General features: G+C 52.7%; 17 protein-coding genes across 18 annotated transcripts; 9 read left to right on the top strand and 8 right to left on the bottom strand.

Moving 5' to 3' along the window:
• Nucleotides 1-9,046: 9,046 nt before the first annotated feature.
• Nucleotides 9,047-9,858, bottom strand: IUM83_11800 (Gag protein; the record flags this gene model as incomplete). Its single annotated transcript, XM_067936381.1, has 2 exons — nt 9,047-9,544; nt 9,676-9,858. The coding sequence occupies 2 exons, from the start codon at nt 9,856-9,858 to the stop codon at nt 9,047-9,049; spliced, it is 681 nt and encodes a 226-aa protein (XP_067792060.1).
• A 3,886-nt stretch (nt 9,859-13,744) lies between these two features.
• IUM83_11799 (uncharacterized protein) lies at nt 13,745-15,217 on the top strand (the record flags this gene model as incomplete). Its single annotated transcript, XM_067936380.1, has 1 exon — nt 13,745-15,217. The coding sequence occupies one exon, from the start codon at nt 13,745-13,747 to the stop codon at nt 15,215-15,217; it is 1,473 nt and encodes a 490-aa protein (XP_067792047.1).
• Nucleotides 15,218-16,003: 786 nt separating this feature from the next.
• IUM83_11798 (uncharacterized protein) lies at nt 16,004-17,309 on the top strand (the record flags this gene model as incomplete). The annotated part of the gene is made up of 4 exons (XM_067936379.1): nt 16,004-16,122; nt 16,210-16,749; nt 16,840-16,926; nt 17,000-17,309. 4 exons carry the CDS (start codon nt 16,004-16,006, stop codon nt 17,307-17,309), a joined length of 1,056 nt encoding a protein of 351 aa, XP_067792046.1.
• Nucleotides 17,310-17,602: 293 nt separating this feature from the next.
• Nucleotides 17,603-18,204, bottom strand: IUM83_11797 (40s ribosomal protein s16; the record flags this gene model as incomplete). Of its 2 annotated transcripts, XM_067936378.1 has the most annotated exons (3): nt 17,603-17,628; nt 17,700-17,835; nt 17,974-18,204. In XM_067936378.1, the coding sequence occupies 3 exons, from the start codon at nt 18,202-18,204 to the stop codon at nt 17,603-17,605; spliced, it is 393 nt and encodes a 130-aa protein (XP_067792050.1). The 2 variants fall into 2 exon arrangements, with proteins under 2 accessions (XP_067792050.1, XP_067792049.1); XM_067936377.1 differs by lacking the exon at nt 17,603-17,628 and having other exon boundaries at nt 17,826-17,835; nt 17,972-18,204.
• A 339-nt stretch (nt 18,205-18,543) lies between these two features.
• On the bottom strand, nt 18,544-19,482 carry IUM83_11796 (40S ribosomal protein S16; the record flags this gene model as incomplete). The annotated part of the gene is made up of 3 exons (XM_067936376.1): nt 18,544-18,689; nt 18,773-18,872; nt 19,294-19,482. The coding sequence occupies 3 exons, from the start codon at nt 19,480-19,482 to the stop codon at nt 18,544-18,546; spliced, it is 435 nt and encodes a 144-aa protein (XP_067792048.1).
• Nucleotides 19,483-19,743: 261 nt separating this feature from the next.
• IUM83_11795 (60S ribosome subunit biogenesis protein NIP7) lies at nt 19,744-20,286 on the top strand (the record flags this gene model as incomplete). The annotated part of the gene is made up of 1 exon (XM_067936375.1): nt 19,744-20,286. The coding sequence occupies one exon, from the start codon at nt 19,744-19,746 to the stop codon at nt 20,284-20,286; it is 543 nt and encodes a 180-aa protein (XP_067792080.1).
• A 225-nt stretch (nt 20,287-20,511) lies between these two features.
• IUM83_11794 (putative mitochondrial folate transporter/carrier) lies at nt 20,512-21,553 on the bottom strand (the record flags this gene model as incomplete). The annotated part of the gene is made up of 2 exons (XM_067936374.1): nt 20,512-20,951; nt 21,040-21,553. The coding sequence occupies 2 exons, from the start codon at nt 21,551-21,553 to the stop codon at nt 20,512-20,514; spliced, it is 954 nt and encodes a 317-aa protein (XP_067792128.1).
• A 193-nt stretch (nt 21,554-21,746) lies between these two features.
• IUM83_11793 (dna topoisomerase vi subunit b) lies at nt 21,747-23,349 on the top strand (the record flags this gene model as incomplete). The annotated part of the gene is made up of 4 exons (XM_067936373.1): nt 21,747-21,858; nt 21,949-22,179; nt 22,256-22,455; nt 22,534-23,349. The coding sequence occupies 4 exons, from the start codon at nt 21,747-21,749 to the stop codon at nt 23,347-23,349; spliced, it is 1,359 nt and encodes a 452-aa protein (XP_067792131.1).
• Nucleotides 23,350-23,441: 92 nt separating this feature from the next.
• On the top strand, nt 23,442-24,075 carry IUM83_11792 (putative mitochondrial protein; the record flags this gene model as incomplete). The annotated part of the gene is made up of 4 exons (XM_067936372.1): nt 23,442-23,510; nt 23,612-23,686; nt 23,777-23,854; nt 23,932-24,075. The coding sequence occupies 4 exons, from the start codon at nt 23,442-23,444 to the stop codon at nt 24,073-24,075; spliced, it is 366 nt and encodes a 121-aa protein (XP_067792130.1).
• A 312-nt stretch (nt 24,076-24,387) lies between these two features.
• On the bottom strand, nt 24,388-24,789 carry IUM83_11791 (dolichyl-phosphate mannosyltransferase 2 regulatory subunit; the record flags this gene model as incomplete). The annotated part of the gene is made up of 3 exons (XM_067936371.1): nt 24,388-24,543; nt 24,620-24,706; nt 24,787-24,789. The coding sequence occupies 3 exons, from the start codon at nt 24,787-24,789 to the stop codon at nt 24,388-24,390; spliced, it is 246 nt and encodes an 81-aa protein (XP_067792129.1).
• A 1,396-nt stretch (nt 24,790-26,185) lies between these two features.
• On the bottom strand, nt 26,186-30,331 carry IUM83_11790 (catalase/peroxidase HPI; the record flags this gene model as incomplete). The annotated part of the gene is made up of 3 exons (XM_067936370.1): nt 26,186-26,367; nt 26,457-26,772; nt 30,209-30,331. 3 exons carry the CDS (start codon nt 30,329-30,331, stop codon nt 26,186-26,188), a joined length of 621 nt encoding a protein of 206 aa, XP_067792242.1.
• An 853-nt stretch (nt 30,332-31,184) lies between these two features.
• Nucleotides 31,185-31,574, top strand: IUM83_11789 (uncharacterized protein; the record flags this gene model as incomplete). The annotated part of the gene is made up of 1 exon (XM_067936369.1): nt 31,185-31,574. The coding sequence occupies one exon, from the start codon at nt 31,185-31,187 to the stop codon at nt 31,572-31,574; it is 390 nt and encodes a 129-aa protein (XP_067792093.1).
• A 9,527-nt stretch (nt 31,575-41,101) lies between these two features.
• IUM83_11788 (uncharacterized protein) lies at nt 41,102-41,632 on the top strand (the record flags this gene model as incomplete). The annotated part of the gene is made up of 1 exon (XM_067936368.1): nt 41,102-41,632. The coding sequence occupies one exon, from the start codon at nt 41,102-41,104 to the stop codon at nt 41,630-41,632; it is 531 nt and encodes a 176-aa protein (XP_067792171.1).
• Nucleotides 41,633-49,194: 7,562 nt separating this feature from the next.
• Nucleotides 49,195-49,566, top strand: IUM83_11787 (uncharacterized protein; the record flags this gene model as incomplete). Its single annotated transcript, XM_067936367.1, has 1 exon — nt 49,195-49,566. One exon carries the CDS (start codon nt 49,195-49,197, stop codon nt 49,564-49,566), a length of 372 nt encoding a protein of 123 aa, XP_067792172.1.
• Nucleotides 49,567-50,102: 536 nt separating this feature from the next.
• Nucleotides 50,103-50,653, top strand: IUM83_11786 (uncharacterized protein; the record flags this gene model as incomplete). Its single annotated transcript, XM_067936366.1, has 2 exons — nt 50,103-50,261; nt 50,375-50,653. The coding sequence occupies 2 exons, from the start codon at nt 50,103-50,105 to the stop codon at nt 50,651-50,653; spliced, it is 438 nt and encodes a 145-aa protein (XP_067792173.1).
• Nucleotides 50,654-53,585: 2,932 nt separating this feature from the next.
• On the bottom strand, nt 53,586-54,855 carry IUM83_11785 (reverse transcriptase; the record flags this gene model as incomplete). The annotated part of the gene is made up of 2 exons (XM_067936365.1): nt 53,586-54,194; nt 54,442-54,855. 2 exons carry the CDS (start codon nt 54,853-54,855, stop codon nt 53,586-53,588), a joined length of 1,023 nt encoding a protein of 340 aa, XP_067792094.1.
• Nucleotides 54,856-56,642: 1,787 nt separating this feature from the next.
• On the bottom strand, nt 56,643-60,653 carry IUM83_11784 (Integrase catalytic core protein; the record flags this gene model as incomplete). The annotated part of the gene is made up of 2 exons (XM_067936364.1): nt 56,643-57,804; nt 57,922-60,653. The coding sequence occupies 2 exons, from the start codon at nt 60,651-60,653 to the stop codon at nt 56,643-56,645; spliced, it is 3,894 nt and encodes a 1,297-aa protein (XP_067792095.1).
• Between the last annotated feature and the right edge of the window lie 1,325 nt (nt 60,654-61,978).

Here is a 61,978-nt window from a genome sequence, read left to right as displayed (position 1 = left end):
ACCCCGCGTGCTCAACCATTCAAGTTGAGCGTAAGCAATTACGTGGGAAGAGAGGGCGAACCTCTCCTCCGATGGCTTGTCGAACTCGACACAGCCATAGCGGCTCGACGCATCGTCGACCCGCTGTCGAAGGTCGCGTTCGCCATGTCCTGCCTTGGCGGACGCGCAAGGAGTTGGGCGTATGGACGCCGACTCTCCGATCCGCAAAACGAGTTCCGGTCGAGGGCGGAGTTCCTCGACCTTCAGCAGGGTAAGCATGACGTCCATGCTTACGCGCAGCGCGCACGATATTTGGTATCAAATATCGTGACTAACCCGATTGACGAGGCGACCAAGGTCGTCACGTTCATGAAAGGGCTTAGAGATGGGCCTGTGAAGACCTATCTCTTCCGAGAGTACCCGAGTACTCTCGAAGCTGCGATCACTCTTGCCATGCAAGAAGAGTTTAGCCTGCGGCAGGCTAAACTGCATGTGAACGTGCCGAGGCCGCAACCGCGCCCGGTAGCGAGGTCGGGAGGTCCAGAACCAATGAACCTCTCTAATGCAACAACTGCTGGTTACCAGCAGCAGGGAGGTAACGTGCGATGCTTCCGTTGCGGAAGGATCGGTCACTTTGCACGGGAGTGCACAGCTCCCATACCCCCTGGAGATGGCCGTCGTGGCGATGCTAGGCATCGCCGCGGACCAACAAAAAACGCGAACATCCAGTAGGCGCGGGGCGCCCTACTGGTAATGCAGTCGCGCGTGCCGACATCGGGCACGCGACACTGAGGACTGCAGCCCCCAGTGAGACCAGCTCTCACTGCAAGAAACAAGATGACAGGCTAAACCTAGTCATCTTGAAGGTTTACTCGAAGAGAGCGAGTGACTCTCTTCGAGCTTTGGTAGACTCAGGCGCGTCGAACAACTTTGTTCGACTACGAAGCCTGTCGAGACTTGACTTCGAGGAGGTAGATACACCTCGAAGTCTTCTGGAGGTACGATTGGCAACAGGTGCCATCGTAAAAACCGAGAAGCGCGTCGTGAACGTGTGCTTCTCGTACAAACAACGAGTGTTTGTCGAACACTTTATCGTCCTGGACCTGGACGATAAGTTCGACGTAGTAATGGGCATGCCGTGGCTTGCACGGCATGATCCGGTGATAGACTGGAAGAAGCGCACGCTCGTGCGCTTCGGACGCGACAGCGGAACAGAGAGCGATGGCCCTGTTACCGCGGCTCACCAGTCGAGACAGCGCTTAACGCTGCTGTCCCGGAGTGCCCAAGAAGTGCGCGAGGGCGCGCACAAGTGAGACCAACGTCGGCAATGCTGCCGACGTCGGAAGAAAAAGATGTGTTGGTTCCGGGAACCAACACCCACGTTCAAGCGTGCAAGGGACAGTCCCTGACCCGAAGCGGTCAGGTCGACAACGACGCGTCGGCTCCGGGAGCCGACGCACCCTCGGTCATGAGGGGCTCCGCCAATGAATGGCGTCGAGGTGACGAAGGCGTGTCAACTCCGGGAGTTGACGCTGCAAACAGTGCGGACGGTTGCAAACGTACCGCACTGACGCAATTTGCATGCTGTCGTGCAGCCGGGCTGCACGACGAAGCGCCATGCGGTCAAGCCGGGCTTGATACCGCGCGCCCGCGGACAGGGTCCGCCGGCGAACAACTGTCCACGGCCGGGCCTGGACCAAAAGAACAACTGTGCGGAGCCGGGCTCCGCACAACAACAAGACGATGCATGCGAAGAACGCTGCGTAAGTCTCGGTCCGGGACCGAGACGCACCGATACTGGATTCTAGTATCGTGAGATGGAACTTGCTAATCCTCCGACGACGGCGTCGGAGTTGACTTCGCTTCCAGCCATGAGCTGGAAGCGCTTCACGCGCGACTTGCACGATGGACGCATCGAGCAAGTCTGCGTTCTTTCGGACAGCGAAAGAACGGCGAGCGAAGAGCTGAGGCAGCTCTTCATGGGAAGTACGACTGAGAGTGACGACACTCTCAGTGCGAAGACGAAGCGAGAGCGCTTCGAGGAACAAAGCTGGGACTCGCTGAAGTCGAGTCCCTATTACGAATTGTTGAGGGAGTACAAAGACGTACTCCCGGAAGAGATTCCTGCGGAGCTTCCGCAGGATAAGGGCATTCAGCACGAGATTGATCTCGTGCCGGGCACGAAGTACTGTGTCACGCGGCAGTGGCCACTGCCGCGAGAGCAAGTGAAAGCGATCGACGACTTCTTTGGAAGTCGTCGTAAAGCAGGACAAGTGCGGGAATCAAAGTCCCCGCACAGTGCTCCGACGTTCTGTGTCAAGAAGCCACAGGGCGGATGGCGCATCGTTCATGCCTACAACAAGCTGAACGATGCGACGGTACCGGCGCAGACGCCGATACCACGAAAAGATGTTATCATCGATTCGATGGCCGGGAGCACCGTTTACAGTGCTCTCGACTTGCGAGATGGATTTTATCAAATCCTAATGCGTGAGAGCGATATCCCTCTCACGGCAGTGAGCACGCCAAGCGGCATGCTCTGGGAGTGGCTGGTAATGCCTCAGGGGCTTAAGAACGCCCCTGCGACCTTCAACAGGTGCGTGACGCACTTGTTGCGCTCGGTGCGCGACTTCGCACCGAGCTACTTCGATGATGTATTCATCCACAGCCGGGCTGTGGACGAGAAGACCGACGTAGAGATGCACAGGGTGCATCTCCGGAAGCTACTTGAGCTTATGCGAAAGCATAAGCTCTACGCGAACCTGAAGAAGTGTATCTTCGGGGCGAGCGAGATACCCGTCCTCGGGTGTCTCGTAGGGAAGAATGGTGTTCGCCCTGACCCGGAAAAGGTCAGAGTGATCAATGAATGGCCAACGCCTTCAAGTGTCAAGGAACTGAGGCAGTTCCTTGGCTTGGCCACGTACTTGTGCAAGTACGTGGAGGACTATGCGGGCAAGATCCGCCCGCTGTCACAGCTTCTTAAGAAAGAAGCTGTGTGGAATTGGACACCCGATTGTCAAAAGGCATTCGATGCAGTCAAGCGGGGCTTGACTGAGGCGCCGATCTTGGCAGTGGCTGACCAAGATCGCCCATTTCACGTAGTGTGTGACGCATCCGATTTCGCGATCGGATGCGCGTTGATGCAGCACGATCACGAGGGCCGTGATCGTGTCGTCTACTATCAATCGCGTCAGCTGAAGCCAGCTGAGCGCAACTATCCGGTGCATGACAAGGAACTCCTTGCCATGAAGTATGCACTCGCAAAGTTCCGAGTGTACTTGCTTGGGAGTAGACCATTTGTGGTCTACACCGACCATGCTTCACTGCGCACCGCAGTGAAGTCGCCACACATTTCACAAAGAATGGCGAGATGGCTCTCATTCTTTGCGGAGTATAACTTCCGGGTCGAATACAAACCCGGAAGATTGAATGTGGTGGCCGACGCGTTATCACGTCGGCCGGACTATGCAGAAGCTGTTGACGTCAATGCCATTGACGCCATGCGATCGAGCAAACCCACATCGTCTCTGTTGGACGATGTGAAGGCCGCGTACGCGCACGACGCTGACGCGCAGCTCTTGCTGGCCTATGGCACAGCGCCTTCTGACAAGTCCCGTCAGAAGCTGCCCAAGCACCTTCGAGCGCGTGCACACCGCTTTCGTGTGCACGAAGGACTACTACTTTACAACGCAGTCGACGACAACGCGGATCGCGTTGTCGTGCCAAATGACCATGACCTGCGACTCAGGATCATGTACGAGTATCACGATGCCCCGACTGCGGGACATCTCGGACGTGAGAAGACTTACGTCCTTCTCACGCGCGACTTCTACTGGCACCACCAGTATAAGTGGGTGCGCAAGTACATCCGTGCTTGCGAGGTATGCCAACGCGTAAAGCCTGCGCCATTCGCGCAGGCTCCACTGTATCACTACCGACTCCGTCGGAGTGTTGGAAGTCCATGTCTTTGGACTTCATCTTTGGTCTTCCCCCGGATAGCGGAGGGAACACCGGTGTTGTGGTCTTCGTCGACCGCTTCAGCAAGATGGTACATCTTGCTGCGGTGCCAGCAGAGGTGACCGCGAAGCAGACGGCCCGTCTGCTCGTCGACATGGTGTTCAAACACCATGGCATGCCGTCCGACATCGTGTCGGACAGAGACCCGCGCTTCACAGCGCACCTGTGGCAAGAAGTGTTTACACTTCTTGGGAGCCAGCTTTCCATGTCGACTGCGGATCATCCGCAGACGGACGGTCAAACCGAGCGCGTGAATCGCGTGCTCGTCGATATGTTGAAGAGCTACGCTCACTCGTTCCAATACTGGAGCGAGTGCTTATCGATGGCAGAGTTTGCCATCAATAACTCAGTGCATGCCTCGACCGGGCATACACCGTTCTACGTGAATGCCATGCGGCATCCACGCCTACCGAGTTTACTCGGAGTGATGGCTCCCACTTTAAGTGGGGGAGGATCTACGACTGCAATACAGCAGCCGCAGAAAACCGCTGACACTTGCACAGTGTCAGCTGTAACGATGAACAAACCACATGAGTCTGCGCAGGGCGCAGACTCCTCCACCAACAAGGACAACGACCACGGGTCTGTGCTGGGCGCAGACACCGCAAAGAACCACACAGAGGACGGGCCTCTAGCGGAGAACGAGCTGAATGACTTCAGCTCGGATGCAATCAATTTCATCACCAAAAGACAAGCCGTGATTCGGTTTGTCCAAGACACAATAGCAGCTTCTGTTGATCAACAGAAGCTGAACGCAGACAATGCGGGCAGAGGCAACACAAATGAATTTAAAGTTGGTTCATTAGTTTTGTTAGCAACACAAAACCTGCCTAGACATGCAGTTTCGGATTTCGGAGCAAGCAAGCTTGCTCCGCGCTTCATCGGGTCGTTCACTGTGTTGGCACGGCACGGCAACGCATACACGCTAGACATACCGTCTAGCATGCGCCTCCATCCGACCTTTTACGTCGGACGGCTAAAGCCATACCTGCAACACGAGCCACGTAGCTCGGCTGACCCGAAGCCTCGGCAGGAGCCGAGGCAGAAGCGGAGGACTTGGCCTCGGCGACGATCAGCCTCTCCTCCAGCGCGCGGACGCGCTGGAGCAACCCCTTCATCTGGGTCCCCAGCTCGACCTGGATATTCGAGGCGGTCTGCGAGACCGCCGCGACTTGGGCCTTCTGGTTCGCCAGCTCCTGTTTCAGGGCGGCGAACTCAGTGCCCTGCAGACGCTCCACGACGGTCACCCGGTCGTGGAGAGGCGCATACTGATCAGCCCGGGGCTGATCATACCCGGGGCGTGTTCCCACCCCCGCCACCGCCGATCCGTGACGCCCGCGGCTCAACCCGCTGGATTGTTGAGCGGATTGTTGACCATAGTATCCCGAAAACGAACCCTCAAGGGGCTCGTTTTCGTATTCGTTGGAGAGGATTTCCTCCCCATCGAGATACATGGGAGCCGCGGAACGTCTTGCTGGAGGACGTTCCGGAAATGGTGAGGGCGTACGAAGAGCAGTACGCGCTGGCGCAGCGGAAGTAACACGAGCGCTGCGATCATCGCTAGCGCCCGAACCCTCGCGTGCTAAGAATTTAGCACGGAGCTCTTTGAGACTCTCGGGCACACGGAACGACGTGTACCCGTTCAGGTCGCGGTCTCTCAAGCGGACCGCGCCTGGGAAGTACTTCGTGCACTGAAAGCCCTCGGGCACAGCGCACGGCACATTTGCCTCCTCAGCAGCAACATGAAGTTGCTCCAGCTTTCCACGCTTCGAGTATGTCTCGAAGCGATCACGCGCTTGCTTAATCCGATCACGGTAAGCACTCGGCCTCTTGTTGAAGTTCTCAACAAAGGCGTTCCAGCTTTGACAAAGTGCCTGCCATTCGGGCACTTTGCTGCGAGAAGAGGTCTTCTTGCTTTGAAACCATCGGAGCTCATGAAAGAGTCCGATGTAGTAATCGCGCCTTTGATGCGTTTCCGCATCAAAGTGCAGCTCGGCAGCCACAGCGTCATCTTTGATGGCACTGCATACGTACAGCGGCACCTCATTCGGAGGTACCGAGTTCCCAAACCGGTCCGCGATCTCGGACGCGGACGGCATCCATGGATCGCGCGCTGCAGGCGCAGCGCGCGGAGAGCCTTGAGCTTTAACATCACGCGCTGCAGCAGCAGCGCGCGGAGTACTGAGAGCCCCAGCTGAAGCGAGTGGGGTATCACTCTCAGTACGCGAACGCTTCGAACTCGAAGCGTCCGATTCGTCCCCTTCACGCGGGCGAACATTCTTGGCGTGAGGGTCGAGCGATTCGCTCGACACTGAGTCTTTACGCTTTGAGGGCGAGTCCTCCTCGCCCTCCATGTCTTCATCGTCGTCGTCGAAGTCGACGACGTCGCCGTACTTCGCCTTCTGGCGTTCGAAGTAGTCGTCGATGGAGAGATGACTCCCCACCGACTTTGCGGACTTCTTCTGAGGCGCGCTCATCGTTGAATGAGCGCGGGTTTCTTCTCCAAACGCGGAGAATTGACGAATGGTCAATTCCAAAAGATTGACGTGCGGGGACCCCGCGCGTCTAACCTTCAGGGGGGATGGCGTAACGGGGTTACACGTACAAGTGGCTACAAGTCACTTGTGATTTTTAACAGATAAAATATCTGTTAAACGTTTTGGATACTTCCTCACATTGGTGTAAGACACACCGATGGATACATTGAAGTGGACCACCACAGTGAGTGGTCCACACATACCCAAAGATCCTATTGGTAGAAAGCAGCATCTTTCTACCAATCAGAGACATGCATATTAGCGGGGCTCTGACAGCCAGCCGCTGTCAACCCTTTCATAGATGATAAACAGTTTTTAGCAGATTTTAGAGGAAGATCAATTTACAAGCAATACAGTTCTCATTTTACCTTAAACTAGCTACTTGGAGTCTTGTCTAAGTTAATTTATATTTGTGTATTCAAATATAATGAACCTAAGTAATTACTAAGTACTTACGCTTCCTCATACACGTTGCGCAACGTGTAAGCTAAAGTAGTGAGTCAAGTTAGACCCACTACAGGGCATGACCAACCACTCCCAGAGCATCCCGCTCGGAATACCCACAGCTATGAGAGGGATGTCCCTCGCTCGCATGATCAGTTTATAATATCCATCGACCAAGTCTAGCGCACTGTACATCGTGCAGCCCACCATGTTGTTATGAAGGACATCCTTCCTAGGGATCGGCGTCTGCGTCGGAACGGTGGCAGAGTTGCGATTGTTAAAGCATGCACGATGCGCCACTTACCATTCGGCTTTCTGACACAGAAGGTGGGCGTGGAGTGCGGGGACTTGCTCTCGCGCACCATGCCTGCCTCGTACTTCGCACGGAAAAACGCGTCAATGACGTCACATTGCCCCTTCGGCAAAGGCCACTGCCTCGTCACACAGTATTTCGTTCCGGGAACAAGGTCAATCTACTTCGATCCGGAGGTAGCCCCGAGGGCGGCTCCTCTGAGACCACATCTTCGTACTCTTTAACACCGGGTAGAAGAGGTCAGAGGAGTCCTTCAGGGGAACGGGTCCACTGCGCCCATCCATCGCCTTCTTGTTGTCCTCGAGAACAGTTTCACCTAGAAGCGAGGATGATTTTAATTCTTCTTCAGGCCGTATCACAGCCACCACGGCCAATTCGCCAGCTTCAAGGATTCGCCGAACTCGGACAAAGACATCTCGTCCTGCTCTAAGAGAGCCTCAAGCGGGGGCAGGGCGTCGAGACTGATGTTCCCGTCGACGTCGCCCGTCACCCCATTCACAAGTGTGTAAAGCTGCTCGCTCTCGCGTGGAGACATGCCGCTCGACACACTACTAACGACTCGTGAGAATTCAGACGTCTTGCGCCTCACAGCCAGTGTGCGGCGCTGCAGCCTCCTCTTCGCAGACGTGGTCCGTCTCGAAGAGACATTCGACTTCGATCCCATACCGGCGCCAGATTGCGACCTCATTTAGCTCTGGAAGAGCTCCGGTGTCTCGACCGACACCCAGCGAGGAGCTGCTCGATCGACAGCCTCCACTCAGTGGATTATGTGCCACCCCACAGTTCCTCGGCGTCGCCCTCAAGCACCCTCCCGCTCAGGGGATTTAGTGCCGCTCCACTTTCGTCAGCCAGGCATATCCCTCGGCTCCCCAGCGTCACGCCAACCGTGCCTTCACTTGCACGCAGCAGTACCTTGCCGTCCGGGTTATCACCACTCAGCGGGAGTCGTGCCGCTCCACGTCCAGCGCCCGAGCCACGATCGGAACACTCCTTCTCGACACACTCAGTGTCCGTCAACTCGTAAACTCCGATATCAATCACGTTGACCGATTCGGTCCAGGGCTTGCGCCAAAAGCGCTTCTGCTTCCTAGCAGAGGTGGGTTCATGACTCGCCAGAGCTCCACCAGGATAGAAGCGCGTAGCGCCTAACGTCTTCGACCTCCAGTCGATCCATGGCTCGTGGCGTTCCAGCCACGCCATACCACGGATGAGGTCATAGAATCCAAGTCCAAGACTAGAAAGCGTTCCGAGCTGTCAAAGTCAAGGGACTTCATGCCCAAATCCATGGGGACCTTGGGCACCGTGACACGAGCGCCCGTCGCTAGACGGAAAGCGACTATGTCACGCTTACGCGCTTGCAGCGCCTCAGTATACAGCTGACTCCCATCAACCGTGGAGTGCCTGGCTTAATTGCCGGACGCCCCTAAATCAATCAGGATCGTTCACGGCTTCTGAAAACCCTTCACAGTTGCTTGGACGGCCAGCAAGCCCGGCTTGCATTCCCTTCCGTGTTAGAGAATACGGCTCTATCAGGGGCTAAGCCCTGCTGACCTCCACTTCTCTGAGGCTCAATAGAACTGAGGTCTTCCCCAGCAGGCCGCCCCGCGACGAGGTCCGAAGCGGTGCTTCGGTTTGAACGAGCATATTGCGGCTTCCGCAGCGGACAACCCGGCCTCAAGTGGTCGGTGCTCCGCCGGTGAAATATCTGCAAATACCGCAGCGCTGCAAAGCAGCTCGAAGCTCAGATCCTTCGTCTTCAGCATAGTTGCGGTCCATGGGCTCGGGGCAGCGTCTGTGACGCGCTCCAGACCATGCGAGCTGACTTGAAGTTGTACTCGGTATTCAATGCCACAGCCATGGCTTCCTCAAACGTGGTAGGGTGGTTGCGGAAGACTTCCGTGCGAACAACTCCGGTCCGAAGACCATCCATAAAAACGGTGACGGTGACAGACTCCGGCAGAGGCTGAGCGACCATACCCGCAATGAGCGCGCGCAGCTCTTGGACGTAGCCCGCCAAATCTTTCTTCCCTTGTCGGGTGGTCAAAAACTTGGAGCGTACGCGGTACGCGTGGTTCGGTGGCGAGAGCACTCGCGAGAGCTGTTGCTCGATCTCATCCCATGTCGGGAAAGCTTGGTCCACTGACGACCCGCTTGTAAGCGCCCACTCACGTGCTCGTCCACTGAGCTTGGGGATTGCAAGCGCTACGCGCTGGTGCTGCGATTTAAGCAGGGCGCAGCCCATTGCCATTTCGACCTCTCGAATCCAGAGTAAGAGATTTTCTCCCTCTAGACCTTCAAACGTCTTGACACTCAACATGAGTGGTTTGGGTCGAAAATACCCGCCTGTGGCGCGGACGACACCATCGTAGGTGCCGTCGCGCTCACCCGTTGCTGGATGTGCTCCAGCAGAGCATTCTCATAACTTGAGAACGCCTCCAGACGCGCGGTAATCGCGTCTGGGACTTGCGAGGCAAGGTGCGCTACGCCCTCCGGGCCCAACAGGGACACCATCTTTTTAAGCGCCTCCTGTTGGCCTGAGGCCAGGTTCGCGAATGCAGTTTGCTCCATCCTCACAGAGGTACAGTCTGACAGACTCATGTAAGGGATTGATTACAAGTGCTACCAAGTGCAGCGGGGCTGCCGTAACTCCTTGCACAGAGGAAGGTTTAACGACTCGAGAGTCCAGCAGGGTTCTATGTGAGGACCCGCTCATAACAAAGCACAGAGACTTTCTTGCAAAAGGGAAACTGCAATGATTTCTTCTACTGCGGCTTCGCCGCCTAAGGTGCAAGTACCTGCACTTCACTATCAGCTATAACTAGCTCTAGTTCACCCCTAATGGTTGGACAGCGGTCGTACTTCATCCACGGGTAACCCTTGTGTAAGCTACACCAAAAGGGTAACCTCTCGTGTAACCCCGTTACATCCAAGAAGCTCATGAACCTTCTCAATTGAATTCTGCGCTGGATTTCCATGCACAAATCAATAATTATCAAGACGTGAAAAAACGAGAGAAACTAACTAGCCCACCTACTGATGCTCGTCCTCACGAGAAAAATAGACTTCGCAGGTTTCTACCTGTAGAATATTCAAGAGCGTAGTGAGAGCGCTATCTTCCATAGGAAGACATCAGTGCGTGTGCGTCTTGTGTCGTAACGACCACAGAGGTCCCACCACAACACCTATTCCAGATGACCGGGGCCGACGTCGACATCGCTTGGTCTGTTCGACTCGTACAGCGAATAGACCAAGTTGTCCCATTCCCCAATACACCGATCGCCGGTTTCCTCGGTGCACAACCTGTCACTGTGCGCGTTTGATGTTGCAAAGCTCGGCGCACTCACCAGAGTGAACGGGTTATTGATCTCGGCTTCATCTCCAATCATATAATCGATATTGTTTGTTGTGTGTCCCTTGGAGAGAGCCTAACTGTCTTCAGTGGCTTCAACACCACACGAAATCTACGACCCACTGGTAGGAAAACTCGAGGAGCATTCGTCTTCACTGCAATAGCGTGGTAAAGTGACTGTGGATGTTTTGTAGCATTCACGCGAACAATATCTTGGTCCTTCCTGCTGTACAAACACCTACTGAGAAGGATATATTGTAAGATTTGTATATAAGAATCACCAGTACTCCGAAAAAGAACGTGCGGGGTAGCACGAATTTGTTTCTCATTGTAATTCGCTGAAAGTCGCAATACAATATTCTCAGTCTCCAAAATGATCACTTCATTTGCTTGTGCAGTTGCCGGTGTCTGTGCTTTTTTCCTCGAAGCTGAACCAGATCTCTCTTTCATCCACCTACTCGTTGCTTCCCCACTACGAAACGTCCGATGTGCGAAGCTTGGTATCAGGCCCTAATGGTCAGCTCAAGCGTTACGAGCTGGGGGGAGTTCACAAATCTTTCAAATTATATTACTGTAAGTGAGACTACGGGTTTACACATGTGGCAGGAAAATTACGTGGCATGCATCAAGATCCGTGCATTCTTGTTGTTATCGCCTGGAGTTTCCGAGTGCATATTTAATACATACTTCGAAGCACGTAGAGCACGTATGTTCATGCCCTCTGTGTATGAAGGCGCTTACATCTCGCCCATTTCAGAAATAAAATACGCTTCTCTTAGCATTGAGATCCTATGTGGATTGATAATGCAACACGTTTGACTCGGGTCCCAAGGAGAGAGAAGTGGTGCCCCTGGTACTGATATTGTGTTGAGCTGGATCGCCCGCGTTGTGATGGCTGAGGTCGAAAGTTGTCCGTAGAGTTCGGCTAAATACAATCGTGTTGAGACACACTGTGAGGTGATTGTTAGAACCGGCTATTCGAGAGTCGGTGCTCGCGATATTGATAAGAAGTCCGAATGCTATAGCTATGATAAACAACAGTTTATTGTTACGTCGAAGAAAGGTTGCTTCGGATCTACCGAATATTTAATTGTATAGGCGCGCTCCCTGTTACACAACATTGGTATCTAATTTCAGTTTCCAAACAATATGCCCTTTAGGAAATTTAACACAACATTTATTCGTCCTGTTACGTACCGATTCTGATGCCGACAAGTTTACTTTTGCGCCTTCTTGTACGAATCCCACACCAAAACTCACAAACCGTTCAAAAGTCCCATGATTTTGCCGATGATGCGAGTCATTGCTTCTGGTGTCGGTTCGATGATTTGTTGATGGACATTTGGTCTGGAACTGCTACGGCTCCAAGAAGTTAGTCTGTCGACATCGTAAGAAATAGTAGGCATTCCTCCGTTGCATCCATACACGATTTTGACGAATGTCCAATCGCAATAATTTAAAACAATCTCAACAGCAGTACCTTGTTGTTTCGTGTTCGCTATCTCCATCCCGAGCAAGGCTTGAGTAAAGCCGACTTGCGGCTCCACTTCGGCGACCAATGGGTACCATACATCTTCGTCCTCTCCCATCATGATATCAGCACCTTCTCCAAATGCCTCTGCGATCACGATGTCACGATCCCCATGCTGCGGAATGTGCTTAGCCTCCAACACGAAAATGCGCTGTCCCGTTGAGTCTGAAAGAGTTAAGTCTGCACGGCCGTTTAGTTTCAAGGCTCTATCCCAGCTCTTCAAGTTGTCCTCTACGTGGCACGTCACGGTTAGCTTCATCGCCTTGATTACCCTCCAGAGTAGGAGCCAGATAATGCGCATGACTGCAGCTTCATTGTGGAGATGCTGTGAAAACTCTACTTCATCATGAACCTTCGCGATTAACCTTCGAGTGTTAACGTACTGTTCAATGGATGGGTATTCTACCTGCCATCTCTGCTGCACGCGATATTCATGCTTGATCGCAAGCCACTTTACGTCTGAAATTGTTTTTTTTTTCTTCTCGTGCCCTGCAGCCTTAGAAACGCGGTCCCAATGCACTCTAGGTCGCGCATCACTCCGCTTGAGTGCTTCACACGTTGTGCTTCTGGATATTCCATGAGTATGTGTATAACTCCATCGCATGGTGCTCCAAGAAGATCCGAAACATTAGTCAGCTTCATCCCTTGTGCCGTCATTCTAGATATGTGCAAGTAGCGCGGCCGTTCTCCAGGGCATGCGCTTCGGCAGAGTCGAGGGTTATCCATTTATTATCACGTCCCCTTGCCAGAAACAGCTTTCGAGGATTTTTGGTGGGGCGGGCACAAGCACCTACTGCCCGGGCAATGGTTATCCACATAGAAGTGAAGCTGTCGCGAAGCTCCACAACGATCGTTCTGATTTTACCAGCGGCACCCACGAGAGAACAAATATGTTTTCGCGACGGGAGAACCACCAAGCTATGGACGGTATGTAAAATTGGTGCACCTACAAGAGCAGAACTTATCAAATCGTCTGGTGCGAGCACAAGATTCATTGACAGTATGTCCCGAATGGTCTGTGGTGCCATTCCAGTGTTTAATTCCTTGATGTCCGGCTACGAAACTGGGAGGAAAGTACCGGCCGCCGTAGCACAACGAAACAGCACGACTGCTGGCCTGCTCGCTTCTTTGAAAATCGTCGGGTTCGAGTAGAACACTGCATCGCGTAGTTGATAGACTTTGGCGGAAGTTTCTAGTTTGACGGTAAACACTGTGCTTCAGTGCTTCACAGTACCTACGATCGCGCAAGTGACGTCCATCTTCGCCAAAACGGGAATGAGGAGCTGCCATGGCCCACGATAAGGGCGAGAACGGGCAGCATGGTGCTCTGGTCATCATTGGTACACGACTGATCTTTTTCATACTACTCCCGACGTCCCCCAGGAAGGGTTGGCATGTACGGTATGCAGGTAGGAGGAAAAATCGACCAATCAGCAAAGAGACGCCAAACGCTGTTGTGCAAGTAGTTATCATCCTTGAGAACCCCGAGTATAGGTCCCATAGAACAATCGAAAAAACATGGCGGATGATTCGTCGAAAACCTCCGCGCACTTCCCATTCCATCTTGTACCAAAATGACCACGTCAGTTGCTTGCGCAGTTGTCGGTGCACATGGCCACTCACTCTTCCTACTTTATCTCGATCCCGACGCCACCTTCGGCGACGCGAAGGTCGCCGCCAAGGAAGCGCTGCCCCGCTACCTCGCGGGCGTGAGTGCGGATGAGGTCATGCTATTCCCTGCAAAGAACGAGAGCGGGGAATTTCTCCCGGTCAATTCCCACATTGGGAGGAACTTCATGGGAGGGAAGACTCAGGGCCTCGAGGGAATGCTGCAACGAGAGCTCCAGCTCAACTCGGACGATCGCGTCAGTGAATTTTTGGTCGGAACGGAGTCAGATCTCTCCGTCGTCCACGTACTCATTGTGTCCGCGCTACGAAGCCTCCGATGTGCAGTGGTCGGCACCAGGAAGGGCGAGGTGACGGTACGTGCGGATATTACAAAGCCTCTACAGTCACTTTACCACGCCATTGCTGTGAAGGCGAAGGTTCCTGAGGACGGACTTCGAGTTTTCCTGCCAGTAGGTCGTGATGGCGAGTGGATTTCGTGTGGTTGGGATGACACTGAGGACAGTTGGGCTCTATCCACGGGCCATACCACCGACAACATTGACTATATGTTGAGAGACGAAGCGGAAATCAAAGACCCGTTCGCCTTGGTGAGTGCACCGGACAATTATGGGTCTAACGCGCATATTTTAGTGACGGTGCGTGGTTGCACACCGAAGAAATCGGCGATTGGTGTACTGGGGAAACGCGGGCGGTACTGGGACAAGTTATATGAGTCGCTGTCCGAATCGAACCGATCGGGTGGTGTCGATATCGATGTCGGCCCCGTTCGTTTGGACAAGGTGTCGTGGTGGGACCTCTGGGACCTTTATGACATAACTACGTCCACGCACCTGTGTCGTCGTATTATAAACGACGCGATCTCAGTGCTCCAGAAAGAGCTGGTAGAGGAGGAAACCCGCGCAATGGACTATGAGGTGGATTCGTTGGTATCAATGGTTCTTCACAACGTCTTGAGAATTGTTGAATCGCGCATGGAAATCCAGAGCAGATATCCCTTGAAAAGTTTCATGAACGTCTTGGACGTTGAGGGTTACGCCGATTTCATGTTATTCCACGGCGACAGATACGTGTGTGTCATGGAGGCGACAGATGAAGTCGATGATGATGACGACGATGAGGAGGGCGAGGACTCGGACGAGGAAGAAAAAGAAAGAGAAAAGACCTCCAAGTACGAAATCAAGCCGAGCAAGATGAAGACTGGTCTTGCGCACCTACTGGTAGCAATGGAGATGCTAAACACGTACATGTCGAGGAACATTGCGGGGGTCGTTACGGACTACTATCGGTGGTGGTTCGTTTCTCTGAACTACGAGAGTGAGACTACGATGCCCGAGGTTTCTATTGACTTCGACGCGCTGGGACCGGATGAGACGGAGTTAGCTCGTATCGTGGGGAAACTTGCAATCTTGGTAAGTTAGCAGACAAAGAAGTCATCAGCCTCGGCATCATCGCAAATGGAGCTATTGGCTCACTCGATCGTACGGCGGCCAAGGTAAAGTGTTCCAAAGTTTAAGATTTTATTGCTGGGGCAACGTCACTGAAGTTTGCATGTGCTGTAGGATATGATGGTCATGCCATGTTATGATCAATTGCATTTGGCCATGCGATTTCGACACAGAAAACTCAAATCGTTGTTATGGGTGAAATATGACAGATTCCGGTTAGTTTTTTTCTGGGCCCCTCGTGCGGGTCGAAGGTGATAACAAGTTTGACTCGAGAGTAGTGGTTTTATGCGGAATAAACGAATACAGCGGTTGTGTTGGGTTCTATGAATGCCTCGCCGAATGCAGATTCACTAGTATAGAAATCTAGATATGCCTGAATATTTGCTCCATCAGAAATCGGAGGGCTGGTTTCAACTTGCATGGTCTTGTACAGTGCAATAACTTTGTACTGTACAAATTTAGCTATATTTATTCAGGACCAGGTCTTCCACAAATTTGCTGAACTGTGGAGCTGCCGCAGTTTTCCGGGTGAAAAATCACGGTGAAGTGGCAAGAAGAAATCGGACAGACACACATGAAGTCGGTCCCATAAATCCAACTCACAATCCTCACAGGATTGCACAAAGAATGAAAAGTGATGGAGCAACTTCAGTTTACGTGGACCACATTACAATGATGCTCCTAATACGATTCGACGTATAAGAGCATTTTTAATAAGATGGCTACACTATTGTAGCTTCTGGGGCAAAGCACTCGCCGATGACCAAGCGCAAGCAGCCCGACGGCGAGGCCGCCACGCCGGCCGCGGCCAAGCCAGCCAAGCAGCGCAAGCAGCACAAGAAGATCCCAAAGCAGCAGCGCGTGGGCAACTTCCGCAGGTTCGCAGCCATTTCCCCGCCGTCTCATTCGCCTGTTGACCGCATGTGTCATACCGACTGCCTTGTCTTCTGGGTGGATACGTGCAGCTACTACACGTACCGGCTGGGCCAGAAGCACCAGGGCGAGCTGGAGGACGACCCGCGGCTCGCTGCGTTGGACAGGAGCTGGTTCGAGGGCAAGCGCGGCCTGGACATCGGCTGCAACTCCGGGGATTTGACCATCGCCATCGCCAAGCGCCTGGCGCCCAGCTACCTGCTGGGCGTGGACGTGGACCCGCAGCTCGTTTCCAGAGCCAGAGGACACCTGAAGGACATTCTGCGGCAGGGGCAAATCGAGAAGGCGTTCGGCGAGATCCCAGCGGTTAAAACGACGTCGAAGGGTGGAGTGGACGGGAGTTCGGGGACGCAGGTGGATGCTCAGTCCCCTGCCGACGTCAGCAATGAAGCTGAGCATGAGGTCGAGAATGTTGATGAGAAGAAGGCTGCGAAGGACGAGGAGAAGAGTGGTGGGAAGACGGGGGATGGAGACGCGTTTGCGAACGAGATGCCGCTGTCTTTTCGTCTCTGGAAGCCGTCGATGCAGACGCAGGCATCGGTTCCGAAAGCTATTGGCAAGGCTGCGGTGGGGTACGTCCGATTTGTGTTTCGGTTGTGGTGGTTGTGTGGAATGACTTTTTACGGATGTGCATGCTTGCTGTTGGCGGTTTGGTATATTAGCTCAGAGTTCCCGCTGAACGTGATTTTCAAACGCGAAGATATAGTGGCAGATGCACATGCCGGCAAGGACTACGACTTCATTACGTGGTAAGTGTTCCTAACTATGTTTGGCATGTTGGAATACAGTCTAACGCACTCTGCGCCTTATGCCTGCTCTCAGCTTTAGTGTTACAAAATGGATCCACCTTTTCCACGGCGACGAAGGCATAAAAAAAGTGTTTGCAAAGATCTACGACTTGCTCGCACCCGGTGGTCGTCTCGTCATTGAACCGCAGCCGTGGAAGTCGTACCACAAGCGGAAGTTCACGTCGGATGTCACGGCAGCAAACTACCCTAAGATCCAGCTGCGGCCGAAGGACTTCCCGAAGCACCTCGTCAAGACTGTTGGCTTCCGCAGTTGCGAGTTTCTAGAGGTCTGCCAAACATCCTCCAAAGGGTTCCGGCGGCCAGTCTACGTTGCCCAGAAATGAGCCCAGGATTCGCTGCCACCTAGCTATCAATACACCTACAAGGACATTTCATCACTTACCGACTCGTTTCGTCTTCGTGCATGCGTCTATTAAGACTCGTCCAAGGCTGTGAACCTGAAGGGACTTATGAGCGGTCTATCCACGACCAGCAGCAGAGACCAATACCTGCCATACCGCAGGCAAGAAGCCGCAGTAGTTCTCCGTTCGTGCGCCTCGAAAAGAACCGAGCTTGAATCACAACTCCATCGACACTTGACAGCAGCTGCATACCCGACTCCCGCGTCACTCTCGTATCAAAACCCGCCTCTCCGTTCTTGAGCTGCACAATTTCACACTCAGTATCAGTGCCCGCTCTCCAACCGTCCTCCAGCCTAATACCGTCGTCCTTACCCTTCCGGATGATGGCAGCAGCCTGGCCTCTCGGGGCGCCGCCTCCAACTCCTCCCTGTCCCAACGTAGGTATGGCTCCCTTGTGTTTCTTCCACATCTTGACTCGTTTGAACATCGGCGCGTGCTTCAACGTGCTCTGCGACCACAAGAGCAACACCCGCGACGGAATCCGCCACTCGGCAGGTCAAGGCAACCAACGACAGACAATAGCGGGGTCGTCCTATCCTACTAAATACTAAAAATGGGGTTGTGAAGGATATATATCTGGGAACACGATGAACAGGATCTGGCTGCCGCGCAGGTAGACCTGCTCCACGTGGGTGGTGTTGCCGTTGATGTCGGTGCGCACGGCGTCCTTCATGACGCAGTTCATGTTGTCCTCCGTCTCGTCCAGCAGGCCGCGGTACGTCTCGCCCGTCTTCATCTCGATGGAAACGATCGTGCCCTCGCCGTCGTGCAGCAGGATGGTCGGGATGCCCACGCCGCGCTTGCCCGTCACCGCCATGGCTCGTGCCGAGAGATCAGTCCGTTCGATTTTGACAGTTAGCTCGGATAGTTGTGTCTCGTATAAGTACGAAATGGTTTTCAACCAATTACAGGACTGGTTTAGTGTAATTGTTGCAGCGAGAAGCGAATGAAAACGAGGGAAGGTTGAGAATAAAATGCCGCTAACTTATCGCACGTTTATTATGGGGTTTGAGAGCTCCCGCCGCCTTAGATTCCTACTGCTAGCGAACGCATGCCACGCGAATAGCAAGCACCAGCGAAGACACGCCTGAAGCGAACGACTCGAAGCACTGAGAGCAGGTAGGACAGGAGCGACCCCTCGGCTGGAAGACGCCGCTTAACGGTACGACTTCTGGAAGCGAGCGCGGGCGCTGGCACCACCGAACTTCTTGGCCTCGCAGCGACGGGGGTCGGCGACCAGGAGGGTACGGTCGTAGGCGAGCAGGATGTCCTTGATCTCCTTCTTGGAGGCCTCGTCCACGTCTGTACGGCAGCAACAGCGATAAAATGTCAGCAATTGCAGCTCTTCACTCGCTTGAACGACCTTGCATGACTGCACGACTTACACTTCTGGTAGTAGGCGACGATGGCCTTGGCGATGGCCTGACGGATCGCGTAGATCTGAGCGGTGTGACCACCACCCTTCACGCGGATGCGGATGTCCACCTGGAGTTATCGAGACACAACACGTCAGCGCACCATATCGATCGTCAGGTAGGTAGGGGAGTGCAAGCCAGTTGCGACAGCATGGTATTTACACGGCGGTAAACAGAGCATGCACACAGATTAGGTGGGTGGTGCGGGTGCTTTTCACAGCAGAGCGTGTGCGTCGAGGTGTGGGTGGGTGGGTGGACACTGAAGCCGAGCAGCAGAGGGAGCGCGTCCGTGCTGTCAGCGGTCCCAAGGTGGACTGCCGTCACTAGGAAAGCTTCCGGCAATGCGCACCCCGATATGTGTTTGTTTGTGACGTTTGACCGGAGAAAACCCTGAAGCTGGCGCTCGAGAGTCGTCGTCCACGTCGTCACGTTCCGTGATACCAATTGCTGTCGCGCGTAGCTCGCAAGCTCCAAGAGGAACTTCATCGTACGTTGGCGAAGCGCTGCTGGCCGAGCAGGAGCACGGGCTCGTAGGTCTTGACGCGCAGGATCTCGGGCTCCACGAGCTCGATGGGCGTGCCGTTGACCTTGATGAGGCCGTGGCCGCGCTTGCAGTAAGCGACAGCCGTGGCGTTCTTCTTGCGGCCGAAGACCTGCACCGATTCAATCTTGCCCTCCATTTCTGATGCCTGTGCGAAAATTAGCAATGACGGCGCCATTGGGGCCGCGGGCTCCCCCAGCCATGCAAATGCGCGGACCAACCAATCCACCGCCTGCATTTACACCAATCCCCGACTCGAAAGAATACCATTGGGCAAAAATCGGATACGCCGTATGCTGTATGCCGTTTCGCAGGACCGACCACCCGCCGCCAGTCCTCCAGTCAACCAGTACTGTGTCAACGCCGGCCCCGACACCTCCGCAGACTCGAGCCATCCACCATGCGCCCGCTTACCGACGATGAGATGACCACGGTGTTCGAGAAGATCAGCAAGTACATCGGCCGCAACGTGCAGCACCTGGTGACGCGGCCCGACGAGAAGTACTGCTTCCGCCTGCACGGCAACATCGTGTACTACTGCAGCGAGAAGCTCATGCGCCAGTCCACGAACGTGGGCGCGGACGAGCTGCTGAGCATCGGCACGGCCGTGGGCAAGCTCACCAAGACCAAGAAGTTCCACCTGCGCATCACCTTCTTGGACTACCTGGCCCAGTACGCCAAGTACAAGGTCTGGATCAAGCCCAACTCGGAGATGTCCTTCCTGTACGGCAACAACGTGGTCAAGTCGGGCCTTGGCCGCATCACGGAGGGCACCCCGCAGTACGCTGGCGTGGTGGTCTACAGCATGAACGACATCCCGCTGGGCTTCGGCATCGCCGCGCAGGCAACAGAGATGTGCAAAGACCTGGAGCCCACGGCCTACGTGGTGCTGCACCAAGCAGACATCGGCGAGTACCTCCGCGTTGAAGACGAAATGTTTTAAAGACCCCATCCCGCGGCGTGGAGGCGCCTTGCAGCGCTTCGCAGGCAGACTTCGTGCGCCATCTACATATATAATAGACTTTTCACGCTTGTTTGTGCTCCCACACTTCGTTTTTATTTTCATTTTTTGTTTTCATGTCGTGGTGGCAGTTTACGCTGCGTGCAAGTCGTTGTGTACTTCGTAGAATACTCTATTGCTTCACATTCGTTCTAGGTTGCGGGTCGCTTACTCATCCAGCAGCATGGTCTTCATGGTGCTCTGAATCTGCTCGTACGCGGCAAAAATGATGGCGCCCGTGGGCACCACCTTGAGAATGTTGGCCGACAACCCCTTGAAGAGCCCAAAGTACCCTTCGTGGCGGATGATCTTCACCGTGCAATCCCACGTGCCAGTGTACTTGTTCGCCGAGGGTCCTCCCTGCTGCAGGCGAGCTTTAATCACCTGATACGGGTACGTAGCTGTCGATGCAATGGATTGTGCCACAGCACCCATCGCAAGCGTCGGGATCACGTCCATATCGGGGCTCCAGTGTGCTTGGTACAGACCCTTGAGGCGCTCGTACGCCACGAACTTGATCGCTCCGTTGGTAGTGAGAAACAGCGCCGGTATCATGCCGTTGTATAGCGCTGAAACACCTTCTTCAGCTACAATCCGCCGGAATGCATCTACACCATCACCACAACAACCACAATATCAGTCAGTCTCATCAATCAACCATGCACCAAATGCATCCCTTCCTTCCTCTCGACGCACCTGTTACGCTTCGATACGGTACATTCTCCACCAACTTCCTCGCTGCGTCCTTGCCCGTGACACTTGCTTGCATCCGTCTGTTGCTCTGCACTTGCATGCGGATCTTTACCAGCCAGATCGGGTTCGTGAGTGGCACCACGACGCAGCCGGCCTCGATGCCGGAGAAGAAGTGCTGCCACGAGCCGCGGATCCAGCCCTCATCGGCCATGCGCGCGTAGCGCTCCTTGGCGCTCTGGTAGAAGAGCATGTAGATGCCCCACGACAGCGTGGCGCCGTACAGCGCCGGGCTCATGCCGCGGAACAGCGCGCGCACTCCTTCCTCCGCCACGATGGAGCGGAACGCGTGCCCCAGCGAGCGGTAGGCGTGCGCGGACTTCTCGTGCACCTGGTAGCGCACCTTCACCAAGTCAAGCGGGTACAGCAGCACGGTGGAGACGGCGCCCGCGCCCAGTCCCGCAGTCGTGTGGATCACACTGCGCCATTGGTCCTCGGTCAGAAGCTCCTTGAGCGTCATCACGTCCGCGCAGAAGACTGGAACTGCTGAGTCCGAGGAACTGCGGCCAGGATTAGCGCTCGTCCGCCAGTGGTACGTAAGCGTATGCGGTTGCGCAGGTTCAGATATGCGCGTACGAAGGTTCAACTAGGTCAAGCAGAGTGATGGTCGTCAGTCGAGTCGATTCCGCACGGAGAGCACGCACTACGAGGAGATGAAGAGGAAGGATCGCGGCGCGCACTTCATCCGCAGCAACTTGGAGCTGCTGGGCTTCGGGACGCCCAGAGACGCGCTCGTGCAGGCAGTCAAGGAGCTGTTTGAGAACGGTCAGCAACGGCGGAGGCTGCTGCCTGCCCTGGCTCAATCTTTTAATACAAAGTCCACGCTGTGTGTGTGTCTGCAATTTACTTGACCAGCGCTGGATGCGACCCAGTCGTTGGGCTCAAACTGTTCGTGGGAAGACGCGCCGCTCGAGCTGCTGCGCGTCAACGTGGACCTGAATGAAGATACGGGCTGCGTTGACATCGTCTGCGCCGACACGGGCTCCGGAATGCGCGCGCATCAGGTCAAACTGTTGTGCTGCAACGCCTTTGAAACGACTAAGACGAGGAGTGACGGGGGTGGAGGATGCACCAGTGGGAAATATGGTGCGGCTGTGCAAATAGCGGGCTTTGGGGGTGGATGAAGAGGATAAAGGAGCTGTTTTTGGTGATGACGACGCAGGTGTTGGGCTCAAGGCAGCCATGCTTTACAGTCAGCTGAACGCACCTGACGCCTGCTTGAAGATCACTACAACCTCCAGCTCGGATGGGATTCTGTACGTGCAGCTTCGCATCGACCCGGACTCGGAGGAGACTGCTGTCGTGAAGAAAGTGGCCCAGTTTGTGGTGGATGAAGAGCACCAACGCTTCTCCGGGACGGAGGTTCGGCTGTCGATTCCGTGTCCCGGGGATAATGTAGACATTGAGAGCGTGGCAGACTCGTTGGCGCTTTACTTTCAGAGCCTGCGGTACACCGCTCCTCCGTTTGTTGGTGTGCAGTTCAGTTTCGATGTTGGTGAGGTCAGCATCAGCGTGGATTGCCAACACGGAGAAGAACCGATCGACCGATTCGCCGCGGATCTTGGAGTGAACGCTGATGATATCTTGTACGCCGTTCACGACGAAGAAGCTGTTTCAATAAGCTGTCTTGGGGTGATGCTTGGAAAAATGGAGCCGAGTGGCCAGTGCGACATCGAGATCTGTCTGCTTCGCTACGCCAACCACGCCCCCTTGATCAACGGAGATGACATTTTCATCTGTGGTATCACGAAGGGTGTGAAATCGAGCAAACTCTGGAAGAAATATGGACTTCGCTGCCAGCGAACAAGCTTGCACGTTGTCAACCAGCTCGTTGCAGCGCCTTTGCGTGCTTCGGCAGCGCAGGCAATCGAACACGCCGATAGCCCAGCTCGGCTCGTTTTGGCTATAGACATCAGTATCGGTGGCTCTGAAAGGTCTAGCGGACTCAAGTACGGTAATCTGAAGAAGAGCATACTCGACGCTAGCTACACTGGAGACGTGCAGACCTGCTGCAGTCTGATCCTGCAGCAACTCGCGGATGCTGGCCTACTGCGCACTCCGCAACAGCTCCAAGACCGGGAGCTCCTCGAGAATTTCGCACCGCTGATCTCACGTTCCATCGCGGCTATCGTGATGCAGCCGCAGAAGGGTAAAACGGAGGGAAAAGTGTCAAAGCAGCAACACGAAAGCAGCTCAGACCACTTCAACGAGGAGCTCATCCAACAGGAGCTTCAAGCTGTCCTTCGAAACTGGTAAACGTCATATCATATGAGATAAGACGGGACGGACGGGGGCGGGCATTGTTGGCCACACCATCAAGAACGTCCGGAGGTAGCAAGCAGAGCAACATGTCGGCTATCGGAGCGCTGCGCGAGCTGGAGAAGGACAAGAAGGGACCTAACAACGCTGGTCTCAAGGTGCGTCCACTGAGGTGCCGCTGCTGCGCTTGCAGGATGATCGGAGCTGCATGCGCTGTTACGACTGTAGACTGAACTTTTGTGTTCTGTTGCGCTTGCAGGAGCTGTTCCTGAACCTGCCAACCCGGATTCGCCAGTCTGGCCCCGTCAAGGGCGGCATCAACTTTGCTGTGAAGGTGCGCCACGGCTGCAAATAATCATAGTCAAGTAAAGATGCTGTAGTTCGAGACCTGACGCTGTCATTGGACCCTGTTGTGATGATTCAGAGCTGGAAGACGTCGGGCCGGTGGCTCTGGGTGCTGTCGACGACGCTGCTGGTGACCCTTGTGCCGCTCAGCATTGAGGTGCGTCTTTTGTTGTACTTTGCAGGGAATCAGAGGGATACCGTATTGTGACTTGCTGCGTGTGTTGCTGTCATTAGATGCTGCGCGAGGAGCAAACGAACGAGGTGGTGAAGGAGCTGGTGAGCAAGGGCTTCAGCTACAACCAGATCCAGGGCATGGGCTACATGGTGTCGCAGCCGCAGAGCACGCTCTCCGCGCCTGCCGAGGGCGCTGCCCAGTAATTTGACAGATAGTGCGTATCTTGGACTGGATGAAGCTGCGTGCAGCCGCAACGAAGCACACTTTACGGCGGCTACTCAAGCGCTGTTAGCTGTACATTTCGTAGCGATACACAGACTTCGAAGGAAGCGAAGACTGCTGTGCATCGGGTAACGAACGTTGCGGTTGGTGTTGGAGCAGATTGAACGGAACATAGATCGCGTACATTCGTCGCCGACATTAGACTCCCGACCATTCTACTGATTGACCTCCTCTGCCACCCGCAAGCCGAAAAATGCCACTTCTTTCCTGGCAGCACGTGCTCGCTGCAGAGTCTACTCGCTTTTCTTCTTCTGACTCTTGATCATGACCATGCCAATGAAGGTGGCAGCGCCAGTGAAGAGCAGCACGAGCAGCACCGCGGGGATGGTGATCGCGTAGTGGTACGGCAGGAAGAACTGCTGGACGACGTGGCCCTCATCGATGAACGGCTGAGCCAGCAACAACAACAGCACAGTGTAAGTACCATCACAACCGTCTGCAGGTCGCGCCCTTTGTTAAGCGTACCGTGAGCAACACCCAAATGGTGTAGTAGACGAAGACGACGACGCTGATGGCCAGCAGCACGAGACCCACAGCTTTGTCCGATGCTCCCTACAGTGCCGCATAATTGAGAGCACATGTCAAGCCCATTCAGCCCACGCACTAGCCGCGAGGGCCCCTCAGAGCGCTACCATGATGCGAGTTCCTGCTCGAGCAATTGACACGTTTTTATAAAAGTGCGCGGTTTTCTGCCGCGGACCGATAAAAGTGGTGCAATTATCAAAATGTAGCTATGTACTCTTGACTTGATGCTGTGCAATTGTGTGGTGCTGACTCCGCTGTTGCAGCCGCGAATCGAAACCGGGGCAGCGCCTTGTCCCAGCTGTTATAGCGCCAACCATGTCATCTCGTGCGTGTGTTCCATGTTGGTCGATGGGGACCAAGAGAACGCTGCTATCTACTAAAGCGTGATGGTTCTCGAAAATTGAACAGCCAGAAGCAACTCACAGCTTTGCCCCATTAATACACAATCTATCGTTCACTGACAATCTTTTCCGATACAATTCGTCCTGCAGCCTTGCTCACCACAGGTCGCTCATTCCCGAATCCCTCGCTTCCGCATTAGTTCAAGACCACCAGCCTTCTTCAACTCCACAATGCCGTTCCTGCGCGCCCTCGCTTCCTCGAGTTCGCTTTGGCACTCGCAAGCGTCCCCAGTACTCAAGCCGGCTCGTGGGTCAAGACCAACGTGACAGACGCGGATAGTACGCTGCTGTTCTCGGCGGTGGGCGACGTGATCACCTAATTCTCAGGCGTCTCCACGTACATCTGCGTCTACAAAATCAACACTTAGGAGGCGCAGGCTGGTGCCACCGACTACAACTTTGATGTGACCGGTTGCAATGCCGGTGGGAGGACTCGTTGGCCGGTGCCCAGCTTTGGCGGCTGTGGCAACTGCAACGTGTTCGTTTCCAATCAGTCCAAGACCGGCAAGCAGAACGTGGCGTCGATCGTAAAAATATATCTGAGCGTACCCTACCTAGTACGTGGGCGTCATCGGTACTTTACCTATGCTCATCTTTTATCTCCTTGGTCAAGTTCCCATCAGGGATTAGTAGTACTAAACCGTGCTAAAGCACGGAGAAGCTCTGGATTTTATCATGAAGTAAGTTATACTTCTAAGCTACACAGCCTCTCTATTTCTGCCAGTGCCTCTTGTGTTGGCGTGAATGGGCGATCCCAAAGTTGGTGGTTGTGGTCGCGAACATCACCGCTGACCCCAAAAGAGCCGCATACCTTGCTCAGCAAGAGCAAAAGAGCGCAAGTTTGGCTCACATTGCGCCTGGCCACGGCGCCTATGTCAGACCACTATGAACAGAACCTCTACGAGTGAGAAGAGTGCCATCGCGCTGATGAATGAAAGAAAGGCAAGTAACCGGTCGATCATAGAAACTTCGCTTTAATTTTGCTACCGCACTTGCACTACGGTGTGCAGGGTCAACTGTATTTATCGACTAGGATACCTTACACGCGCCGCCACCCTGCTTAGTAGCTGCTCGCGTTGAAGTGGTCGGCCTTCATAACCTTGGCTCACGCCGAAGAGAACACGTACTTGAAGACGCCCTCCTCCGAAGCGAACAGCTGCACCGCCTCCTTCAGCTCGGGCGCCGCCAGCAGCGCCAGGTCCGTGTCCATCATGTACACGTCCTTGCTCTCCCGCCTTGTACTCCTTCTCCGACGGGTACCTCGGTCCACGTCTCGTTCAGGAGCACCTGAAATTATTCGTTCGACAGCGTGAGAGAGTCGCTACTGTACGAGCCGCTATAGCCCAGCGCCTTCTGCTGCGCCACGCTGCGCGAACGTTCAGCCAGATCCACCGCCTCGTACGGAGACACACGCAGGGTCTTGATGTTGTCGCGGACGGAGATCAGTGTCGTGTTGTAGTACTCGCGCGGGGCCAAGATCTCCGTGCCGTTCCCGTTGTTGGCGCCCATGAAGTCGACGGTCACGTTGGCGGCGTCGTCAAGGGCCACGTGGCCCGCCAGCTCGATCCGGTCGGCCGTCGACAGCGTCGGATACGACACCTGCACGGGCTCCAGCGCGGAGATGATCTTGTCCACACCGGCGTTCACAGTCCAGTTCTTCTGCTGCGAGAAGCGACGTGGCGTTGCTGGGACCTGGCAAGAGAGCCTTGATAGTTGGGCCCTGAGATGCTGGCTAATAGCCACGCAATTCTGGCGTCACTGGGACTTGGCAAAAATAACATGAATAGCTGAGCGCGAAGACGCCTGCTTTCAGCTACGGGCGTGCGGGAGATCATAATATGATCGAACAACGCATCCTCGGTTAGGGAGGGAGTACGGAGTACATACTCCAGTATGTAGTCGAAGGATTGTACCAACCGAGAATGACATTGATCTATTTGTAGTGCGTTTGTTTTACATGTAGCTGGGCGGATAATATCCGCCTGGGGACTCAAGTTAGAGGAATTTCCATAAATCAGTGATTTTCATTGAGATTTGTCAAAGCGATTGCGATAATTCGTTAAAATAGAGCAGAGCGCGCTCTTTTCGGGCGTACTTAGTAGGTGGAGCTTTAAAACTTTCATCTATGTGCTCGCTTGAGCTCCCAAGTTTAGTGTTTGTTAGCTCGCTTGGGCCTCTTGTAGTGGGATGCTTTAGTAATACTATCACTAATACCCCCCTACTACTCACGGCTGCTCAGTCTGCTTTATGATCGCGATCTCGTAAGGGTAATCGGAACCAACTTGGCCGACTTTTTTCTAATTGATTCACATTTCAACAAATATTGACTAAAAAATATGGAGAGCATACCGATTGAAAGCTGTGCACTTCAGCTATCTCCCAGATAGCTCTGAGCTGAAACTACACGCGAATTCAGCGACTTCTGATGTGTTCAAATGTTCACATATTTTCAGAGGCCCCAAATGGTTTGGGACACCCCATTACCATATGGATTTTCGATCAAAATCTATACACATTGTATTCAAAAGCAAAAGTCGGAGGACTCTGCTGTGGATCTAAATGCCTGTTCTGCTTGCTCGGTAAAGCTCAGCGTAGACAATGACGTTGGCAACGACCAGCTCGGAATAACGTCGGGTAGTCTCCGCTACCGGGCTCTTCTGCGTCTGCTTCGTTGGCCTTCTCCCAGTATTGTTCTTTTGATTGCGCAGTGCTTGTGCTTCTCGCTCTCGCTGCTGCTTGAGTTCTTGCTTTTTTACGCTTTTTCTCTGCTTTCTCAACTTCAATCTGTCGGCATCTTTCGGTTCGTTCTGCCGCCTGTAGGCGTTTTCTGGCTGCAGCTTGCTGCTTCTTTTCTAATTCGTCCTGTATCTTTTTCCAGGCTCGCACGGTTTGTTTTTCGGCTCTCATCATGCATTTGATTTCTGCAGCCTCAAATGCTGCGGAAGCTTTTCTTTCTTCAGCAATGATGCAATCTTCTTCAGTAAGAAGACGTTTTGTAGTCAGCTTGATTAGTGTTTTGTTTGGGGATCGTTTCTTCACGGATTCGGTCTTCGCCAAGTCGCGGTTTGCAATAGTGTATCCTCTAAAATTCTCGAAAGGAATGCCTTCTTCGCGAAGCCTCTGGTGGCCTTCGGCGTCGACTTCTTCCGCTGGGAACTCTTTTCGCTTAGCAACAAATTTGGCGTATTTGGATTTCGGCTCTGTTTCCACATTGCAAGTTTTCTTTACCCGTGACATCGCTTTTTCCAGAGCTATATGCCACATTCCGGTGGACTCCCACGACTTCATCATCCCCGGAATGGTTACTGAATTCAGCAAACAATCGCCAATTACGGATGACCGGCAATGCCTTGGTAAATTTTCTGCGTTGTGTAGTAGAGACCATTCTTCAATTCCATCTCGCCATGCTGACTTGAAGGATCTAAAGCATCCCGCATCCAAAGGTTGCAATATGTGCGTGGTGTGTGGTGGAAAGCTGAGTAAATGTATATCGTTTCGCACACATTTTTTCCGAAGAGGAAGTGCTACATGTGATACGTGATTATCCAGCACTAGCAGAATCGGACGCGCAGCAGGAACATGCTTTATGAAGTGGTCAATCCAATCTTCAAACACGGCACAGTCGATAAAAGCGTTGGGCGTGACTGTAGCGACGCTTCCATTTGGTGACCCGTGCATGAAATCACTGGGTAAGTACTCTCCCTTGAAAATGTATAGCGGTGGGATTAGCTGGCCAGTTGCACTGATTGATAGCGGAACCTTAACTGTTTCTCTGCGCATCTGCTATCCGTGCGGATTCGAAGAGGCCCCACTACAACCCCCCACCCCGCTGAGCAGTAGAGGACATTCTCTCATGAAACGACGATGACGATATCTTGCCGAGGTGGATGCGTGAGCCATTCTTGCGTCGCTCAGTCCGCACTTGCGTTGATCTCCGACTCCTTCACTTTGCCTCTCGTCTTGGTTGCTCGTAAGTAGCTCGTCGTTGGCGTATGACGCGGTTTCAGAAATGGTAATCTTCCCTTCGAGAACCAGTCGATCTAAAATTGTGGTTGTTCGTTCAGAGTTAACTCGTCAGTATTACTCTTGGAGTACTATAGTATCGTGGTGGTCCATCAATCAAGTACTAATAGTGAATACCGCAGTATGCGGTAGTATTACGAAATACCGTCAAAAATCCTGTAGTAGTATCACCTTAGGGTACTATTTTAACAAGTACTACTAATCCCTGGTTCCCACCATGGTGTACTTGCGTAACTTCAGCATATACGAAATTGTTGCGCAGCAGATGACGTTGAACATGCATACCTTTGGCATCAAACACTTGGCTGAACCTGTTGCACTGAGATCCTGTTGCTTTAGAGCGACATCCTCCTCCCCATCATGCATAATACTCTGCACAACGTTATTAATATTTACGTACAGACGAACGAACGCCGCACCGAGTCAACGCTGGCCTATTCCCGCGACCCTGCGCGAGAATGAAGATGACTCACTGGAATGACTAAAGTGCTTTGCGCCTCGAAACTATGCCGTGCGGTCCTGCATCGTTTTTTGTTGTTTAAATAACCCGTTAACGAACGACGGACAACGGCACTACCACGTCGCTGCGACGGAACACTCGTCAAATAATTTGTGCGTTGTGGTTGGCGTTGTTTTTGCTACGATTTTAACTCGTGAACCGCTATGCTTACCCCCCCCCCCCCAACTCTATGGCGTAGATTCATTCTTTTGTGTGTGTTTTAAGAAGGATCTTCTAGCGTCACATATGTAGATGCATTCTAAAAACAGGTCTTGATTTCCCGGCGTGTTGCAATTTTAGACGATACTACAGTGGGTACTACACCTTTGCCTGTCCAAACTAAGAATAGTTTCAAGCAAAGCGATACTGTAATATTTGACCTTTTCGCAAAATTGACACTACTGCTACTAATCACCAACGAATCAGAGAATACTTGCACACAAACCGAGACTGCGCCTCCGGTGTTTGAGTTGACCGCGCACTGTACTTGCAGGTTGGCGCCCTTCGACAGTGGCAGCACCAGCGTAGCTCGCTTGCCCTTCTTGGCACGGCCGCAGCCTCGTTTGCAGGAGGCGTTGTAGTTGGTTTCATCGAAGTACTGTAGACGACGAGGTCGTCATCTTGCTGGTGCTTCTTCAGCGATTTCGCAAAGACCTGGCGCTTAGTCCTGTTGACCAGGTTGTTGCATGTCATAGGCTCAATCCGCGTCTGTTTGACAGTGAATGTCATGCGACTTGGAGCCAGTCAACGCGGCCGGCGCGGTGGGCAGCGAGGACGCGGAGCTTCTCTCTCGGCTGGCGAGTGCTTGGGGAGTGAGGCTTGGCGGGACATCTGTGCGCGAGGAGGGGGATCGAGTTGTGAGAGACGCCTGCCTGGGTTGGAGCTCCGGGCTTCTCGCCGCGCCTTCGCGCGCATTTTCGTGCTAGGGCGCGCTCACCACTCATTCTGCGAGCGCGGGAGCGCGCAAACACCGGAGGCGCAGTCTCGGTTTGTGTGCAAGTATTCTCTGATTCGTTGGTGATTAGTATCAGTAGTGTCAATTTTGCGAAAAGGTCAAATATTACAGTATCGTTTTGCTTGAAGCTATTCTTAGTTTGGACGGGCAAAGGTGTAGATCTCGGGACAGCGCATTATTGAGTTTTCCGAGTGCATGAGAGTGTGCACTTATAATGGCACTCGATGCGATCAGCTACATGTACCGCAACAAAATATGTGCAGTCGCACCACGATTCCAACAGCATTATGACTGCGCGGATCACGTACCAGAACTAAGAAACAAGAGAGCAAGAGAACAACTGATTCAGTTGACCAGACATGTGAGTAATAACAGATGCTATCGTTGTTCCTTGGTTAGCAAAAGTCTTCAAGGCAATCATTGAAGCCTGAGCGAGTATAATAAGGTTGCTTCCACCACACATATGGAATCAATAGAGCAGACGATGGCCATGAACCCGTGCTCAAATAGATACACTCACAGACGATTCATCTACGCCAACTCAAGTACATGTAGATTTAGGTCTGTCATTTCCAAAGTTACTCGCTCCCCGCAAGCCAAAGACCACCACCCTTCTCCAACTCAACCATGCCATCCCTGCGTGCCATCATTTCCTCGATCTTCGCTTTGGCGCTCGCGGATGTCCCCGGTGCCCAAGCCGGTGCGTGGACCAAGTCCAACGTGACTGACGCTGATAACACACTGCTCATTTCGGCAGTGAGCGATGTGAGCACCTACAGCTCCGGCGTCTCCACGTACCTCTGCGTCTACAAGGTCAACAGCTTGAAAAAGCAAACTGGTACCACTGGATCGTCCAAATACGATTTTGGTGTTACTGGTTGCAATGCCGGCGAGGAGTTCGTGGGTTGGTGTCCGGACCTTACGAGCTTTCCCAGCTGTGGCAGCTATAACGTGTTTGTCTCCACCTCGTCCAAGACTGGCAAGGCGAAGGTGGCGTCAGTCAAGAAGCAGGCGTAGAAGTAGATCTTTGCGGACCCTGTCGTCATCGTGGTCAAGTGGCATGTACATCTATGTTCGAGTGCCTACTACAATACATTCATTTGTGAGTGAACGAGTCGAGTTCTTGTAATGTGGCATGTTATGGTTTTGTGCAGGCAGTATATGTATTCGAACCTAAACGTCAGCATTGTGCCACCTGCATGTAGTGCAGTGTTCAGACCAGAGCTCGCAACCGGGACATACATGTACCCCCCCCCACCAAACACACTAGAGCTCACAAATGGCGATTTTAGGGTTACCCACCCCGCCCGATCGCATCTCTTGGTTCACCTCGGGTACCCACACCCGCCCGACAGCGCAGTTCGGGTACCCGAACTTACCCGGACCATTATAATTTTATACAGAGCCATTCTAGCAAAGCGTGCAATATATTGTGAGTTCATCGTTAATTGACCTATCCGGATACTCTCAGTCGATGAGATCGCAATTGGATCTCACTACGAGAATATCATCTAGCATCGGTGGTTTGGAGGAACTCCGCGATTTACACATTATGGTTCCTGCAGTGGAGAAATTGCTTTCCGATACCGCGCTTGACGCCGGAATGCGCAGCAGGCTATACAGTACCTATAACAAAGACAGGGAAGCAGTTATACTATACTCTAGGTGTAGTACTGTATTCAACATTTCAGATAGACTCGGGTATACCCGCACCCTACCCGAAGTCCGGGTGTACCTGGTCGGGTGAGCATTTTACCCGGGTTCGGGTACCCGATTGCGAGCACAAGAAAATCTCGGGTACCGTACCCATCCGTGCAATGATCATTTTGAAAAAAATAACTACAGATTCGTATAGAGCGAATAGCGGGATGCGGACTTTGCGTGTAATTGTGTTAGCGCTTGGCAAGTTGCTTTTAGACTTTGCGCTTCTGTAGATAATTACAAAATCGTTCTTGCACCGTTGCCAACTTCAGATAGATTACTTTGCCCATGGCAATTTAAATTTGCGACAGGTTCTTCTTGGGTTTGTTTTACTATTACCCGGGGTAAGGTTATTGTACGTGTACGAAGAGTTTTCAAAGACTGTCTTCATTGAAGACAGTTCTTCCAGCTCATCTAGGTACTGTAACCTTAACATGCCTTTTTTACATCACTTTCATCAGACAAGTGTAAATCCGAAAATGGAACCGTTGAGCTCAGTTGAGACTTTTTGAGAGAGAGGAACAGAATATTCTATTAACTTAATCCTTTCGCGATGAAAGGGCGCATTTTTCACCCTTAAACAACGTATGAATACCCCCGCTAAAAGGGGCCCATTTTCGTTTTTTTTTTTTTTTTTTTACCAAACTCCTCTGATCCCTGATGTCCGTTTTAATCCTGACACGTGCCCCGATGCGAATGCGCTGGAGGACTTCCGATTTACGTGCGCCGAACTGAAGGAGCTGATGCTGATTCCTGACGTATTTATCACCGGTGCAGGAGATCGTGTCATAGGTGTGGAGGCATTAGCGATGCTGTGTTATCGCCTTTCATACCCAGGAAAGTTATCTCACGTTTGCAAAAAATTCGGGCGCTCGGACTCTTCTTGCTGCAGAATTATCACTGATTTGTGTACGTACTATCATTGCAGTTGTTCGTCCTTGAAATGTTGTGGCTAACCCGTGACTTATGATTAGATTGCTTCTTAGATGAAGAGTGGAAAGACACACTGTTTTTCAACGATCGTGTGTACGCTGAAAATCATGCATCGTATGTAAACGCTATCAAAGAAAAAGTCAATGGCATCGTTGACCGGGTGTCCATGTTCGTCGATAGACGAAGGCATTTATATGCCGTCCGGGCAAGCGAAGGAGAAGGTTCATTGCTATGCAAAGTGCACTCGATGGAATTCCCGTAGGACAGCGAGAAAATCTTCAAAAGGTGTGTTACAATGGGCATAAGCGTCGTCACTGCCTAAACTACCAAGGCGTTTGTACTCCAGATGGTAAGTTTTGGTGGAAAACATGAAAAGAGTAGTAGCCAGTCTAATAAACTTGTATCACTACAGGCTTATGCATATCATTCTATGGGCCCATTGAAGGTCGCCTGCACGACTCAACCATGCTCCGTGAAAGCAAGCTGCTTGCCTATCTAGCAAGCCATCCTGTTATTCAGCCATTAGGAGTTATGATTTATGGCGACCCGGCTTATGGAATTAAACTTCTGTGCAGTCCTTTTCAATATGCTTATGTGCGCAGCAATGAAAAACGGTTCAACGAGATGATGAGCAAGAACCGCGTGTCAATTGAATGGATGTTTGGTATTATCAAGCGTAAATGGGCATTTCTCGACTGGAACAAAAAATACAAAATACTGTTGACTCCTGTTGGGCGCATGGTGCGCGTGGCCGTGCTGTTGACGAACGCTGCAACTTGCTTACATGGTGGCAACCAAATTAGTCGCTACTTTCAATGCAGCCCCCCGTCAGTGAAAGACTATTTGCGCAAGCCTCAGCATCGAAACCTGGTTGAAGATACTTAGTTCTGCTTGGATTGAATAAGCTGCAGCAGACTGGCAATCAATTTTTGCTGCTCCTCACGTTCTTGTTGACTCTCCGCGCGCTCAGCACGGCGTTCCTCTCTCTCCTTTTGTCGCTCGACGCGCTCAAATTCCAGTTCCTTCTGACGTTGCTCCATTTCGGCTTTCTGCATTTGTATAAATTCATCAAGAGCCTTGGTTCGATCAGACTTCAGCTCTTGCATGGCAGTGACTAGCTCACTAGTAGCACGAGCCTGTTGCGTTTTTGGGCGTCTAGATTGCTCTCTTTCCCCGTCGTCACTGCCACCCGCACGTTTTCCTTGTTGGAGTCTCGACACCGCCGCAACACGGACCACATCACCCGCCAGGACCTTGGAGCGCTCGACCCCTGCCGCCTTAGCAGCTGCTTTAGCCTTGTCCTCTCTGTGATCATTCCATTTCTTTGTGAGGTCCGTCATAACCTGAATAAACAGTGTGTGCTTTTCATCAGTGCCTGACTTGCCGCTAGACCCGGCCTCGAACGACTTGTGAGAGTCTCAAATCGTGCCTGCGCAGTTTTTCCTGATATTGGCTCCATACGAAATGTTGGGATGCTGTTGAGCTTTGCAGCCAAGGCTTGCCATTTCTTTCTAACCTCACCAAATTTTGCTTTGAAAGGTATGTCTGCATTTGCCTGAACTGCGATTAGATAGTCCTCATCGGGTCCAAAACGCTTTCGAAGTGAGGCTGCTGCTCCATCTGAGGTGGCGCCACCGCTGTCGACGCTGCGACTAGGGCTGTTGTTGCGATCATCACCATTCTCCTCATCTCGATCTCCAGGGAACTCACCACCGAAGTCACACGGCTGCTCTCCCTCTTTTTCATTTCCCGCTCGCGGGTGGTCTTTCTCTACGTCGGCCTCAGCGCGCGAAGGTTGTCTTCGCTGAGCGAGAGTGTCAGACGCCTTCCAGCTGTCTGCAGAGCTACTGCTCGACGAGCTTAGGGGGGATAGGGAAGTACCTTCGCCACCGGAGACTGGAGTAGGAGCCAGGGGAGGAGAGGTCCTCGCCATCGATCTCAAGGCAGGTCTCATGGCTGTTGCTGCGACTTGAGAATTTCGAAGAGAGATGCCGAGTACTGCAATATCTTATTGAATAGCACGTGATGAAGTGTGAGCGGCCTTTGGCTTAGGCCGGTTCTCAACCGAAGCGTTTTTCTCGACACGTGCGTTACATGCGTGCCCTACCCCGTATGCTCGGTTGAGAATGAAACTGACCAAATTTGATTGGCCCAGTGTTTGATCAATATTATCCAATCATTGTACTGTTACTCTGTGTGATCTGCGTGTGGTCCACGACTCAACAATATCTGAAGCGCTGACCAAGACTCCCCCGTCCGGCAATGGGGAGCGAAGCTGGTCCAACCCACCAAGCCCCTGTAGTATCTCTTGAAAGCTGAATCTCTAAGTAGCGTAGAAGCATGCACTCGCCACGAAGTCCGCTCTCGAACTGTTGGATTATTTTTTTCGTGCTGCTTGGTGTCGCTTGATGGCTACCAAACAAACCAGAAGGCCGCACAGCTCATCTGCAGCTTTCCAGCGATGCCGTTACCTTGTGGTGGGGGTGAAGCGCGGGGGAGAAGCACGTCGAAGCCGGACCGACGCCATGTCAGAGGAGGGGGAGTGCTTTGAGGGGGAATGCAAATAATGCAGTGCACTGATTGGCCAAAAGTAGTTAACGCTTGCCAACGCATGAGTTGTGCAGTATCATTTTTGTAATGTCCTGTTAACCAATCAGATCACAAAGTGTCCGAAAACGCATGCGTCCGCCTCGGCTGAGAACCGGCCTTAGGCCGATTCCGGTATCCGACATGGTTGTCGGATAGGAGGGCCAAAACGCCCACATTTCCAACACGGATGCCGGAGCGTCGCCGAGTGATTAGTAAGCAAATCGATTTTTGCACTTTTTTCGTGCGCCGTTCCAGCAACTGGCAACCAACATCCACTCCGAAAGGTCTCTAATACGCCATGCACCATTGACGATTGTCCTAAAAGACGGATTTGCAGTTGGAGTTTGATCGTGTATAATAGGGGTAGTCAATGTCCGCAGCAGCAACTAAATTTTTTTTGTCTAAATGTTTATTGACCAATCGCGAGCAGAGAGCTTTGACCACCCCCTTTTTGATCTGCGCAGCAGCAGATCAAGATTTCGGATGCCACGCCCGACAGCACGCCAAGAGGCGCTGCGAGAGCTGCGCACAGCTTTAGTCTTTGTGCTAGGGGACTCTTTCCGATTGCTTGCACTGAGGCCTTGCAGTGCGCCTTTAGAATCGCGTTGTAGCAACGCTAGCTGTACACAACCCGATTAAACGAGCCCTCGGCGTCGAATGACACGAGTAGAATGGATAGACAGACTTTATGAATGCTCTGCTCGCAACTGCTGACATCGCAGGAGTCTTCAGCGGTGGTCTTCTCCACGCGGCGGCATGTCTTCACCTTGCACGTGGCCATTGCGGCCCTATTGGGCCTTTGGGCTGCTAGAAAAAAAAAAGTGAGCTGCTGATGCCGATCGACCGGAACGACTTTTCGTTCCGTTAGCAGATTTTTTTTTCTGGCCAATCACAGCCCCGAAAAAAAAGCCGACTGGCTGAATCGAAAAAAAACTGAGCTGCTGCTGCGGACATTGACTACCCCTAATACTCAATAAACTGTCAAGATGTGGATTCCCACACAACCAAATTTCCTTTGTAATAGGGCACCCCCGTTACAGCGTGCCCCAAAAAAATGCAAGGATTTGAAATACAAGCGTAGAGATCGGAGCACAGCCCTAAAATTTATCATCCTGTTCAATGTGATATCATTTTCGAAAATTTGTTTGGTAATTATTAAACATCAAGTAATGTTTGTGCATTTAACTACAGTTTGTCCCTCCAGACCTCCAATTTCGGTTTGGTCCGTTTACGAGCCCTGCAATAGCGCTGTGTTTGGTTGGTCTTTGATCGGATTTGTTTGTTTTGCGTGTAGCACGGCTTTTCTTCGAATTTGGTGAATTTCGACCTTTGTTTGTTAGCCATGTAATCAGTATCCATCCCGTCGAAGCTTTTTATGGAGTCTGGTTGTTTATATGCTGATATTTCACCAAGCAACAAGAGTTATAACATAATTCTGAGGAAATTATGAGGCAGACTGTCACTGTTTTACTCGGTTTCGTTGTACCCAAAGTGACGCTATACAGATCATGCTTAGGATCCGCCATAGGCGCCTGCATTCTCCCTCGTATGCCTCCGCCTCGTCGAAGACGGTTGCCAACTTAGCTTGGATCGGTCGAGAAACCTGAGGAGCTGCTCTTGACGCGCAGTTGTGAACGAACATCTGCACTGTACGTTTTCAACGCTGTACTAAAATAGTCCAGCGTTGGACGGGATTTAGTACTACTAATTCCTGCCAGCACGCTTGAGCACATGGACAAGTCCAGAATATGTGGTCAAGCTTTTCCCTTTTCCCTTGGCATTGGTCGAGTTCGCGACAGTTTTTGTCGTGCTGCCTTCCGTCAAAGTACAAGTTCAACTGGCTTGTCGCCAGCCTGTACGAAACCCAGACCTGATACTCTGAGAGCATTTGCCGTGTGACCGCAGTTCATCCGGGGTTTGAAGCAAGACAGATGTAATGGACTGGTGGCGCAATCCGGCTACTGTGGAGCAGATGCGCTTAGCGGTGAATGCGCAGACGACAGACGTGGACGTGGACGACGGGATGCAGACGTGAGCACGACCGAAGTGAAGTCAGTGTACGCTGGATCCGGCGGGTACGGCACCTTGAAGTACCTCGTGGAGGCCAGATCTGCTGCACGGAACGATGGCGGCGCACGACGGAGAGCCGGTAGAACCGAATTTGCGACGGGAGACGCAAGCAGAATCCAATTTGCGGCGGAGGACGCAAGCAGAACCGAATTTGCGCCGCAAGACGCAAGTGGAGAGCGAACGTGCACCATCGGACGCACGAAGACCGTGGAGAACACCGGAACGACAGCGAGCGAGCTGTGACGAGACGAGAACGAGACGAGAACGAGACGAGAACGAGACTAGAAAGAGAACGAGACGAGCACGAGTGCGAGTAGACCACAGGAAACGAGCTCCTGAGGACTGCGTGACGAGAACGAGACGAGCGCAACGCGTGAAGTGGTGGCTGAGTCACTGCTGAGCACTGTTGCTGGACGTGTGGCTGGGCGACCGATTGGGTTTCAGGCGGTATCGGACGTGGGTGGGAGCAACGGCGGACGAGTACGGTCCGGGGGTGTTCCAGAAGCGTCTCGGTGCGGGATCTGGGGACAGTTGGTGGTCTAGTTACTAAGACAGTAAGAGGAGTTGCGAACGAGTAGATTGTTGGCTTAGGCTAGCGTCTATTTACTAACGAGAAATACCAAAATTGGAGCGGACGCGGCGCAGGCGGACGCTCCGACAGGGGGAATCCAAGTGGTTCCTGACGGCCATCGACGGTGTTAAGTTGAAGCCGCGGCGGACAAACGACCACCGCAGCGTAGCTATACGATCTGCCCCACGACCAGGCAAGATAAGAGGTCCGTTACACAGAGTTTTGCAATCGGTTCCGTAGTGCCCTCTCTTTTAGTCGTTTGACGACTCTACCCAGGGCTCCTTTATCACCTCCACGTTTGTAGCGACGATAGGGTTGTTGCTTCAAAGCCAGAACTATATGTCTGTTCGCAAAATTGCCCGGAACATCCCACGGGTATCGATGTATCCACGGGTGTCTTCACTACCAACCCACTTCCTCGCTGACCTCGAACGAGCTGTCGATTGTCAAGATTTGTGGTATTAGTACATAAGGATCGATAAGTTCCCAGTGGATTCCGTCGTCTTTTTGGCGTAATCGAAGGGAGGCGAGTTCCTGTTGTTATTCATCTAGTACAACTCCACTCGGCCTGTTCATTTGCCTTCCAGAGACATTGATGCTGCAACTCCGGTTGATGTCGTAAATACAGCTCCTGTTGTACTCGCATCTCCTCCGCTATCTCCAGTGGTGGCGACCCAAGTAGATCCGCTAAATCCCACCGGCCTAGCTTGGGCCCAGTGTGGTCCTTGGTTTCCCCTATTGGAGACGGAATAGCAATAGAGTACGCTGCGAACCCAGTTCTCTGAATGTGAAGTTCTGCGAGTGTACATTCCCTGATTCGATGATATTTCTTGCTGGTAAGCACGGCTCCCTACTTCACGTAGCCACGAGTTGTCATTCCACAGTAACGTAGGCCAAAACCGCATGACAGTCTCACGCCATGTCCACGGCTGGCGAGGTATTGGTAAATTCAACTTAATTTCCAAAGCAGTACCATTCCTCCAACAGCTCCGTTGAGAATGTTGCCATTGTAAACTTGACAATTTTACAGTGCTTTAATTTTTTATCCTTTGTCTTTAAAGTCGGGTGCGATATGATCGGGTACCCGTGGGATAAGTTTCGAGTACTCACACCCTATTATACCTGAACTCGGGTATCGGGTGGGTACTTTATCCGGTTTCGGGTACCCGATTGCAGGATCGTGCTAGAGCAACCAAAAATGTACAGTTGATACAAACTTCGGTATATTTTCGGTAACAGATAAGGTTTAGGAGTTCATCAGTACGATATCGATTCTTACAGGGAGAGGGTTAAAACAAACCCGCCAAATCCAGCCAAATTGACGGCGCCCCTCTCCCAGCTATTCTATGAGGCTAAATACATCTTCGTAGCGGTCGTTTTGCCAAAACTGTTGGGGATTTGAGGGCTGTGACATCCATCCCAGGGAGCCGGTTTCATTTTCGGTTGCTCTAGCCTTCTCCCCCGATTGCGAGCTCTGGTTCAGACCCGCAAGCCTACGATAACAATGATTGTCCGAGACAATAAACGATTTACAAACCTGTACTTGAATGTTAAGCGTGTGGTGCGGAATCCAGCACCTGTGTGACAGAGGAACAGTGTGTCCAGCCCGCACATCACTGATGCCTCTTCACCAACTGGACGCGCATGCGCTTGGAATCCAAGTGGGATCGCCTCGCCGCAAGGCTCGCGCTGTTATGTACATGTACAATTCCACACTACGATGTTACAAACATAGGAAATTAATTAATAAAATTCTTTGGCTGTACATGTACAGTACGCTTCGCCGTCGTAGATCGTTAATTTTACATTCACCACTGTTTGCATCAAGCAACTGCTGCTTTTCAAGCTTCTGCTCGATGAGACGATGATAGAAGAGAGAGACAGTTTCCTGCTCTGCAATCATACCTAATACTAGTACACTGTACAAAGCGCTTATCCTCGTCCTGGTAAACACTACCTGCTGGAAATCGATACCATAAGCTCACGGTACACGTGTACAGGTGTCCCCGCTGAATCTGCAAAGGTGGGACCAAAAACAACTGCGAGGTTACAATATCTGCACAGGTTGCGCATAGACGCTAATGTACTGCTTTTATAGATGCTAATGTACTGCTTTTATAGACGCCAATGTACTGCTTTTTAATGAAGAATGGTACGGATCGACATAGCTGAGTTTGCGCTAGATACGATGCCAGAATGCATCCAGCAGTTCCTGATAGAGGCGGGAGTTACAGCATTCCAACCTGTGACGCCCAACTTAAGGCTGTATAGATTGAGATCTTCTCCTGCGGCAACCCTACAATATACCGATCAATGCTATCCTCGACCTTAATGCGCGTGAAGAGACTCTTGATGCACGCAATGATGCCCTGATCTAAGATATAATGTTCATTGTGGGCCTTTCATTCTATACCGTGATCTAGCAACTCGATGTTTCCAGCAGAAAGACATTTTCCCGCAATGATCTTACTAATTCAGTACAGCTCACCAGACAGCTGTGGCAAATCTTGTGCACTGGCAGACTCCCGCACACTCTGTGTTCGCGGTAGATAGCCGATGGCAGTTGCAGATTCAGCGGGGACACCTGTATTAAAATACATGTAGCAACCAACACGTACTCATTCTCGATTTCTCTCGCTTCCCCACAAGTCAAAGATCACCACCCTTCTCCAACTCCACCATGCCGTCCCTGCGCGCCATCGTTTCCTCGATCTTCGCTTTGGCGCTCGTGAGTGCCCCTGGTGCTCAAGCTGGCGCGTGGATCAAGTCCAACGTGACTGACGCTGATAACACACTGCTCATTTCGGCAGTGAGCGATGTGAGCACCTACAGCTCCGGCGTCTCCACGTACCTCTGCGTCTACAAGGTCAACAGCTTGAAAAAGCAGGGTACCACTGGATCGTCCAAATATGATTTTGGTGTTACTGGTTGCAATGCCGGTGAGGAGTTCGTGGGTCGGTGTCCGGACCTTACGAGCTTTCCCCGCTGTGGCGACTACAACATCGTGGTTTCATCCGATTCCAAGACCGGCAAGGCGAAGGTGACGTCAGTCACGAATGTGGCTTCGAAGCAGAAGTCGAAGCAAGCTCCGAAGCAGGAATCGCAGCAGAAAGATCCGAAGCAGGAATCCCAGCAGAAAGATCCGAAGCAGGAATCCCAGCAGAAAGATCCGAAGCAGGAATCGCAGCGAGACCCGAAGCAGGAGCAGTAAATGCAGCGTACGTCGAAGTTAGGGACCCGTGTCGGCCAGGCGGCCATCGTGGTGGCCATAAGCGGACACATGTGCGTTTATCTCATGTGTAATCCCACAATTCTCAAAATGTGATTGAATTTGCCGCCATAACGAATGTGATGCTCGCTTCCCAGCGCGACACAATTATCTGGGGGTCGTATATTAGGTCATCTAGGGAGTTGGTCAGCACCTCGGCAAATATCGCATCTTTGGTGATAAAGTATAGATCCTCCCGAGACAATGCCAAATCGCACGAGGGACCTATTAACCTACTAGTACAAAAGACTAGGTAATTCGGGATAATCTATGGTTCTTCGTGTGCAAATCAATCGCTCAAGAGAGGCAATGTAACTATTCGAATATCACGCTTTTCTCGAACTCCTGCACTTGAGCACTCCCGTGCCAACTGTAACGCGCTTACGCTCGCTACCCTTCGATCTTATCCAAGTGCATCGACTCGAGCATGCACTGGTTCGATCGGGAGCGAGATCAACACGTAGAGGCGCGGGTTCTGAGCGAAGTATGAGGGGGCATACTGCTTGCTCGGTGTGGTAATGCACAGACATGGTTTTGAATTGGTGCGAATATGAACCCGCTAGCATGCGAGGACACATCTCGGCATCTGTCCAGTCACCTGCGTACCGGTCGAGATCATTAACTAGGGTTCGTCAGTGCGCAGGCAGCACTGGACACACTTACACTGGTATTTTGACTTTGTCTTGTATGTGGGCATGGAAAAGTCTACGTAAATCGGCAGAACACACAGCTACGCGCTGAAAAAACCGTGATTTGCTGGGAGATAGATTTAATCACGATATGCTTGCTGTCTCGAGAAAGATGTGTCTCCTCAGAGAACCACCACTTATTCGCACAGTTAGGGGTATTTCACCATCTCAGATAAACCCAGTAAAAGACCCAGTCTTTGACCAGAATATGCCGAACATGAAAAGCGTTCTATTGATCGGGTCCGGTGATTAGGTCGGGCTTCGCCCATTTGCACCACCAATTTCGCTTCGCTCATGGCGGCGGGCCTCAGTAAATACTACTAGTAGAAACTACTTCGCAGTGCAACTAAACCTTTTCCAGGCCAACTTCACCAGGAACAAGGCCAACTTCACCAAAACAAAAGTAAATGCACTGAAACCCAAAACAAATGCACAAAGTGCAGGGCCTAACGCATAATCCTTAGAAAGGAATGATCGTACACAATGTTTTCAGGTAGGGTGAATTAATGCAAGGATTCCGTCCATTGCAACCCATAGCACCCAGCCGAGTTCGACGGAGATCTTCAACCAGGCTAATGCTACTCCGCCTGCTTTGTGTCAGCAATGAACTTCTTTCTCATGTCGCGGCGGTGTTGCTATGTACGTCGCGTTATACACGCAAGTCTCGAGACAGGCCGGCGTGGCTGCGGAAACCTGGAATATATTTTTGCATATGTCAGGGTATATGATTAAAAAGTAGAACGGTAAATGCAAAGTGCATTTGGCCTTGCATTTTGTGTAGTTGATTCGAGGTTCGATGGATACTTTGTTCCTGGTGAACAGGGCTGGAAAAGGTGTCCTCTGGCGCACGCACTGACCATTGCAGACCTCCGCTTAGGGCCGTTCCTAACCAGGATCGCGATCCCAGAGTTGAACGGTGATTGGTCAATTTTGACCTGCTAATTTCCGATTGTGTAATCCCAGCGTAACCCCTACGATCCCAATCTTGGATCGCGCGCGGGATTGCACACATTTTGCATATCGATGCCCGTGCCGCAGTGGATGCAGAGAACACTGCAACAGCGCGCGCGCCGACGACACCGCCGCCTCCGTCTATTGGGAACACTCATAGTAGCAAGTGATGCGGTTCCAGAGGAGCGCCTAGGGTGCATTCTGCGGCGTCGCTTGGACAGGGGCGTGTACAAGCAAACGCTGCTGTTAGAAGGCCAATTTCAGCGGTGTTTTCGGATGAAAGCGGTGTCTTTGGAGCGTCTTCTCTCATTTTTAAGACCGACTCTCGTTTGTGATGAGCTCCACTCACGTCGCTGGACAGAGACGGATCTTATTTCCCCAGAAAATAAGCTCCAAATTACGATTCCATTGCTAGCCGGAAGTAATTACCATACAACTGGCGGGCTCGGTGGCACATCCGTCTCAGCGATTTACGCGGCTATGCATGCCGTAATGGACGCCATTTGTGAGTGTGAAGAGCTAATAATTCGAGCGCCAACAGAGTCCAAGCAGAGCACGCTCGAGTTAGCTGACGCTTTTACTCAAATTAGCAAGAACAACATTTTGACTGGGTGCGTCGGCTGTATCAACGGTTGGTTGTGTGAAATTCGTGCTCCAAATGCCAAGGAAGTGCCCGATGTTTCGGAATTTTTCTCGGGCCACTACCAAAAGTATGGACTTAACGTACAAGCCATTTGTGAATCGCTTTGTCGCTTTACGGGCTACTGCTATGATTCTCCTCGAAAGGTTGGGGTCTTGATCGCGTTTAAGAAGTGGAAATTGAGAGAAGCAATTATGCGGTTGCTGGCAGGATTTTATATCGTTGGCGATAATGTTTATCTGCTCTCGGACTCGTTATTGGTGCCGTTCAACAAGCTGGAGATCTAGGGCAAGGACTACTCGGACTTCAACTTCTACCTGATTTAGTTGAGAATTCGAATTGAAATGGCGTTCAGTCTCTTAGTAAACAAATGACAAATTTTTAAGCGCCCTCTTGTTGTTGACTTTGTCAACGTTAAAAAGTGATTAAGACCTGCATGAAGTTGCATAACTTCTGCATTGATGAACGAACACAAAACCAAGATGCAAGTACGAGTCAACATGCAGTTACTACGGAGTACCACAGTTTGTCCGAGAGCTGGTACCAGGCCACCGACAACTCCGACGAATCCAATTTTTTGCGTGCCGATGCGCAAGGACGAATTCTTCGTGAAGTCATTATGACTCAAATCCAGAACTTTGGTCTTCGTCGCCCTCACGCACGTTAGATGATGCCTGGCTTTGCTGGAACCTCCAGCTACTGCAATCCATTCAATACTTCGAATTCAAGATCACTGATCTGAGCTTCCAGCATTTTTTCTTCGCTACCTGTTGCTGTAGTGCCTGTCCGACGTCCGAAGCATCTCGGCCACTCTCCACGTGTGCTCGACGCTCGTCCATGAGCTGCTGGATCGTGCAGCTGTTGCGGTCGAGCATAGAATACAGCGTCGCCAGCTTTTGTGATGATCGTTGCTCTTTGATAAACAATCTCTGCTCATTCCATGTGTCTTCTTGCGCCGCAATATTCTCGTGAGTTTCACGTTCAATGAGCTCGCTCACACGGTCAAGCAACTCTGTAGTTGTCGCTGACTGGGAACTTTTGCGGCGCTTTCGATTAACCTGCTGCGGCCTCTCATGGCCTTCCTTCGTCGAACCGTCTTCATCTTCTGGGTACACGTTAGCAGCACACAACTCACGGCTTCCTTGGCGATGCTCACACCACCGGTCAAGATAGCATACGTCTGCACGACCACCACAGAAGTCCCAGAAATCGTTGCTGCCCTGACCAGAAACATTGGAACCAGCTTCAGCGCGTGCAAAATTGCTACTGAGCTCTTTTCACATGCGCTTCAGTTTTGCAGCGGAATGCACAATCGCGAAGGAAGCATCGACACCTTCAAACACAGCATCGTCGGGTATTAATGTGTCGAATTCAGCTGTGTCGGTGCCAAAAGCTGCTGCTACATCACTCCAAAACGTTGAACCGCCCTGGTCAAGCTCATCGCGACGAAGCTGATTTCCGGTCGCAAGGAACGCGTCGTAGAAGCGAGCAAGAACAGCACATTCAATAGGCGAATCATGAAGCCTTTTGTGCGCTTATCCTCCTCCGCATCTCCGCCCTTTGCTCTTTTTCGCTGTCGCCAGAGAAGAGCTCCCACGCCGTCTTTGTTGGCGTCCCAGGCAGTGAGGATGCTGACGCGTTTAGCTTTCCTTGTGTTCTTTGCAATGTTCAAGTTGCGCGACGTGCACTCGAGCTTTGCTGCACCAGACTCCACTCATTGTAGTCGTCTGACGTCGGTGGGTAGATGGTGCGCTTACGCGAGTCAAGCGGCACTCGTACGGTCCACTTTGCGCAAGACGCGGTGGATAAATCAGCGGTGGTGGCGGCGCTGGCTGGAGTCATGTTGCGTTTGATGCTCGCAGCGGCAACTTGGTGAACTGTACCACAAAAGAGGGTACCAGCGCGCGATCCGGTCAAGAACGACCTGGAGCGCAGCCCGAAGCCATCTTGCAGCCCACCCCGAGTCCTACAGGCCGCGATCCCGGTTAGGAACGGTCCTTAGCTACTGTTGCAATCGGTCTCTCTAAGCTCTCTCCCCACAAACCCGTGCTATGCCTGGAACAGTTCTGGATTTTAATTTGCGGACCGTCCAGTATGCAACAACGGGTAGATTTTTGCTGTAGTACCGCCCTCTACTTGTCTTTAGGGCATCTCCACCGCGGCCCTAATTTGCTGCTATGGCCGCAAATCATTTTTAAATTACGGAAAATTTGCTGCCAGCTATCCCCACAGCACGCATCAAATTAAGACGGCAGCAAATAAATTACCGGATCGGCAGCAAATCTGCTCAGTTTGCTTCCACGTTTGCTGCCAGATAGCAAATTGTGTAACGGGGTTACACGTACAAGTGGCTTGCAGCCACTTGTGAATTTAACAGATATGTTATCTGTTAAACGTTTTGGATACTTCCTCACATTGGTGTAAGACACATCGATGGATACATTGAAGTGGACCACCACAGTGAGTGGTCCACACATACCCAAAGATCCTATTGGTAGAAAGCAGCATCTTTCTACCAATCAGAGACATGCATATTAGCGGGGCTCTGACAGCCAGCCGCTGCCAACCCCTTTCATAGATGATAAACAGTTTTTAGCAGATTTTTGAGGAAGATCAATTTACAAACAATACAGTTCTCATTTTACCTAATCTAAGTCACTTGGAATCCTTTCTTACTTAACTTATATTTGTGTATTCACATATAATTAACCTAAGTAATTGCTAAGTACTTACGCTTCCTCATACACGTTGCGCAACGTGTAAGCTAAAGTAGTGAGTCAAGTTAGACCCACTACAAATTGTGTATCCAAGAGCAACAGCGACATTTTGCATAGTGTTGGCTCAGCTGCGTACAACATTCTAGCGACAGGGTGTGCTGTTCAATTCTAAGACTTGGCGCTGAAGACCGGAGGAAGTACGTGATGCCGCCAACAAAGGATGGCGGGAAAACTACAATACGCGGGCCAAACTGAGATCACTCGGAGGACAAGGCTCTGGCCAAGGATTGGCTAGCACTCTCGAAGGACAGTGTCACTGCTACCGACCAGAAGGGAAACGCCTTCTGGGAGAGGGTAGTGGCCAAGTACAACGAGCTGCGGCCTCGGGGCCATGAGCGCTTTTCAGCGCTGCACTTTTGAAGGGGGGGGGTAAGACCTTTCTTCCCCAAGGCGTCGACTCGCTGCTCAAAATCTGTGGCGTGCTTGACAACAGCGCCCATGAGGCGTACGAATAGCGCGCGACTCATAGGGGATCCTCTGTGCAGAGAGAACCAGGAGAATGAAAGCCTGCTTCATGGTACACACCATGTACACGCATACACACTCGTCAGGACATATTGTAGTGGGCCTACTTTGGCTCACTACTTTAGCTTACACGTCGCGCTACGTGTATGTATGAGGAAGCGTAGGAGTTTATTAATAATTTGAATTAATTATACTTGAGTCCACAACTATAATATAAATCAAATAAAGACACCAAGTAGCTCTATTAGGTAAAATGAGAACTGTATTGTTTGTAAATGGATCTTCATCCTAAATTTGCTAAAACAATTTATCATCTATGAAAGGGATTGACAGCGGCTGGCTGTCAGAGCACCACCAAAATGCACATCCCTAATTGGTAGAAAGATGTTGCTTTCTACCAATAGGATCTTTGGGTATGTGTGGACCACTCATTGTGGTGGCCCACTTCAATGTATCCATTGGTGTGACTTACACCAAGGTGAGGAAGTATCTAAAACTTCTAACAGAAACCTATCTGTTAGAGCCACAAGTGACCACAAGTGACAGTTAGTTGTCACTTGTGACCGTTGTCATACACAAGTGAGAACAATCATTAGTGTGTATAACCCCGTTACACATATACACACATGATGGAGCTTCTGGGCACGTACGTTGTTATCGTCGTTGCCTCCACGAAGCTCCGCCTGTTCACAAGAGTCGCTGCTCATCGATAAAATCCTACTACGAGCAGTCACTGAACTCTGTTTGCTACCTTGCGGTGGGGATGAGTGTGTTTACTGTCGTCCGCAAACAGTCAGTTACGGCTTTTTCATTCTGATTTGCTGCCAGGATAGGGACGGCGCGTTGGAGATGCCCTTAGGAACAGGAAATAGGTAGTTTAGTTGTTGCTTCCTCTGACCTACTGCCCTAATCGGAGCTACAGTAGTAGAACAGTATGAGCTACAGCACAACTGCATTGCACTACTAAATGGGAAGTTTGTCTTCATTTCACCTCCTTCTGATGCCAAATATGAAGATGTATAGACCTCAATATGGAGCTTGTCGTACTTCATAGCTTTCACCAAATCGTATGTGAAACCCATGGCTTGGCTGCCAATCAAGTAGTGCAGATGTATGGAGGAAATCTCCAGCCTGTTCAAGCTAGCAGCTTCGGTACCAATTGGTCGCAGTCGATAACGGCAAGCGTGATGACTGCGACAACGAATCTTGCGTACAACGAAAAGTAAGCAGCATAACGTGAAACTGATGACCAACCATAAATCCAGAGCGCCTTAACGACAAACTTGATGACAAGCTAACGGCACCTTAGATTGCAGTAGCTGCGGCTTCACTTGTTAGCAGAAGCCGCAGCACTAGGAGTAGCTCGTGTCCTATTTACTTTGCTGTTTACTAATGCACTACGACTAAATGTAGTGGGTCTAACTTGACTCACTACTTTAGCTTACACGTTGCGCAACGTGTATGAGGAAGCGTAAGTACTTAGTAATTACTTAGGTTAATTATATTTGAATACACAAATATAAGTTAAGTAACAAAAGGATTCCAAGTGACTTAGATTAGGTAAAATGAGAACTGTATTGTTTGTAAATTGATCTTCCTCTAAAATCTGCTAAAAACTGTTTATCATCTATGAAAGGGTTGGCAGCGGCTGGCTGTCAGAGCCCCGCTAATATGCATGTCTCTGATTGGTAGAAAGATGCTGCTTTCTACCAATAGGATCTTTTGGGTGTGTGTGGACCACTCACTGTGGTGGTCCACTTCAATGTATCCATCGGTGTGTCTTACACCAATGAGGAAATATCCAAAACGTTTAACAGATAACCTATCTGTTAAATTCACAAGTGGCTTGCAGCCACTTGTACGTGTAACCGTTACACCATCCCCCCTTAAGGTTAGACGCGCGGGGTCTCCGCACGTCAATCTTTGGAATTGACCATTCGTCAATTCTCCGCGTTTGGAGAAGAAATCCGCGCTCATTCAACGATGAGCGCGCCTCAGAAAGTCCGCAAAGTCGATGGGGAGTCATCTCTCCATCGACGACTACTCGAACGCCAGAAGGCGAAGTACGGTGACGTCGTCGACTTCGACGACGACGATGAAGACATGGAGGGCGAGGAGGACTCGCCCTCAAAGCGTAAAGACTCAGTGTCGAGCGAATCGCTCGACCCTCACGCCAAGAACGTTCGCCCGCGTGAAGGGGACGAATCGGACGCTTCGAGTTCGAAGCGTTCGCGTACTGAGAGTGATACCCCACTCGCTTCAGCTGGGGCTCTCAGTACTCCGCGCGCTGCTGCTGCAGCGCGTGATGTTAAACTCAAGGCTCTCCGCGCGCTGCGCCTGCAGCGCGATCCGTAGATGCCGTCCGCATCCGAGATTGCGGACCGGTTTGGGAACTCGGTACCTCCGAATGAGGTACCGCTGTACGTATGCAGCGCCATCAAAGATGACGCTGTGGCTGCCGAGCTGCACTTTGATGCTGAAACGCATCAAAGGCGCGATACTACATCGGACTCTTTCATGAGCTCCGATGGTTTCAAAGCAAGAAGACCTCTTCTCGCAGCAAAGTGCCCGAATGGCAGGCACTTTGTCAAAGCTGGAACGCCTTTGTTGAGAACTTCAACAAGAGGCCGAGTGCTTACCGTGATCGGATTAAGCAAGCGCGTGATCGCTTCGAGACGTACTCGAAGCGTGGAAAGCTGGAGCAACTTCATGTTGCTGCTGAGAGCAAATGTGCCGTGCGCTGTGCCCGAGGGCTTTCAGTGCACGAAGTGCTTCCAGGCGCGGTCCGCTTGAGCGACCGCGACCTGAACGGGTACACGTCGTTCCGTGTGCCCGAAAGTCTCAAGAGCTCCGTGCTAAGTTCTTAGCACGTGAGGGTTCGGGCGCTGGCGATGATCGCAGCGCTCGCTCTACTCCGCTGTGCCAGTGCGTACTGCTCCTCGTACGCCCTCACCATTTCCGGAACGTCCTCCAGCAAGACGTTCCGCGGCTCTATGTATCTCGATGGGAGGAAATCCTCTCCAACGAATACGAAAACGAGCCCCTTGAGGGTTCGTTTTCGGGATACTATGGTCAACAATCCGCTCAACAATCCAGCGGGTTGAGCCGTGGGCGTCACGGATCGGCGGTGGCGGGGGTGGGAACACGCCCCGGGTATGATCAGCCCGTGGCTGATCACTATGCGCCTCTCCACGACCGGGTGACCGTCGTGGAGCGTCTACAGGGCGCTGAGTTCGCCGCCCTAAAACAGGAGCTGGCGAACCAGAAGGCCCAAGTCGCGGCGGTCTCGCAGACCGCCTCGAATATCCAGGTCGAGCTGGGGACCCAGATGAAGGGGTTGCTCCAGCGCGTCCGCGCGCTGGAGGAGAGGTTGCTCGTCGCCGAGGCCAAGTCCTCCGCTTCTGCCTCGGCTCCTGCCGAGGCTTCGGGTCAACCGAGCTAGATGGCTCGTGCTGCCGGTATGGCTTCAGCCGTCCGACGTAAAGGTCGGATGGAGGCGCATGCTAGACGGTATGTCTAGCGCGTATGCGTTGCCGTGCCGTGCCAACACAGTGAACGGCCCGATGAAGCGCGGAGCAAGCTTGCTTGCTCCGAAATCCAAAACTGCATGTCTAGGCAGGTTTTGTGTAGCTAACAAAACTAATGAACCAACTTTAAATTCATTTGTGTTGCCTCTGCCCGCATTGTCTGCGTTCAGCTTCTGTTGATCAACAGAAGCTGCTATTGTGTCTTGGACAAACCGAATCACGGCTTGTCTTTTGGTGATGAAACTGATTGCATCCGAGCTGAAGTCATTCAGCTCGCTCTCCGCTAGAGGCCCGGCCTCTGCGTGGTTCTTGCGGTGTCTGCGCCCTGCGCGAACCCGTGGTCGTTAACCATGTTGTTGGGGAGTCTGCGCCCTGCGCAGACTCATGTGTTGTCCATTGTTGCAGCTGACACTGTGCAAGTGTCAGCGGTTTTCTGCGGCTGCTGTATTGCAGTCGTAGATCCTCCAACAAAGTGGGAGCCATCACTCCGAGTAAACTCGGGAGGCGTGGATGCCGCATGGCATTCACGTAGAACGGTGTATGCCCGGTCGAGGCATGCACTGAGTTATTGATGGCAAACTCTGCCATCGATAAACACTCGCTCCAGTATTGGAACGAGTGAGCGTAGCTCTTTAACATATCGACGAGCACGCGATTCACGCGCTCGGTTTGACCGTCCGTCTGCGGATGATCCGCAGTCGACATGGAAAGCTGGCTCCCAAGAAGTGTAAACACTTCTTGCCACAGATGCGCTGTGAAGCGCGGGTCTCTGTCCGACACGATGTCGGACGGCATGCCATGGTGTTTGAACACCATGTCGACGAGCAGACGGGCTGTCTGCTTCGCGGTCACCTCTGCTGGCACCGCAGCAAGATGTACCATCTTGCTGAAACGGTCTACAAAGACCACAACACCGGTGTTCCTCCGCTGTCCGGGGAAGACCAAGATGAAGTCCAAAGACATGGACTTCCAACACTCCGACAGGTCGGTAGTGATTACAGTGGAGCCTGCGCGAATGGCGCAGGCTTCACGCGTTAGCATACCTCGCAAGCACGGATGTACTTGCGCACCCACTATACTGGTGGTGCCGGTAGAAGTCGCGCGTGAGAAGGACGTAAGTCTTCTCACGTCCGAGATATCCCGCAGTCGGGGCATCATGATACTCGTACATGATCCTGAGTCGCAGGTCATGGTCATTTAGCACGACAACGCGATCCGCGTTGTCGTCGACTACGTTAATGAGTAGCAGTCCGTCGTGCACACGAAAGCGGTGTGCACGCGCTCGAGTGCTTGGGCAGCTTCTGACGGGACTTGTCAGAAGGCGCTGTGCCATAGGCCAGCAAGAGCTTCGCGTCCGCGTCGTGCGCGTACGCGGCCTTCACATCATCCAACAGAGATGATGTGGGTTTGCTCGATCGCATGGCGTCAATGGCATTGACGTCAACAGCTTCTGCATAGTCCGGCCGACGTGATAACGCGTCGGCCACCACGTTCAATCTTCCGGGTTTGTATTCGACCCGGAAGTTATACTCCGCAAAGAATGAGAGCCATCTCGCCATTCTTTGTGAAATGTGGCGACTTCACTGCGGTGCGCAGTGAAGCATGGTCGGTGTAGACCACAAATGGTCTACTTCAAGCAAATACACTCGGAACTTTGCGAGTGCATACTTCATGGCAAGGAGTTCCTTGTCATGCACCGGATAGTTGCGCTCAGCTGGCTTCAGCTGACGCGATTGGTAAAAGACGACACGATCACGGCCCTCGTGATCGTGCTGCATCGCGCATCCGATCGCGAAATCGGATGCGTCACACACTACGTGAAATGGGCGATCTTGGTCAGCCACTGCCAAGATCGGCGCCTCAGTCAAGCCCGCTTGACTGCATCGAATACCTTTTGGCAATCGGGTGTCCAATTCCACAGCTTCTTTCTTGAAGCTGTGACAGCAAGCGGATCTTGCCCGCATAGTCCTCCACGTACTTGCACAAGTACGTGGCCAAATAAGGAACTGCCTCAGTTCCTTGACATGAAGGCGTTGGCCATTCGTTAATCACTCTGACCTTTTCTGGGTCAGAGCGGACACCATTCTTCCCTACGAGACACCCGAGGACGGGTATCTCGCTCGCCCGAAGATACACTTCTTCAGGTTCGCGTAGAGCTTATGCTTTCGCATAAGCTCAAGTAGCTTCGGAGATGCACCCTGTGCATCTCTACGTCGTCTTCCGTCCACAGCCCGGCTGTGGATGAATACATCATCGAAGTAGCTCGGTGCGAAGTCGCGCACCGAGCGCAACAAGCGTCACGCACCTGTTGAAAGTCGCAGGGGCATTTTAAGCCCCTGTGGCATTACTAGCCATTCCCAGAGCATGCCGCTTGGCGTGCTCACTGCCGTGAGAGGGATATCGCTCTCACGCATTAGAACTGATAAAATCCATCTCGCAAGTCGAGAGCACTGTAAACGGTGCTCCCGGCCATCGAATCGATGATAACATCTTTTCGTGGTATCGGCGTCTGCGCCGGTACCGTCGCATCGTTCAGCTTGTTGTAGACATGAACGATGCGCCATCCGCCCTGTGGCTTCTTGACACAGAACGTCGGAGCACTGTGCGGGGACTTTGATTCCCGCACTTGTCCTGCTACGACGACTTTCAAAGAAGTCGTCGATCGCTTTCACTTGCTCTCGCGGCGGTGGCCACTGCCGCGTGACTGTACTTCGTGCCCGGCACGAGATCAATCTCGTGCTGAATGCCCTTATCCTGCGGAAGCTCCGCAGAAATGTCTTCCGGGAGTACGTCTTTGTACTCCCTCAACAATTCGTAATAGGGACTCGACTTCAGCGAGTCCCAACCTTATTCCTCGAAGCGCTCTCGCTTCGTCTTCGCACTGAGTGTCTTCACTCTCAGTGGTACTTCCATGAAGAGCTGCCTCAGCTCTTCGCTCTCGTCGCCGTTCTTTCGCTGTCCGAAGAACGCAGACTTATTCGATGCGTCCATCGTGCAAGTCGCGCGTAACTTCCAGCTCATGGCTGGAAGCGAAGTCAACTCCGACGCCGTCGTCGGAGGACTAGCGAGTTCCATGTCACGATACTGGAATCCAGTATCGGTGCGCGTCAAGACGCTTAGCGTCTTGACATTCGGCGTCACCGCCGCAGTCTGCCAACAGACTGCTCTTGTTACGTCTCGGTCCCGGACCGAGACTTGCGCAACGTTTTCCGCTTGCGCCGTCTTCTTGTTGTGCGGAGCCCGGCTCCGCACAGTTGTCTTCTTGTCCAGGCCCGGCCGTGGACAGTCGTTCGCCGGCGGACCCTGTCCGCGGGCGCGCGATATCAAGCCCGGCTTGACCGCATTTTCCTTCGTGCAGCCCGGCTGCACGGTAATGTCCTTCGCCGGCAGACCCTGTCTGCGGGCGCGCGATATCAAGCCCGGCTTGATCGCATGGCGCTTCGTCGTGCAGCCCGGCTGCACGACAGCGTAAATTGCGTCAGTGCGGTACGTTTGCAACCGTCCGCACTGTTTGCAGCGTCAACTCCCGGAGTTGACACGCCTTCGTCACCTCGACGCCAATCATTGGCGGAGCCCCTCATGACCGAGGGTGCGTCGGCTCCCGGAGCCGACGCGTCGTTGTCGACCTGACCGCTTCGGGTCAGGGACTGTCCCATGCGTACTTGAACGTGGGTGTTGGTTCCCGGAACCAACACATCTTTACTCCGACGTCGGCAGCATTGCCGACGTGGGTCTCCTGTGCGCGCCCTCGCGCACTTCCTGAGCACTCCGGGACAGCAGCATAAAGCGCTGTCTCGACTGGTGAGCCGCGCGCACCTGCTGGTGCGCGCTGCGTAACAGGGCCATCGCTCTCTGTTCCGCTATCGCGTCCGAAGCGCACGAGCGTGCGCTTCTTCCAGTCTATTACCGGATCATGCCGTGCAAGCCACGGCATGCCCATTACTACGTCGAATTTATCGTCCAGGTCCAGGACGATAAAGTGTTCGACAAACACTCGTTGTTTGTACGAGAAGCGCACGTTCACGACGCGCTTCTCGGTCTTCGATGGCACCTGTTGCCAGTCGTACCTCAGAAGACTTCGAGGTGTATCTACCTCCTCGAAGTCAAGTCTTGACAGGCTTCGTAGTCGAACAAAGTTGTTCGACGCGCCTGAATCTACCAATGCTCGAAGAGTCACTCGCTCTCTTCGAGTAAACCTCAAGATGACTAGGTTTGGCCTGTCATCTTGTTTCTTACAGTGAGCTGGTCTCACTGGGGCTGCAGTCCTCAGTGTCGCGTGCCCGATGTCGGCACGCGCGACTGCATTACCAGTAGGGCGCCCGCGCCTACTGGATGTTCGCGTTTTTGTTGGTCCGCGGCGATGCCTAGCATCGCCACGACGGCACCACCTCCAGGGGCATGGGGCTGTGCACTCCCGTGCAAAGTGACCGATCCTTCCGCAACGGAAGCATCGCACGTTACCTCCCTGCTGCTGGTAACCAGCAGTTGTTGCGCTCGAGAGGTCCATTGGCTCCGGACCTCCCGTCCTCGCTACCGGGCGCGGTTGCGGCCTCGGTACGTTTACATGGAGTTTAGCCTGCCGCAGGCTAGCTCTTCTTGCATGGCAAGAGTGATTGCAGCTTCGAGAGTACTCGGGTACTCTCGGAAGAGATAGGTCTTCACAGGCCCATCTCTAAGCCCCTTCATGAACGTGACGACCTTGGTCGCCTCGTCAATCGGGTTAGTCACGATATTTGATACCAAATATCGTGCGCGCTGCGCGTAAGCATGGACGTCATGCTTACCCTGCTGAAGGTCGAGGAACTCCGCCCTCGACCGGAACTCGTTTGCGGGGGCTCAAACGCTTGTTTGAGCTCCTCTTTAACACTTCGTACGTGCTGAAGCACGTAGGATCGGAGAGTCGGCGTCCATACGCCCAACTCCTTGCGCGTCCGCCAAGGCAGGACATGGCGAACGCGACCTTCGACAGCGGGTCGACGATGCGTCGAGCCGCTATGGCTGTGTCGAGTTCGACAAGCCATCGGAGAGAGCTCGCCCTCTCTTCCCACATAATTGCTTACGCTCAACTTTAATGGTTGAGCACGCGGTGTCGTCCCTGACGACGCCGTCATTGAGGATTGACGTCTGCATCACGCTGCTCCTTCATGATGAAGCCCAGAGCAACACCATGTTGCTCCGTCGGCGATAGCGTACGCAGCATTGTAGCTATCGCCGCTTCTCCAATGACTGTTGACAGTCGTTGGAGGCCTCCACTCTGGGTCAGACAGGTGGGGGCAGTCAGCGCGTGCAACATGCGTTGCAGGCGTGTTGGATCTCTCCATGGGCACCTCCGTGCTCATGTGGTTCTCGGCTCCGCGTTCGTACGCCGCGTACGAACGTCAAGCAGTCGGTCGTTGGACGGACTACAAAGTGCTACCAGGTGTAGTGGGTCTAACTTGACTCACTACTTTAGCTTACACGTTGCGCAACGTGTATGAGGAAGCGTAAGTACTTAGTAATTACTTAGGTTAATTATATTTGAATACACAAATATAAGTTAAGTAACAAAAGGATTCCAAGTGACTTAGATTAGTGAAGAAGGTCGTACTGGGATCTTGCACTTGTAGACTTGGTCGTAGACACCGCCGAGGCTTGGGGCGAGGCGAGGAAGGTCACTTGGGGGGTTGAATCGAAATTCAGAAGTGATTGGATTGTTGGAGCTTACACCCTAGGATAGTGCTAAAGACACGCGGCCGTGCGTCCTATCAACTAGTGCGTCTAATCAACCATCATTCTACACTGCTCGTCCAATCAACCTACTCGTCTAATCAACGTGTGGTCGTATTGGACCGGTTCGGTTAACCGGTTCGGGTACCTCGGACCTGGTACAGTGTACCAAGGTTCAGTACCCTGCAACACGCCCCCTCAATGCGAACACGCGTGAACGCCGAGCGCAGCCGTCAAGTCCTTGTGGCGTGGTCCGGCAAGTCCCTTGGTCATGATGTCGGCCAGCATGGTCGCAGTCTCGCAGTACTCGACGATCACTTCGCCGCGCTTGACTTCGTCGCGGATGTGATGGTACTTGATGTCGATGTGCTTGGCGCGGCCATGGTTGACGGGGTTCTTGGTCATCTTGATGCACGACTGGTTGTCTTCGAAAATCTTCAACTCGGGCGTGACTCCGCCTGCAGCAACCAGGATCTCGCACAGCAGCTTGTGCACCCACTTGCCTTCTTGAATCGCCAAACTCAGTGCGATGTACTCGGCCTCACTTGTCGATAGCGACACACTTGACTGCTTCTTGGAACCCCACGAGATCGGTCCGCCGGCGACTTGGAACAGGTAGCCCGACGTAGACTTGCGATCACTAAGATCACCAGCCCAGTCGGCATCCGAGTAACCTTGAAAGTCGATGTCCTTGCCCGGCGAAAAACGGATTCCGTGCGACTTGGTCCCTTGAAGGTAGCGGAAGATGCGCTTGACCGCAATCCAGTGCTCGACTTGCGGGTTCTCCATGAAGCGTGACACATAGCCGACAGCGAACGCAATGTCCGGGCGAGTCGATGTCATCAAGTGCATGAGTGCACCGACAGCCTCGCGAAATGGTGCGTCCAACTTGGTCATGGCGTCGCTTGAGACTAGCTTCATGCTGATGTCGACCGGACTTGCAGCGGGTTTGCAGTCTTGCATGCCGAAGCGCTCCAGGATGTCGTTGATGTAGCGAGCTTGGCTCAGCGTAACACTGCCATCCGCGTTCTCGACCACCTCGATCCCGAGGATGAAGGAACACTTGCCACTGTCGGTCATCTCGAACCGCGACTTGAGTTGGCGCTTGACTTCCGCGATCATTTCCGCCGAGCTTCCGGTCACCAAGACGTCGTCCACGTAGACCAGCAGCAGAACGCATTCGCCGTCGACGACCTTGATGTAGAGGCATGGGTCGTAGCTTGATACGCGAAAACCGATGGAGCGCACGTACTCGTCGAAGGTCTCGTTCCATACGCGCGAAGCTTGCTTGAGTCCGTAAATCGCCTTGAGCAGTTCCACGCAGTCGAAACCGTCGTCCAGTTCCACGCCTTCAGGCACGCTGCAGAACACCTTCTCCTTCATCAAGCCGTACAGGAACGCAGTCACCACGTCGAGCTGGTCCATGGGCCATCCGAAGTACTTGGCAACCGCAATGATCATTCGCAGCGTGACGTACTTGACCACAGGTGAAAACGTCTCGGTGTAGTCGATGCCATACTTCTGCACGAAGCCTTTCGCGACGAGCCGAGCCTTGAACTTCTCGATCGATCCGTCCGCGTTGCGCTTGATCTTGAACACCCACTTGGTACCGACTGCGCGCTGGTTGTTGGGCAGTTTGGCGGCGCGGAAAACACCTCGCAGCCGCATTGACTTGAGTTCGGCGCGAATTGCCTTGCGCCACTGGACTTGATCTGGTCCGTTCACAGCTTCTTGAAACGTCTTCGGCTCCGCGCTGTCACTTGCTTCCACAGCATTCGCACTTGCACGCCAGAACATGGGTGGAGTCGAGCCGTCTTCATCGTCTTCTTCCGATTTTGCTTCTTGTGTCGCCGTAGATTCACGTTGGTCTTCGTCTTCCGAGCGTCCAGGCGCACTTGCTTCTTCAAGTCCAGCGCTACGACGAGGACGTCGAACGTTGTCGCGATCTTGGTTGTCCGGACGCGATTTGCGCTTCCCCGCCTGCGTGAACACCCTTGTGCCGGAGTCGTCGGAGACTTGCATGTCGTCGAAAACGTCGGTAAGTCGGTTGACTTCTTCACCATCAGCAGCCTTGGAGTCATCGAAGCTTGACTCATCGAATGTGACATCGCGAGAGATGACCACCTGCCCCGCCTCGATGTCATAAACTCGATACGCCTTGGAACGCTCCTCGTAACCCATGAAAATTCCTTCACGAGCTTTCGGGTCCCACTTGAGTCGCTTCTCCTTCGGCGTCAAAACGTAGGCCTTGCACCCGAAGATCCGCATGTGCTTCACGTTGGGCTTGGACTTGTAGACGATCTCGAACGGAGTTTTGTCGGGCGACTTGGGTGACGGCAGACGATTCTTGATGTAGATCGCCGTCATCGCTGCTTCCGCCCAGAACGTCTTGTCCAACCCAGCGTAGTGAAGCATGCTGCGGCCGATGGTCACGATGGTTCGGTTGGCGCGTTCAGCCGTCGCGTTGGTTTGGTGCGCATACCGAACCGTGGACTGCACTTCGATGCCGTGGACTTCGTAGTACGCCAAGAGCGAATTGGTCGCGAACTCCTTGGCTCCGTCATGGCGCACGAACTTCACCCTCGCATCGAATTGCTTCTCCACCTTGGTGATGAATCGGCGCAAGCAGCCTTCACTCTCCGACCTGGCTCGCAGACAGAATCCCGACATGCAGCCGCTGGCTTCGTCCGTGATGAGCAGCAAGTAGCGGCTGCCACCCAGCGACTCTTCTTCCATGGGGCCGCAGGTGTCGAAGTGGAGGAACTCGAACGGCTTGTACTTGCGCTTGTTCGGGTTGCTTGGGAAGGGCTTTTGCACCATTTTCCCTTGTTGGCACCCACGACATTGGCTTGACTTCTTCGACGATGTCGGCATTTTCGCACCCGTCACCATGCCACTTGAGACCATCTTCCGAAGAACGTCATTTGGCGCGTGACCCAAACGCGCATGAAGATCCACCGCGTTGACCGACGCCTTGGACACCGAATTCGCAGCGCAGCTTGGGACTCGGAGCCAGTAGAGGCCGTCGATCAGGTCCGCGGAAGCCACGATTTTCTTCGACTTCTTCTGTGCGATGTGCATTTCAGCACCATCAAACACCACCTTGAACAGTCCGCTTCGGTTGATCTGCGGCACCGAAAGCAGGTTCTTGTTCATGCTCGGGACGTAAAGTGCATCTTGAATGCGGATGTCGCGCTCCTTGCCGTTGGGCAAAGTGACTCGCTGCAGGACCGTCCCGACTCCCATGATCTTGGCCGTGTTGCCGTTGGCGACCGTGAGTTCACCTTCGTCGCACACCTTGATGTCCACAAACTTGGCCTTGTCGTTGCAGATGTGGTGCGTGGCACCACTGTCGATCGCCCAGGAGCCTTGAAACTTGTTGGTCCTGGAGACTCCACACTCCATAGAGACCGCGAACGCGACGCAGTCGTCATCGCTGTCGTCACGCCACTGGACGTTATTCGCACCGCGACCAGACCGGCCACGTCGTGCACCTCGATTCTCCTCCTTCTGCTTGGTCCAGCACTTTTCCACGACGTGCCCCGATTTTCCGCAGTACGTGCAGTGGCGACTTTCACGCTCGGCATTGAAGGCCCTCGCAGCGTCTTCAATCTTCACCTGAGCCGTCTTCTCGCCCTGCCGCTTGATGTGCTCATTCGTGAGCACCTTGATCACATCTTGAGTGCGCAGCTCTGCGTTGCTCATCTCCAAGTTGAGAACGACGTTCTCGAAACTCTTGGGCAGACTCCTGAGCAGGCAGATCGCCACGTCTTCATCCTCCATCTTGGCGCCGATGTTGCTGAGCTTGGCGCTGATGTTGAGGACTTCATTGCAATGATGAAGCACATTGCCGCCTTCTGCCATCTCCATGCTGAAGAGCTGGCGCTTCAAGTAGATGCGTCCAGCCTTCTGCGACCCCCCGTAGAGCGAACGCAGTCGCGTCCAGGCCACCCACGCTTCCTCGCAGTCGTCGACCACATGATGGTAGTCAGCATCCATGTGGAGCAACATCAGGCCGAACGCGATGTTGCTCGACTTGACGTAGTCGTCCTTGGCCCTAGTGTCCGCGAAGTTTGGTTTCGTCTCGCGGTTCACGACGCTCCACACCGACTTGGTCAGGAACACGCCACGCATGTAGCGGTTCCATGTGGCGTAGTTGTCGCCGTTGAACTTGTCGATGGAGATCTTGGTGTCTTGGACAGAGGACATGGTGCTTGGGCTCATAACCTGAAGAAGGTCGTACTGGGATCTTGCACTTGTAGACTTGGTCGTAGACACCGCCGAGGCTTGGGGCGAGGCGAGGAAGGTCACTTGGGGGGTTGAATCGAAATTCAGAAGTGATTGGATTGTTGGAGCTTACACCCTAGGCTAGTGCTAAAGACACGCGGCCGTGCGTCCTATCAACTAGTGCGTCTAATCAACCATCATTCTACACTACTCGTCCAATCAACCTACTCGTCTAATCAACGTGTGGTCGTATTGGACCGGTTCGGTTAACCGGTTCGGCTACCTCGGAACTGGTACAGTGTACCAAGGTTCAGTACCCTGCAACATTCCTCTAAAATCTGCTAAAAACTGTTTATCATCTATGAAAGGGTTGACAGCGGCTGGCTGTCAGAGCCCCGCTAACATGCATGACACTGATTGGTAGAAAGATGCTGCTTTCTACCAATAGGATCTTTGGGTATGTGTGGACCACTCATTGTGGTGGTCCACTTCAATGTATCCATTGGTGTGTCTTACACCAAGGTGAGGAAGCATCCAAAACTTTTAACAGATAACCTATCTGTTAAATTCACAAGTGGCTTGCAGCCACTTGTACGTGTAACCCCGTTACACTAAACTTCTGGGAGCTTCGCCGTCTCCCTTAACGCGTCTTCTGCCTTTCCTGCAGACACTGCAAAGAACGCTTTACCAGTTTCCTGCTTAAACCACAAATATGACCAAGACCAGGTCGACCATCAAGACCGTGCTGGCGCCCCGATCTTCACGCCCATCCCACCATCTCGGCTCACAACACCTCTCACGCGGCCTGGGCGAAGTGGCGTAGGGGCACCGAGAGTCCGATAAGACGATCTGGAGCCGCGCGAAGGAAAATACGGGCGATCTCATCGTGTCGGTCAAGAATACATTCGACGAGGGGATGCTGCGCTTGTGGTGCCTCCTCCATTGACACATTTCTTTGACGACGTCACGAACGCCCATATCATGGCTGGGATCGACAAAGTTATCGCCAGTGTGAAAAATAATGATGTCCCAGACATCGACGCGGAAATGCGTGAGCAATCACGCATGGACATGTCGGAAACCGACGCGAGCGAAAGGGTGATACAATATTTCAAACGGTGCCATGACATCATTGAAGAACACGGTTGGAACCGTTTTTTCATCGGATCTGATGGCAGACAGCAAATTTGCCGCGTTTCGATCGCGTCGTTGGAGCCAAGGCCTTACTCGATGACGTGCAGCGGGCGACTCGCTTTCAGGCGCACAAGGCAAAGGAAGACGAAGTGCTGCTGCATGACCTGTTGCTA

This window comes from Phytophthora cinnamomi (assembly GCF_018691715.1).
Source record: "Phytophthora cinnamomi strain GKB4 chromosome Unknown Contig37, whole genome shotgun sequence".
Taxonomy (NCBI): domain Eukaryota; phylum Oomycota; class Peronosporomycetes; order Peronosporales; family Peronosporaceae; genus Phytophthora; species Phytophthora cinnamomi.
The sequence above is the reverse complement of the archived record's forward strand: the minus strand, read 5'-3'. Positions and strand labels throughout refer to the sequence as shown.